The sequence below is a fragment of the Salmo salar genome, unplaced genomic scaffold (genome assembly GCF_905237065.1).
Source record: "Salmo salar unplaced genomic scaffold, Ssal_v3.1, whole genome shotgun sequence".
In the NCBI taxonomy this organism is placed as follows: Eukaryota; Metazoa; Chordata; class Actinopteri; order Salmoniformes; family Salmonidae; genus Salmo; species Salmo salar.
This window is the reverse complement of record NW_025550565.1, coordinates 228465-300553: the sequence shown is the minus strand read 5'-3', so window position 1 is coordinate 300553 and position 72089 is coordinate 228465. Positions and strand designations below refer to the sequence as shown.

General features: G+C 42.1%; 4 protein-coding genes across 5 annotated transcripts in view; 2 read left to right on the top strand and 2 right to left on the bottom strand.

The window, feature by feature from the left end:
• Window positions 1-6594, top strand: part of LOC106598228 (stonustoxin subunit beta-like) — a 9148-nt gene extending 2554 nt beyond the window's left edge. The window contains exons 2-4 of one of the 2 annotated variants that reach the window (XM_045713879.1): window positions 1203-1279; window positions 1453-1557; window positions 5325-6594. In XM_045713879.1, coding sequence (XP_045569835.1) covers window positions 1464-1557; window positions 5325-5788 — 558 coding nt within the window. In that variant the 5' untranslated portion in view covers window positions 1203-1279; window positions 1453-1463 and the 3' untranslated portion in view covers window positions 5789-6594. The remainder of the gene's footprint in view (window positions 1-1202; window positions 1280-1452; window positions 1558-5324) is intronic. The other variant, XM_045713880.1, reaches the window with a different exon arrangement.
• Window positions 6595-7135: 541 nt separating this feature from the next.
• LOC123739535 (uncharacterized) lies at window positions 7136-8905 on the top strand. Its single transcript, XM_045713875.1, has one exon. The coding sequence runs from the start codon at window positions 7136-7138 to the stop codon at window positions 8903-8905; it is 1770 nt and encodes a 589-aa protein (XP_045569831.1).
• An 18795-nt stretch (window positions 8906-27700) lies between these two features.
• Window positions 27701-29008, bottom strand: LOC123739534 (uncharacterized). Its single transcript, XM_045713874.1, has one exon. It carries the CDS (start codon window positions 28994-28996, stop codon window positions 27701-27703), a length of 1296 nt encoding a protein of 431 aa, XP_045569830.1. The 5' UTR covers window positions 28997-29008.
• Window positions 29009-29240: 232 nt separating this feature from the next.
• On the bottom strand, window positions 29241-50139 carry LOC123739533 (stonustoxin subunit alpha-like). The gene is made up of 5 exons (XM_045713873.1): window positions 50040-50139; window positions 32531-32627; window positions 32254-32358; window positions 29813-31011; window positions 29241-29573 (listed from the first exon to the last, which is right to left on the bottom strand). The coding sequence occupies exons 3-5, from the start codon at window positions 32345-32347 to the stop codon at window positions 29241-29243; spliced, it is 1626 nt and encodes a 541-aa protein (XP_045569829.1). The 5' UTR covers window positions 32348-32358; window positions 32531-32627; window positions 50040-50139.
• Window positions 50140-72089: the final 21950 nt, after the last annotated feature.

Here is a 72089-nt window from a genome sequence, read left to right as displayed (position 1 = left end):
GCTGAGAACGAAGAGCTGAGCGAATGTTTTTCTGACTGAAGCACATATCTTCTGACAGTGACACAGCGCCACCCTGTGGACTGAAGCTGAACTTCACTACAACATATTTAACCCTTTATAAAATGAGCAATGCTGAGGTAGTAGAACTAATGAAATGAATCATAGGTCTTATAACCTATATCATTCTACATGTAAACATGCTTGGCTCGTGTTATTTCCATATAGTCTATGTGACTATTTGTGAAGAACTGCCCATTATTAAATTTGTGAAATAATGTAATTGTGCTTTTATTTTTACTCTTTATTCATTTAGCTACTTTTTCTATTGTTGCATTTTTGAGAGGTGAACCTGCAAGAAGGGGAGGGCAGCCAGAAAGAGGGGGGAAAGATGGTCAGCCTTGTGGTTATATTGTACAGTGAACAAAACATGAAATACATAGGCCTTTAAATTGTGTCCTCAAATGTTACGTAATGGTAGAATTGACGAGGTCTGATAACTCATTCCATTCCACAAGTCCATTTTTCTTTGGCTCAAGTCTCTTTATATTCATATAGCCTAGGGGGCTATGTAGCTTCTTATCTGTCGTGTTTGGAGTTGTGTTGCGTTGTTATGTGAACATTTAAAATGTTTCTTTACAGTTGAGTTGACCTGGTTGTGTCTGTATACTAGGATAGGGCTGTAACGGTACAGGTATACCTACCAAACCTTGGTTTGGTCCGCACTGTGAACCTGAATGAATACAAAAAACATTTCAACAAAAAATGAAAACACTAGGCCTATACGCCATGCCTACGCTGGGTTGTATGCCATTGTCCTGTGAGTAAAGCTGAAAAAACATTGTAGGTTATTCTGTTAACATGTAAACCATATATAGCTTCCAAATACATTTTCAAAACTATCCTGTGAATATCATCTAGAGCGCTGACTGACAGTCCTTCTAGAATTTGAGGGTTACCAGCCTCATCAAAAAGCTAAGCTGTATGCCAAAACAAGAGGTGTGGCTGCTGTTTTGCTGAAAAACAAATCCAGAGTGTAGAGAAACTTCTGTATTTTCTACTCACATTTGTAATATATGTCCTCTATTTTTTTCAGTTTGGTACATTACTTAAGTCAACTTAAGGTGGATTGTTTTAATTAAGACTGTATTATGTCCACCAGAAAACCATCAACATGTTCAGTGTCTTTGTTTTTTTCCCCAAAGAAATAAGAGCACCAATCGTTAGGGCTCCAGAGTCCTCTTCCTGTTCAGAAAGAACAACAAGACTGGAGAACAAAGATGTGAATGACTCAAATGTTTGCATAACATACTGTATCAGTGATAATTTACACACGCTGCATTGTCTGGGCAATGAGCAAAAGAACTATGATTTTTATGTTGACAGCCATATTATCTGTTGCAATTTTCTAATACCGGGGCTGCTGAAGTAACCCCAGTTCTGATATGTTTTCAGAACACTGAGTCATGTCTGACTCGGAGACCATCGAGCTAGCCGCTCTGGGCCGACCCTTCCAGCTGGGGATGCTGTATGACTGTCGTAGAGATGTCCTCATTCCAGGTACAGGAAACTATTCCTCTTTGGTTTGGAGGTAATCAGTGTGCATCATCTTGAATTCATTGACAGTGTTTCCACCACTGAGTTGGATAGAGGGCACACTGTTCTAGCACAGAGAACACCATTGAGGGCTTTCACCATTTTAAAGTAGTTTCTACGGATTTAGGAAGAATGAGCAGGAGGGGTCAGCCAATGAATTGCACTCCTGAACAGACATTCCATAACTGCAGATGTCAGTAAATCACCAACCTTGGCTTTATACCTGTTCAGACTATACTGTACACACTTCACACAGTAGGTGGTGATATGCACCTTTTCAGTTTATTTACAAACTGCTAATACACTCATAGAAGTTGAAGACATTGGGGACATACTTGTGAACATAAGCAACCATTTAAATTTAAACAGTTTCTCCAGGTCAAAATGAGTCTCAGCTAATTAAAATTGTTGATTTACTTGCACGTGACAGAATGCTAAATTGTAGCTGGTCCCATCAGATAACATGGCATAAGTTAGCGCTATGCTAACCTCACCAGTTGGCAGCGATTATATTCTGTCTGATCCCTCCAGAGGACCCAGATTGAATTATGTAATCCTTCCTTAACCCAAAGGAAGTATCTCCCAGTTGAATACTTCAAAATGGTGAAAGTCCTGAATGGAGCTGCCCATGCTAAAACAGGCTTTTGGGCAATAAAGTCCTCTATGATGCTGTCACAGAATCGGCCATTGCAGAGAGAGATTAGCTTTCTGGTGCATCTCTATGGTTACCACAGAGTAAGAAAAGCTAGAGGACGCACTTGGGACAAAAGAGTGATGTCATGCAGGTTGTTTTTGAAGTGTTCATATTGTAGTAATGCTGTCAATGACAAAGATTACCCTTTTTTTTCCTTCTGAGAGTGTAATGTGGCACTATTTGTCCCTGTAGGGCAGTGCTTCTCAATTATTTTCTGTTACGCCCCCCCCTAGGAAGAAGTAAACATTTCGCGCCCCCAACTCTCCGCCGCGACTCTAAATAGTATCATTTGTCTATAAAATTGTTATAAGTACACCTCTGCATAACATTGTATCCTTATTAACATTAAAGAAAAAAAATATATATATAGATCAACTTACAACAAAGAATAACTTTATTAACATTGTTTTTTTTAGTTTGTAACAGAAAAGACTTCAAGTGCATCAATTTGCCTGAAATTTAAAAAAAAATTCAGCCCTTATTTAAACTGTAAACATTTTTGACCATTTGATACTGAAAAATAAAATTAAATATAATCAATAAATAATAATAAATTCAAATTGATCAGCAACATTAACTCAGGAGCACAATATATGAAACATTTTGACCTATAAAACAAAAATGAATAAAACAATTTGTGCTGATTTTTTTTTTAAATCAAAATGAGGAAGTCAGGATTAATGGCTACAATGAGCACGTTTTGCAGAGCTTAGCTTTTCCAAGCGGGGTTTGAAGCATGATACTGCAACTCTCAGCTCCTGCTCAATGTTTAGCTGGGACCTGTACTTGGTCTTCAGTGCAGCAACAGCAGAGAAGCCAGTCTCACAAAGATAAGATGTTGCAAAAGGAAGAAGAATGCCCATGGCCCTCTGCCCTAAGAGTGGATACTACCTCTCTACACTCAGCCAGAATTCACTCAGTGTCTGTGATGTGAACCTCAGTCTGAATGTGGAGTCAGACGTCATATCAATGAACTGGTCCTCCTCTGCAGAGCTGAAACCAGTTGGAGCTGGTGCATTGAAAGGATCTCTCACCCAGTCATATTGGGAACTGTTTTCAGGGAAGTACTTTTTAAAGAATCCCATCAGTGATGAAATATGCTCCTTAATATATGGAATCACTGAGGTGGCATCATAGTCAGTAGTGTCAACAAATTCATGCAGGTTCTGGAATGAATCAGTATTTCCTTCATCAAGTCGCCTGCCCCACATTGCAAGCTTTCGAGTGAAAGAGCTGATCTTGTCTGTGACCTGAGGGAGGTGTTTATCTTTCCCTTGAAGCTGTAGATTTAGTTAATTTAGCTTTCCAAATATGTCACTCAGGTAGGCCAGTTTTGCCAGGAAGTTCTCATCACTAAAGGTTTCTGTGATGTCATACTTGTGCTCCTGCTCCAAAAACATTCTTATCTGCTCTCTGAGCTCAAAATCTCGGGACAAGACTTTTCCTCGTGACAGCCACCTTGCTTCACTGTGAAACAGCACAGCTTGATGTTCAGCTCCCATCTCCTCACAGATGGCAGAGAAGACTCTTGTTTTTAGTGGTCTGGTCTTTATACAATTGACTACACCTACAATGTCAGTCATAACCTCACTTAATTCAGAGGAAAGGTGCCTTGATGCCAGTGCTTCTCTGTGTATAACAGTGTGTCCACTCAGCATTAGGTGAGGCCTTCTTGATGAGTGCCCGAAGTCCTTTTCTCATCCCTGCCATGGTCTGTGCACCATCACTGCAAACACCAATGCAGTTCTCCCACTTTAGCCCATTCTCAGTCAGAAAGCAGTCCAGCATTTTGAATAGCTCTTCAGCTGTTCAGCTGTGGCTCTGTCTCTGACATATTTACAAAAAAGTAGATCCTCACACAGGGAGTTTGTCATGTCAAAACGTACATAAGTGATAAACAAACAGTCTTTGTTGCTGTCAGTTGCTTCATCGAACTGTAAGGCAAAACGTTTGTCTTTGAGTTTATCTACCAGCTGTTCTTTAAGATTGTTAGCAATGTCATTTATACGTCTGGCGACAGTGTCATTGGACTGGTCGTTTGCAGCACTTGCGTCATCCAGCATGACAGAGACCATGTCTAATGCTGCAGGCAGTATCAGCTCCTCTGCTATGGAGTGGGGTTTTTTGCACTGAGCAATTTGGTACGCCACCTTATATGATGCTAACAGTGCTCGCTGGTTTACTGAAGAAGCATTCACAAAGCGGGACGATTGTTGACAATATTCGGCACGTTTTCGCTGAAAAAACTCAAGCGGCTTATCAGCGTGATTGGGGTGTAATGTCTATAAGTGACGCCTTAATTTATTTGGCTTCATGCTGTCCGCTGCCAACATTTTTAGACACAGTAAACATACCGGTCTTTCCTCGTCTCCCACCGTAGTCACAGTGAAGCCAAGCGCTACATACGCTTCGTCATATTTCCTCGTCTTAGCTTTCGGGAGACTTACGTTTGTCTCATTATCTCCGTCTCTCTCCATCTTTCTTTTCATCCCTGTTAAATATTTTTCCATGGTGTCTCTTAAGGGTTTGTTATCTGCACTTCATATCTCCTGCTCTGTGCTGTGTGCTCTTGTTCGGTTAAAAAAAAATACTCCCCGCGGCAAGAAAAAGCATGTTCCCCCGGGGTCACGCGCCCCCCTGGCATCGCTCCGAGCCCCCCAGGGGGCGCGCCCCACTATTTGAGAAGGACTGCTGTAGGGGAACATTCTAGATAGAGTTCTATCTCGAATCTTTCTGGTTCCAAATAGCACCCTTTATTTGGTACCCAGATTCTATTTGACCTGAAAGAAGCTTCAGATAGAACCCATTTCCAGACTGGTTCAAATGGTGCTACAGAGCATTTTTTACTTCTGAGTGTAGGAGGTGTAGGTTTTCTAACTATGGGTTGACACCTAGAATATTTACTTTGAATTAAATATTTACCTTCAATTAGTTATTTGAATTTAACCATGTTTACATATAGAAATATTTACACATGTACACGTTGGAGTATAATTTTCACAATAAACGTTCTTTGGTCATTCTCTTTAAACTGCAGGTATCACTCTCTGGGATTCTGAGATGCTGCAGAAACACATCAATGTCCGTCCACAACCAAACACTGACTTCAAAATCATTGCTTCAGACTCAAGTGAAGCCAAGTCAGAGGCTTTGAATGTGTCTGCATCTCTTGACGCCAGTTTCCTTGGTGGCTTAGTCAGTGTGAAGGGTTCTGCTGAATTCCTACATGACAAAAAGACCTCAAAGCGTCAGTCTAGGGTTTCTCTGCAGTACCGTACCACCACTCGCTTCGAGCAGTTGACCATGGACCACCTGGGGGTAGGAAATGTGAAATACTCTAATGTCTTACAAGAGGGCTCTGCAACCCATGTGGTGACTGCCCTGCTGTTTGGAGCGCAGGCCTTTTTCGTTTTTGACCAAGAGGTTTCCTCAGGAGAGAACCACCAGGACATCCAGGGAAACCTGCAGGCAACAATAAAAAGATCCCTCAAATGTCAATAGAAGGGCAGGCAAATTTGAAGATGAGTGAGGAAGAGCAGAGAGAGACCAATAAATTCAACTGCACTTTCCATGGTGATTTGGCACTAGAAAACAACCCTGTCACATTTGAAGATGCCATCAAGGTGTATGCTGGCCTGCCATTTCTGCTAGGGGAGAACGGAGAACATGCTGTGCCCATGACCGCCTGGCTCTATCCTCTCAAGAACCTGGACTCTGCAGCTGCCCAGCTAGTCAGGCAGATCAGTGTTTGCCTGGTGCGTCGCGCACAGCGACTCTTGGACGGACTCGACAATACTGATGTACAATGCCAGGACATGATGAAGGAAGACATGGCTATCAAGTTCCCTGAACTCAAAGCCAAAATCAACAAGTTCAGGGACTTGTGCTCAGAGTACAAGCTGGTGTTCCAGAAAGGTCTCTGCAAGGTTCTTCCCAACATAAGAGGAGGAGGAATGGAGGAGGAAGAGCTGATAAAAATGCTCAACAGCAAAGAACGTTCTCCATTCCAGAATAACCTCATGATCACGTACCTGGACGACAGAGAGAGAGAGATGAATGTTGTTCGCTCTTACCTTGACATAATGAAAGAGGTACAAGTTGTGTACTCAAGCAGTGAATTGGATGGAATAGTGCTTGATAAAGCTAATGATTTTGTAGTGTGTTTTGCATTTTCCTATTTGAAGGAGAAAGAAGAGTATGTGTTAGACGTGGAGAACTACTTGCTGGAAGAATCAAAAAGTGATTTTTCACTGATACCTTACAATCCCAACGCAGCCGGGAAGACTACAGCAGAAAAGTGGTTTCGCTCGGGGAGGTAACGACCCTAACTAGGCAAACCATAAATCTGTTCCTAGACTTCAAAGATTCAAACAAAGGCAGAGAAAATCTTGCATTCTGCATTGCATCAATTCCAAACAAACACCTCACTGCTTCCTCCATCCATGTCTATGAAAGAGGGACACTTTTGAGTCAACAGTTTGAGCTGCCATCAAAGCCAGGTGTTCCCACCATCAAGAGTCTGGAGCATGACTGTGTCCACTTGCAAGTCAACCCTCCCAACCTTGGTGTTACCTGTGTGGAGTCGTACCAGGTTTTGTACCAGGCTGAGCAGGCTGACTCTGAGTGGACAGAGGTGAAATCGGATGCTACAACTAACCAGGTCACCATCAGTCGTTTGGACCCTTACAAAAAGTACCGCTTTAGCTGCAAGGCAGTGTGCAGACCTGGTGTGAGCCTCTCCAGTGACTGGACAGAATATTTCAGGACCCGCCCATGTAGCCCCCTGGACCACCCACAAAGAAGAGGATAGAATCGGGAAGTATCAGAGTGAACTGGGACATTCCTACCATGGCGGGAGATGATGTTGAAGTCATTGGTTATGTGGTTGAATACAGAAAGAATGTAAAGGCTATAGACAATCAGATGTGGCACACCATGAAAACCACCACTAGAGAGAGTACACTGGAAGGACTTGAGGCTGACACTGCATACAGCATCAGAGTCTTTGCTAACTGTGGCGAAGCAGGGAATAGTCTACCCAGTTCTGAGACTGTGCTGACTACCCTTAGGGTCTCTGATCCCCAACCGAAGATGAGCAAATCAACCAGAGCAAAAAGTGAGGAGTTCCTCACAAAATCCCAGAAGGTGGAAAAGGGCAACCCCTCAATCCACTGGCTGAATCTGGAACAGAAGTTGGGTGTAAGTGACAGTTTTGACCAGTACAGATTTGGGAAGAAAGTTGAGCAAGGTAATAACAAGGTGATATTGCTTCTGGGGGCCACAGGTGCAGGAAAAACAACTCTGGTCAATGTCATGATAAACTACATTCTCGGGGTAAAGTGGGAAGAACGTTACCGCTTTAAGCTCATCCATGAGGTGACCAACAGGTCACAGGCTGAGAGCCAGACTGTGGTTGTGACATCATACGAGCTCTACAACCAGCCAGGCTTTCAGATTCCTTATTCTCTGACCATCATTGACACACCAGGGTTCGGAGACACCAGAGGAATGGCTCAAGATAAATTGCTCACCCAGATGTTGAAGGATTTCTTGTGTAATCCTTTAGGGATTGATCACATTGATGCACTCTGCTTTGTAGTGCAGGCAACACTTGTTCGTCTCAGTCCTTCCCAGAGATACATCTTTGATTCCATCCTGTCCATCTTTGGAAAGGATGTTGCTGAAAACATCCTGATGCTTGTGACATTTGTAGATGGGAAGCAAATACCGGTGCTAGAGGCCATCAAAGCTGCAAATCTGCCTTGTAAGAAAAACAAGAAGGGGCTACCAACCCATTTCAAATTCAACAGTTCATTTGTGTTCTCAAAGGAGACGGAGAGCAGCTCTGAAGAGGATGATTCCAATGATGATCATAAGGCCCAGTGTCCAGATCAATGGAGTTCAACTTTCAAGGAGATGAAGAAATTTTTCCAAGCACTGGAAAGCATTGAGAGTAAAGATCTGACCCTGACAAAGAAAGTTCTGGAAGAACGTGAGCTTCTGGAGAAGACATTGACACACCTGACCCCTCAGATCACAGCAGGTCTGTCAAAGCTAAGTGAGATCAAAAGCTTCAAACAGTGTCTGGAGAACGAGGACGAGAACATGAAACAGAACAAAGATTTTGAATCTGAGGTAAATGTGCTGCAGGTGAAGAGAAGCAAATTATCCCAAGACTTTGCAACAAACTGCAAGATATGCAATTTCACATGTCACACCTGCTGTTTCCTCCCAAATGAGGATGAAATCAAAAGTTGTGCCGTGATGGATGATGATGGCAACTGTACCGAATGTCCAGGAAAATGCTCTTCCACTGACCACGACAGGGAAAAAGTCTTGTTGACATATGAAACAAAGACTGAGAAAAGGACTATTCAAGAACTGAAGGACAACTTCATGAAGGCATGGGACAAGTCTAATGAAACCAAGGAGATGCTGGATAAACGTGAGGATGAGTTTCATATGATTGAGGACGCGCTGATGAATTTGATCAAGCAGTCTTCTGACTGTCTCAAGAGACTTAATGATGTTGCCCTGAAACCAAGCTCTCAGTCCACTGTGGAGTACATTGAGATACTCATTCGCACAGAGGAGGACGAACGCAAAGCCAGGCTTTGAGGATCGGATCGTAGAGTTGAAGAAAATGAAGGGAGAGCCTGAGATTCTGGATAAGATTGCAAAAGGAGAAGATTTACTCCCAAATGAGCGAAAATTCATGAAGGATAAAAAGGATAGTCGGCAGGAGGTTCCAACATAAGTCAGGGATGTTGTCCTGCTAACATTATCCGGAAACAAAATTGGGTCTCTATTTGAACATCAAGCTTCCCAATATTGTAGGAACGTTTGCGTTTGTTGGGAAGATCCAACTGAGATGTGGGGTTAATTGGATTTGTAAATAAAACTCAGCCTTGTGTAAAGCCGTATGTTAATTTGTCCACCTCAAAGTAACTGAACAAAAATGAGGGCCTAATTTAGATCTAGATTAAATCAGAACTGCATAGAAAATCATTGGTTTTGTTTAGGCAATGTCAGAGGTGCAGGGCTGGCCCTCCCATTAGGCAAGATTAGGCAGCACTTGATTTTGGGGTGGCATTTTGACAATTGGCTGCTGCCCTCCAGCGCCCCTGATCGGCTACTACATCACCAGCGGCACCCCAGCCACCAGCTCATTAGCGTTGCTGCAGTTCCCGCCCCCACCCCATTCCCGCTTCTCCTGAAGTGCATTCCCACTATCCTTGGTAGCTATGTTGACGTGTGTGTTTTATGTGGGATTATCCAATTGTGAAACAATAATAAAAAGGAATCTGCCAATGAAATTATTGTATTGTTTTGTATTTTGTGAGTGACAAAGATGATTAGCGATTAAGGCAGTAGCCTAACCTAGCCTGTTAACCTTAGCTAGCTACTACTAGTGGATTTAATTTTAGCTAAAAGTAATCTATAGAGATTTGAAACAATTTGCTACCATGTCTAAGAGACGACAACTACCAGGAAGCCTGTGTGGAGAATGACAAAAATAAATAAATAAATATCTTATATAAGTGTTATTGTAATTGTAACAATTATGTAGTCGTGCCATGTATGATAACAGGTGGCATATTATTAATAAGAAACTCGGTTTCCTACTACAGGTAGTTGGCTGCATAGTGATAGCAACATTGTAACTCTCCGATGCAGGGGTTAAAGTGAAATTCCCTTCTGCCTGGTAAGGGACTTCCTATATGTGCCCGCGTGCACCAAACATTTTTATGGGCATAATCATAGGATTACATGTACAATTGGAGCCTATACGTTTGCGTTTACTGAGTAGAGTAGAGCCAACTGAGATGTGGGGTTCATTGGATTTGTATTAAAACTCTTAGCCTTGTCTAAAGCCTTATGTTAATTTGTCCACCCCAAGGTAATTTAACAAAAATTAGGGCCTACATTAAATCAGAACTGCATAGAAAATCATTGTTTTTGTTCAGGCAATGTCAGAGGTGTAACTGCATCAAATCTCTGAGTGGCTGTTCTTGTGGTCATTGTCACAAAGCCACACCCATCCTACCCATGTTAGAAGTTCAGAAGGAGAAAGTGTAGGCTATATAGAAATAATGACACGTTGAAAATGATTAAATGAAAGAATAAGGATTGATCTCATCCTAATGGAGGTGTACTGTGTATTACAACACACATTCCTATGTTCAACCTTGTCAAACGGCTCAATGAGATTTCTAATAATGAGACTCAGTGTATCAAATGGCAATGTCCGCGATAGCGATAGGTGTAACGCTGGGAAACGCTTGTTGATTTGACAGCTACAACACAGTAACACCTCTGACATCGCCTACGGGTCTTCCTATAAGCTAGAGTACCATTGAGGATTTCCTGCGGTGGACAAAACACAGATACAGCTGTTGGTATGTAATTGATATAAGGAACATTCAATACAATTCACGAGTTAATTTAACAAACTCAGTTTAACCCTTTCTCATGGTTGGTGTCTTGACAAATTTGGCCAAAATCATGTGACATAAAACATTACATTTCTTACCTTGCATTTATGGCTGTGTTTTTTGTTATATCATATATTAAGCATTTATCAGTTAAATGAGACATTGAACTTGAACCCGGTAAGAATCCTGGATCTTGCTCGGACAGTTCTTTGTTTGGCAGTTTTGGAAATGCACTGTAACTAGGCTTATGTAACATTTAGTGTTTCCTTATGTCACGGTGTGAGTATAGTTTTTATGGGCACACAAATCCAAAATGTATGTGATTACAAAATCGAATGCTTCTAACTGATATATTCTTAACTTGATATTTAAAACCATAATCGATATTCACTTCCTATTTCGCAACAAAGCATCCTTCACTCATGCTGCCAAACATACCCTCGTAAAACTGACAGTCCTACCGATCCTCGACTTCGGCGATGTCATTTCCAAAATAGCCTCCAATACCCTACTCAACAAACTGGATGCAGCCTATCACAGTGCCATCCGTTTTGTCACCAAAGCCCCATATACTACCCACCACTACGACCTGTACGCTCTCGTTGGCTGGCCTTCGCTTCATACTCGTCACCAAACCCACTGGCTCCAGGTCATCTACAAGACCCTGCTAGGTAAAGTCCCCCCTTATCTACGCTCACTGGTCACCATAGCAGCACCCACCTGTAGCACGCGCTCCAGCAGGTATATCTCTCTGGTCACCCCCAAAGCCAATTCCTCCTTTGGTCGTCTCTCCTTCCAGTTCTCTGCTGCCAATGACTGGAACGAACTACAAAAATCTCTGAAACTGGAAACACTTATCTCCCTCACTAGCTTTAAGCACCAGCTGTCAGAGCAGCTCACAGATCACTGCACCTGTACATAGCCCATCTATAATTTAGCCCAAACAACTACCTCTTCCCCTACTGTATTTATTTATTTTATTTTGCTCCTTTGCACCCCATTATTTCTACTTTGCACTTTCTTCTACTACAATTCTACCATTCCAGTGTTTTACTTGCTATATTGTATTTACTTTGCCACCATGGCCTTTTTTGCCTTTACTTCCCTTATCTCACCTCATTTGCTCACATTGTATATAGACTTATTTTTCTACTGTATTATTGACTATGTTTGTTTTACTCCATGTGTAACTCTGTGTTGTTGTATGTTGTCGAACTGCTTTGCTTTATCTTGGCCAGGTCGCAATTGTAAATGAGAACTTGTTCTCAACTTGCCTACCTGGTTAAATAGAGGTGAATTAAAATAAAAAGAAATAAAAATTAATGTGGTTCTTCAATAATTCTGCATAATACTTGTTGGGTGCGCATTTGTCCAGCTGTCTTAATTACATTGTGATATTTTCACACATCAAATGTATTTTCTGAATGACAGTCAAGTGACAAACAGCTGTTGTGATACAGCACTTCGATGCAACAGCCAAAGTGCAGGGAAAATATTGTTAGGAATGTCCATAATGTTTTGTTGTCTCCTTCATTAACCCGATGAAGACCGTTGTGCCGTGGTCCATATTAGATCTAACATCCCTAGCAGATAATTGATGTTGATCATCTGTCTGCTTGATTTACAGCAGGGTCACGTTAGACTGAACAGAGAACGAGTCAAGGTAATGAGTTAAAGTTTAATTGGACACAGAGTCGACTGGGCGCAATTGTGTAGCTATCGCGTATGGAAGCATGGCCTTAACTACATATGAGAACACAGAGGTCTGTGTATTTTCTGGCCAATTCATATATTTTATTGCATGACAAGATAAAAAAAATAGAAAAGGGTTGAAAACTCGTTTATTTTATTTTAATCTGAAATCAAACAATTCTAGAACTGTTTTTGTCAAAAGGAAATATTAAATAATGATTTGATTATTGTGTTTTTATAATTGAAGGTTCTAGTTCAAGCCGTGAAAATAGTGCCGGACCCCGGGGCTTTGTTTTTTAAAATAATGCACACTGACTTACATAACGATGGAGATGAAGCCATAGGCTACCCACGGTGATGGCCATTGTGCTTGCTGTGGCAATAGTCCGTCTCAAGATGAGCGACTTTGAAAAACAGTGCTACTGCTAGAAATTGAGAGTTGAGATTTTTTTAAATATTGTTTCTACATACAGATTAGTAATCTATTTTCAGAAGTAGGAATTTGCTTTCCAAATTATACATTTTTCCCAGGATTGTATTTGGAAATCTGCAAAAGGCAAACCGACAGTTGCAACCAGCCATAGCAGTATACTGAACAAAAATATAAACGCAACATGCAACAATTTCAGACTTTACTGAGTTACAGTTCATATAAGGAAACCAGTCAACTGAAATAAATAAATTAGGCTCTAATCTATGGATTTCACATGACTGGGAATACAGATATGCACCTTTGCAGCGCGACACATCGCCTTCCCATAGAGTGGATCAGGCTGTTGACTGTGGCCTGTGGCCTGTGGTACCACTCCTTTTCAAAGGCTGTGCGAAGTTGCTGGATATCAGATATGAAGGTAAGACACAGATGCAGACTACATCGAATAAACAATGGCTTAATAATCCAACAGGGGCAGGCAATAGACCGGTCAAGGCAGGCAGGTGTCAGTAAACCAGAGGTGGGGCAGAAGTACTGGACGGCAGGCAGGCTCAGGGTAGGCAGAGGTCAATAGTCCAGAGTTGGTGCAAAGGTACAGGTCGGCAGGCAGGCTCAGGTTCAGGCAGAGTGTTCAGGAAGGCGGGGTCAGAGTCAGGATGGGCAAGGGTCAAAACCAGGAGAGCGAGAAAAAGAGAGACTGGGAAAGCAGGAGCCAAGACAAAAAATGCTGGTTGACTTGACAAACAAGATGAACTGGCAACAGAGAACACAGGTAGAAATACACAGGGGATAATGGGGAAGATGGGCGACACCTGGAGAGGGATGGAGACAATCACAAAGACAGGTGAAACAGATCAGGGTGTGAGACGGGAACTGGAACACGTCGATCCAGAGCATCCCAAACATACTCAATGGCTGTATTGTCTGGTGATTATGCATTCAAATACTAGCCTGCCAGCATACTAGCCTGCCAGGCATACTAGCCTGCCAGCATACTAGCCTGCCAGTGACCATTAAAGGTGAGCATTTTCCCATTGAAGTTGGTTAGAACGCTGAACTGCAGTCAGGTTAAGACCCTGGTGAGGATGACGAGCACGCTGATGAGCTTCCCTGAGGTGGTTTCTGAAAGTGAAAGTGCAGAAATTCTTTGGTTGTGCACAGCCTCAGTTTCATCAGCTGCATGCAAATTGCACACTCCCTCAACTTGAGACATCTGTTGCTTGTGTTGTGACAAAATTGCACATTTTAGATTGGCCTTTTTATTGTCCCCAGCACAAGGTGCACCTGTGTAATCGTCATACTGTTTAATCAGCTTCTTGATATGCCACACCTGTCAGGTGGATGGATTATCTTGGCAAAGGAGGAATGCTCACTAACAGGGATGTAAAGAAATTAGCTTTTTCTGCATATGGAGAATTGATGGGATATTTTATTTCAGCTCATAAAACATGGGACCAAGACTGTATATTTTTATTCAGTGTACAATCCATAGATGGCCGTTCCCATTCAAGCCAGGACTGGCATCCACACATGAGTTTAACAGTCAAATTGCCAGGGTAAGAGATTCCAAATCCCTTCTGTGGATTATATACCTATGGCCACAATGCAACAATCTGTATATTTGACATGCATTCTGACCAAATTGCAGCCTTCCCAACTGTAGGCAACCGGTAACTGCCAAAATAAAGGAAACACTTGAGTAAATGAGGGCTACAAATAATGTCATGGTGTACGGTGCATTTTCCTGCCATGGTTTAGGTCCACAAGTAGAATCTATGCCAAGGAACATTGAAGCTGTTCTGGCAGTTTGTGGTGGCCAAACACCCTTAGGACACTACAGTGCATTCGGACAGTATTCAGACCCCTTCACTTTTTCCACATTTTGTTACATTACAGCCTTATTCTAAAATTAACCTAACAAAATGTGGAAAAAGTCAAGGGGTCTGAATCAATGGGACATCCATCTCTGCTGCACTCCACCAATCAGGCCTTTATGGTAGAGTAATCTCAGATAAAATCAAGATTGAACTCTTTGGCCTGAATTCCAAGCGTCACGTCTGGAGGAAACCTGGCACAATCCCTACGGTGAAGCATGGTGGTGGCAGCATCATGCTGTGGGGATGTTTTTTAGCAGCAGGGACTGGGAGACTAGTCAGGATCGAGGGAAAGATGAAAGGAGCTAAGTAAAGTGAGCGCTGTAACCTTCAAGTAGGTTTTGATTTTGCTAGGACACTGTGGACAGAGATGGTGGATGGGCGTAGGCTTCTGTCTCTGAATCCAACGGTTGCAAGTTAAAATCCAGTGATTGAAAGTTGTTTTTGAGATTTTTGTTTTAAGCCTTATCCAAACCTTATTCCTTACCTTAAACCGTTTGTAGTTAATGCCCAAACTAAACCCTAACATACAATTCAGAGTTAATGCCTAAACTTAAACTTCACCTTAACTTTTTGACGTTTGCAACAACTTCGAAATTTGACGTTTGAGAAACATGGATGAAAGTCTAATTCTGACGTGAGACTGTGAGAGAAAGTTCTATATTTAGCAGTGAATCCGCCGATCGGAACATGGCTGAAACACGTCCAATGGCTCTATCAAACAAGGACAACCATGTCTACACCCACAAACATATATAGTGTGATCAGTATAACATAGAGCCTTATACTGTGATCACTATAACATAGAGCCTTATAGTGTGATCAGTATATCATAGAGCCTTATAGTGTGATCAGTATAACAGAGCCTTATAGTGTGATCAGTATAACGTAGAGCCTTATAGTGTGATCAGTACAACATAGAGCTGTAACGAAATGCCACAAATCAGGACTACATGTACTTTTAGATTTCACTAGCCTGTGGTGATTTTAGTTGGAGACGTGGCCACGCAGTCATGGGTGAACAGGGAGTACAGGAGGGGGCTGAGCATGCTGAGTGGCGATTTTAGCATGTAAATGTTGGTGGGGAAACTCAAACACATTTTTTTAATGCATGCCAGCAAAACCACAACACAACACTAAATAATACATTAGTTGTGTTATATTGGTGACAAATGGTTCCCACAAACTGTTAGGGCCTACATAAAGCTGTCCCAACAGCAGAGCTTTCTTTTCAGCACCATGGAGGGAATCCTTACAACTGCTACACCTGGTTATCAGTGGAGCCTTGTCTGGCAGCGAAACAGTTCATTCAGCCTCATTTACTGCCTTTTAAAAAACATAGCTGATATGGCTGACTTGCTTAAACAAATGTGGTTTCTACTGACAATTGAGATGTACAAACTATGGCATAAGGGAACGATGAGCAGATAAGAGGCAATCCATAATTTTGATGAAGACATTGATGAGCGTGCAAGGACGGTTGTAGTCAATAAAACTATTTGTTCAGCACTTTTGAAATATTTATTTATTTTATTTTTTATTTCACCTTTATTTAACCAGGTAGGCAAGTTGAGAACAAGTTCTCATTTACAATTGCGACCTGGCCACAACAAAGCAAAGCAGTTCGACAACATACAACAACACAGAGTTACACATGGAGTAAAACAAACATACAGTCAATAATACAGTAGAAAAATAAGTCTATGTACAATGTGAGCAAATGAGGTGAGATAAGGGAGGTAAAGGCAAAAAGGCCATGGTGGCAAAGTAAATACAATATAGCAAGTAAAACACTGGAATGGTAGATTTGTAGTGGAAGAAAGTGCAAAGTAGATAAATAAATAAATAAATAAATAAATAAATACAGTAGGGGAAGAGGTAGTTGTTTGGGCTAAATTACAGATGAGCAATGTACAGGTGCAGTGATCTGTGAGCTGCTCTGACAGCTGGTGCTTAAAGCTAGTGAGGGAGATAAGTGTTTCCAGTTTCAGAGATTTTTGTAGTTCGTTCCAGTCATTGGCAGCAGAGAACTGGAAGGAGAGACGACCAAAGGAGGAATTGGCTTTGGGGGTGACTAGAGAGATATACCTGCTGGAGTGCGTGCTACAGGTGGGTGCTGCTATGGTGACCAGTGAGCGGAGATAAGGGGGGACTTTACCTAGCAGAGTCTTGTAGATGACCTGGAGCCAGCGGGTTTGGCGACGAGTATGAAGCGAGGGCCAGCCAACGAGAGCTTACAGGTCGCAGTGGTGGGTAGTATATGGGGCTTTGGTGACAAAACGGATGGCACTGTGATAGACTGCATCCAGTCTATTGAGTAGGGTATTGGAGGCTATTTTGTAAATGACATCGCCGAAGTCGAGGATCGGTAGGATGGTCAGTTTTACAAGGGTATGTTTGGCAGCATGAGTGAAGGCTGCTTTTTTGTGAAATTGGAAGCCAATTCTAGATTTAACTTTGGATTGGAGATGTGAGTCTGGAAGGAGAGTTTACAGTCTAACCAGACACCTAGGTATTTGTAGTTGTCCACATATTCTAAGTCAGAACCGTCCAGAGTAGTGATGCTGGACGGGCGGGCAGGTGCGGGCAGAGATCGCTTGAAGAGCATGCATTTAGTTTTACTTGTATTTAAGAGCAGTTGGAGGCCACGGAAGGAGAGTTGTATGGCATTGAAGCTCGTCTGGAGGGTAGTTAACACAGTGTCCAAAGAAGGGCCAGAAGTATACAGAATGGTGTACAGTGACAGAATCCAGAACACGGGCTGTTTTTACAGTATTTTCCCTGTAAACCAAGTTATTTATTAGGCTAAATAAAGGGGGCATATAAGCAGACAATGAAAGCTCTAACAATATTTGATGATGCCATTTCTCTAAAACGGACTATAGGCTACATGTACATGAGCTCGTTTTTTTGTGCACCAACAAGTCATGGGCTACTAACAGCTTGCTACACAATATACACTTAGAACTACATTCCAAGTGCTGCAGTATGCATATCGCCCTGGCATATTACGTCATTTATGCAGCAGCATAAAAAACATTTTTGGACTCACCTTGTTGTACTGTACCCACTAGAACAACATTACATTACATTACATTTAAGTCATTTAGCAGACGCTCTTATCCAGAGCGACTTACAAATTGGTGCATTCACCTTATGATATCCAGTGGAACAACCACTTTACAATAGTGCATCTAAATCTTTTAAGGGGGGGGTGAAGGTGACAAGAAGGTGGCGCGGTGGTCCTTCTTGTGGGCAAATTTTGTCATCAAACTTTGTCAAAGTCTGGCATTATCTGGATTAAAACCTCTTGGGGCTAGGTGGGACGCTAGCGTGCCACCTGTGGTGCACTCCATCAACAGCAGGTGCATTTCAAGAGCGGCAAATTTGAATCCAAATAAATGTCAAAATTCAAATTTTTCAAAAATACAACTATGTTACACCATTTGAAAGATAAACATCTCCTTAATCTAACCACGTTTTACGATTTCAAAAAGGTTTTACGGCGAAAGCATAAATTTAGAGTATGTTAGGACAGTACATTTACAAGAGTTGTGTGTAATGTTTTGTCAAGTCAAAGACAGGGTCACCAAAACCATAAAACCAGCTAAAATGATACACTAACCTTTTACAATCTCCATCAGATGACACTCCTAGGACATTATGTTAGACAATGCATGCATTTTTAGTTCTATCAAGTTCATATTTATATACAAAAACAGCGTTTTACTATGGCATTGATGTTGAGGAAATCGTTTCCCTCCAATAACCGGCAGTCAAGTCAGCGTCACAAATTAAATAATTAAAATTAGAAAACATTGGTAAAATATTATATTGTCATTTAAAGAATTATAGATTTACATCTTTTGAACGCAATCAACTTGCCAGATTTAAAAATAACCTTACTGGGAAATCACACTTTGCAATAATCTGAGCACTGTGCCCAGAAAAATACGCGTTGCGATACAGACTAGACGTCATGTTGGGGAGATCTAAAATCGAAAATACTATGTAAATAATCCATTACCTTTGATTCTCTTCATCAGATGTCACTTCCAGGTATCACAGGTCCATAACGAATGTAGTTTTGTTCAAAAAAGCTCATCATTTATGTCCAAAAATCTCCGTCTCGTTAGCACATGATGTAAGCCAGCCGGACTTCTCGTCATGAACGAGGGGAAAAAATATATTTCCGTTCGTTCAAACATGTCAAACGTTGTATAGCATAAATCATTAGGGCCTTTTTTAACCAGAACATGAATAATATTCAAGGTGGACGAATGCATAGCCTTTTATAACGTATTGGAACGAGGGTACCCAACATGAAGTAGCGCGCCAGGTGTCTAATGGGACATCACCGTTCCATGGCTCTTGTTCGGTCAGATCTCCCTCCAGAAGACTCAAAACACTTTGTAAAGGCTGGTGACATCTAGTGGAAGCAATAGGAAGTGCCAAAATATTCCTAAACCCCTGTGTTTTTCAATGGGAGAGGTTTAAAGTCAATACAACACATCAGGTATCCACTTCCTGTCAGAAAATGTCTCAGGGTTTTGCCTGCCAAATTAGTTCTGTTATACTCACAGACACCATTCAAACAGTTTTGGAAACTTTAGAGTGTTTTCTATCCATATATAATAAGTATATGCATATTCTAGTTACTGGGTAGGATTAGTAACCAGATTAAATCGGGTACATTTTTTTTTATCCAGACGTGCAAATGCTGCCCCCTAGACCCAACAGGTTAATGGTGCTTTCAAGACAACTGGGAACTGGGAAAAAAACTATGCTGAATCATGACGTCAGTGATCTTCAGGTCGGAGCTCTAGAAAGAGGCCCCAGTTTACAAATTGGAATTCCGGGTTGGATGACCGTTCAAAACGTATTTTCCCAGTCGGAGAGGACAGTCCTACTGTAGAGGGGGTTAGGAGATGGTAGAGGACAGTCCTACTGTAGAGGGGGTCAGGAGATGGTAGAGGACAGTCCTACTGTAGAGGGGGTTAGGAGATGGTAAAGGACAGTCCTACTGTAGAGGGGGTCAGGAGATGGTAGAGGACAGTCCTACTGTAGAGGGAGTCAGGAGATGGTAGAGGAGAGTCCTACTGTAGAGGGGGTCAGGTGATGGTAAATGACAGACCTACTGTAGAGGGGGTCAGGGGATGGTAGAGGACAGTCCTACTGTAGAGGGAGTCAGGAGATGGTAGAGGACAGTCCTACTGTAGAGGGGGTTAGGAGATGGTAGAGGACAGTCCTACTGTAGAGGGGGTTAGGAGATGGTAGAGGACAGTCCTACTGTAGAGGGGGTTAGGAGATTGTAGAGGACAGTCCTACTGTAGAGGGGGTCAGGGGATGGTAGAGTACAGTCCTACTGTAGAGGTGGTCCGGGGATGGTAGAGGACAGTCCTACTGTACAGGGGGTCAGGGGATGGTAGAGGACAGTCCTACCGTAGAGGGGGTCAGGGGATGGTAGAGGACAGTCCTACTGTAGAGGGGGTCAGGGGATGGTAGAGGACAGTCCTACTGTAGAGGGGGTTAGGAGATGGTAGAGGACAGTCCTACTGTAGAGGGGGTTAGGAGATGGTAGAGGACAGTCCTACTGTACAGGGGGTCAGGAGATGGTAGAGGACAGTCCTACTGTAGAGGGGTCAGGGGATGGTAGAGGACAGTCCTACTGTACAGGGGGTCAGGGGATGGTAGAGGACAGTCCTACTGTAGAGGGGGTCCGGGGATGGTAGAGGACAGTCCTACTGTAGAGGGGGTTAGGAGATGGTAGAGGACAGTCCTACTGTAGAGGGGGGTTAGGAGATGGTAGAGGACAGTCCTACTGTACAGGGGGTCAGGGGATGGTAGAGGACAGTCCTATTGTAGAGGGGGGGTAGGAGATGGTAGAGGACAGTCCTACTGTAGAGGGGGTTAGGAGATGGTAGAGGACAGTCCTACTGTACAGGGGGTCAGGAGATGGTAGAGGACAGTCCTACTGTAGAGGGGGTCAGGGGATGGTAGAGGACAGTCCTACTGTACAGGGGGTCAGGGGATGGTAGAGGACAGTCCTACTGTAGAGGGGGTCCGGGGATGGTAGAGGACAGTCCTACTGTAGAGGGGGTTAGGAGATGGTAGAGGACAGTCCTACTGTAGAGGGGGTTAGGAGATGGTAGAGGACAGTCCTACTGTACAGGGGGTCAGGGGATGGTAGAGGACAGTCCTATTGTAGAGGGGGGTAGGAGATGGTAGAGGACAGTCCTACTGTAGAGGGGGTCAGGAGATGGTAGAGGACAGTCCTACTGTAGAGGGGGTCAGGGGATGGTAAAGGACAGTCCTACTGTAGAGGGGGTCGGGAGATGGTAAAGGACAGTCCTACTGTAGAGGGGGTCGGGAGATGGTAAAGGACAGTCCTACTGTAGAGGGGGTCAGGGGATGGTAGAGGACAGTCCTACTGTAGAGGGGGTCCGGGGATGGTAGAGGACAGTCCTACTGTAGAGGGGGTGAGGGGATGGTAAAGGACAGTCCTACTGTAGAGGGGGTCAGGAGATGGTAGAGGACAGTCCTACTGTAGAGGAGGTCATTGGATGGTAGAGGACAGTCCTACTGTAGAGGGGGTCAGGGGATGGTAGAGGAGAGTCCTACTGTAGAGGGGGTCAGGTGATGGTAAATGACAGACCTACTGTAGAGGGGGTCAGGGGATGGTAGAGGACAGTCCTACAGTAGAGGGGGTCAGGAGATGGTAGTGGACAGTCCTACTGTAGAGGGGTCAGGGGATGGTAGAGGACAGTCCTACTGTAGAGGGGGTCAGCGGATGGTAGAGGACAGTCCTATTGTAGAGGGGGTCAGGAGATGGTAGAGGACAGTCCTACTGTAGAGGGGGTCAGGGGATGGTAAAGGACAGTCCTACTGTAGAGGGGGTCGGGAGATGGTAAAGGACAGTCCTACTGTAGAGGGGTCGGGGAGATGGTAAAGGGACAGTCCTACTGTAGAGGGGGTCAGGGGATGGTAGAGGACAGTCCTACTGTAGAGGGGGTCCGGGGATGGTAGAGGACAGTCCTACTGTAGAGGGGGTGAGGGGATGGTAAAGGACAGTCCTACTGTAGAGGGGGTCAGGAGATGGTAGAGGACAGTCCTACTGTAGAGGAGGTCATTGGATGGTAGAGGACAGTCCTACTGTAGAGGGGGTCAGGGGATGGTAGAGGAGAGTCCTACTGTAGAGGGGGTCAGGTGATGGTAAATGACAGACCTACTGTAGAGGGGGTCAGGGGATGGTAGAGGACAGTCCTACAGTAGAGGGGGTCAGGAGATGGTAGTGGACAGTCCTACTGTAGAGGGGGTCAGGGGATGGTAGAGGACAGTCCTACTGTAGAGGGGGTCAGCGGATGGTAGAGGACAGTCCTATTGTAGAGGGGGTCAGGAGATGGTAGAGGACAGTCCTACTGTAGAGGGGGTTAGGAGATGGTAAAGGACAGTCCTACTAAACTGTATTGAGGGGCTTTGTTATTGTGAAACATTGTCTATTTGTCCTGTAGAATTTAGAATATTGTGAAATGTTTTTATCATTTTAAAAGTCACTTTATATCACTAATTCCTATTCATTCATCTATTTGGTCTATTCATAAAATTAATATATTTCAACATTGGTGCCCTATTCTATTAGCTATTGATCTTAAATCCTATTTGTACATTGTAATGTTATATCTTATTGTTATATGACACATTGAGAATGTGTGGCAGAGCTGTTTCCATCTGAACCAGGGGAGCCACAGCAAATATATCACCTGTAGGACGTCCAGCCCTGACGTCCCCTTTCCTTTACCCTGAGATCCAGAGCAGTCAATAAAGCCAACACCTCAGATTCTCAAAACGGCTCCTTTTTTAAGGTGTCAGAACACAACACAACACACTTTCTGACATACGCGCAGCACGCTGGCTACATAGGCCTATAGCAATTTGCAACATAAATACATTGTCACAAAATAGCTTTACATTATTTATCCCATACAAAGATGACCCTCTGCGGAGGACATAAATCAAGTTGTCTTTGAGGATAATCGACAACCTTCACACTCAGCTAAGGAACAGGTTCAAGGTCCACGAAAAGCTGATGTACCTTGCCGTTCTTGACCCAACAGTTCCCCAGATATAGGGAAACCTTCCCCAATACTGTGTTCACAAGTCTCGAGGAAAGTCCAGGAACACCACTGGACAGGCCCGACTGTCAGCCTTGGCTTTGATCACAATGGAGAAAGTACTTCTCTCGGATATAAAATCAAAGGACAAACCATGTGACCCAGCCAATTTCATAAAGAATGACAGACTTTGCTTTCAAATGATCATTATCTGAAGTGTGGCACAGCTTTTCATACACTTACATTTTAGTCATTTAGCAGACACTCTTATCCAGAGCGACTATTAAGGTGTTTTTACAAGTTCCAATGAAACAAGAAAAGGATTCACATGAAATGATTGTGATTGCAAATCTTTGCCTCATGCACAATATCAATACAGCAGTAGCTTACCTTATAGCTTACCTTACAATCAGCAGTTGCTACATCCATTTTTGTACCTAATGATATGTAACCATTGATTCTAGAAGAATGTAACTTATAAATGCCTCATTCGTACCCGAACAGAACCCAAAATATAAGCTTGTTTAACTCCAATATTTGTAAACAAAGGAAACGTAAACAAACACAATACAGCCTCAAAGGCCACAACCAACAGCTTGATCCACTGGGGAAGAAGATGTGCCGTGTTGCATAAGGCAGCGCAAGACTGGTTTTCTGATCCACACCCATTTTTTGTTTTGAATGCGCATATCTGTATTCCCAGTCATGTGAAATCCATAGATTAGAGCCTCATTTATTTATTTCAGTTGACTGATTTCCTTATATGAACTGTAACTCAGTAAAGTCTGAAATTGTTGCATGTTGCGTTTTATATTTTTGTTCAGTATATTTCTATGACTGGATGCAACTGTCGGTTTGCCTTTTGCAGATTTCAAAATACAATCCTGGGAAAATGTAGTTTGGAAAGCAAATGCCTACTGCTGAAAAGAGAAGACTAATCTATATGTTAAAACAATACAAAAAAATAAAAAATAAATCTACTCCCAATTTCTAGCTAACAGCAGCACTGTTATTCAAAGCCGCTCATCTTGAGATGGACTATTGCCACAGCAAGCACAATGGCCATCACCGTGGTAGCCTATGGCTTCATCTCCATCATTATGTGAGTCAGTGTGCATTATTTTAAAAACAAAGCCCCGGGGTCTATGATTTCTAAATCCGCCCTATTTTCACGGCTTGAACTAGAACCTACAATTATAAAAACACAATAATCAAATCATTATTTAATATTTTCTTTCGACAAAAAAACTGTATATGAATTGTTTGATTTCAGATTAAAATCAAATAAACGAGGAACGACCCTTTTATTTTATTTGTCATGCAATAAAAAACATTAATTGGCCCAAAAATACACAGACCTCTATGTTCTCATATGTAGTTAAGGCCATGCTTCCATACGCGATAGCTACACAATTGCGCCCAGTCGACTCTGTGTTCAATAAAACTTTAACTCATTACCTTGACTCGTTCTCTGTTCAGTCTAACGTGACCCTGCTGTAAATCAAGCAGACAGATGATCAACATCAATTATCTGCTAGGGATGTTAGATCTAATATGGACCACGGCACAATGGTCTTCATCAGGTTAACGAAGGAGACAAAACATTCTGGACATTCCTAACAATATTTTCCCTGCCCTTTGGCTGTTGTTGCATCGAGTGCTGTATCACAACAGCTGTTTGTCACTTGACTGTCATTCAGAAAATACATTTGATATGTGAAAATATCACAACGTAATTAAAACAGCTGGACAAATGCACAACCAACCAACAAGTATTATACAAAATTACTGAAGAACCACGTTAATGACGTTAATGACTATCCATTTTGGTTTAAAATATCAAGTTAAAAATATATCAGTTAGAAGCATTCAATTTTGTAATCACATACATTTTGGATTTGTGTGCCCATGAAAACTATATTCACACCGTGACATAAGGAAACACTAAATGTTACATAAGCCTAGTTACAGTGCATTTCCAAAATCACCAAACAAAGAACTGTCCGAGCAAGATCCAGGATTCTTACCGGGTTCAAGTTCAATGTCTCATTTAACTGATAAATGCTTAATATATATGATATAACAACAAACACTGCCATGAATGCAATGTAAGAAATGAAGTGTTTTATGTCTCACGATTTTGGACAAATTTGTCAAGACACAAACAGAGTTTGTTAAATTAACTTGTGAATTTTATTGAATGTTCCTTATATCAATTACATATCAACAGCTGTATCTGTAAGTTGTCCACCGCAGGAAATCCTCACTGGTACTCTAGCTTATAGAAAGACCCGTAGGCGATGTCAGAGGTGTTACTGTGTTTCCCAGCGTTATACCTATCATGGACATTCGATACACTGAGTCACATTAGTAGAAATCTCATGCATCCGTTTCACAAGTTTGAACATAGGAATGTGTGTTGTAATACACAGTACAGTCGTGGCCAAAAGTTGAGAATGACACAAATATTAATTTTCACAAAGTCTGCTGCCTCAGTTTGTATGATGGCAATTTGCAAATACTCCATAATATTATGAAGAGTGATCAGATGAATTGCGAAGTCCCTCTTTGCCATGCAAATGAACTGAATCCTAAGGAGGCTTCAGGGCGCCCAAGAAAGTCCAGCATGCGCCAGGACCGTCTCCTAAAGTTGATTCAGCTGCGGGATTGGGGCACCACCAGTACAGAGCTTGCTCAAGAATGGCAGCAGGCAGGTGTGAGTGCATCTGCACGCACAGTGAGGCAAAAACTTTTGGAGGATGGCCTGGTGTCAAGAAGGGCAGCAAAGAAGCCACTTCTCTCCAGCAAAAACATCAGGGACAGACTGATATCCTGCAAAAGGTACAGGGATTGGACTGCTGAGGCCTGGGGTAAAGTCATTTCCGATTGTTTGGGGCATCCGGAAAAAGCTTGTCCGGAGAAGACAAGGTGAGCGCTACCATCAGTCCTGTGTCATGCCAACAGTAAAACATCCTGAGACCATTCATGTGTGGGGTTGCTTCTCAGCCAAGGGAGTGGGCACACTCACAATTTTGCCTAAGAACATAGCCATGAATAAAGAATGGTACCAACACATCCTCCGAGAGCAACTTTTTCCAACCATCCAGGAACAGTTTGGTGACGAACAATGCCTTTTCCAGCATGATGGAGCACCTTGCCAAAAGGCAAAAGTGATAACTAAGTGGCTCGGGGAACAAAACATTAATATTTTGGGTCCATGGCCAGGAAACTCCCCAGACCTTAATCCCATTGAGAACTGGTGGTCAATTCTCAAGAGGCGGGTGGACAATCAAAACCCCAAAATTCTGACAAACTCCAAGCATTGATTATGCAAGAATGGGCTGCCATCAGTCAGGATGTGGCCCAGAAGTTAATTGACAGCATGCCAGGGCAGATTGCAGAGGTCTTGAAAAAGAAGGGTAAACACTGCATATATTGACTCTGCATCAACTTCATGAAACTGTCAATAAAAGCCTTTGACACTTATGAAATGCTTGTAATTATACGTCAGTATTCCATAGTAACATCTGACAAAAATATCTAAAGACACTGAAGCAGCAAACTTTGTGAAAATGTATATTTGTGTCATTCTAAAAACTTTCCACGACTGTACACCTCCATTAGGCTGATATCAATCATTATTCTTGAATTGAATGATTTTCAATGTGAGTGTCATTATTTCTATATAGCCAACACTTTCTCCTTCTGAACTTCTAACACCGGTAGGATGGGTGTGGCTTGTGACAATGACCACAAGAGCAGCCACTCAGAGATTTGATGCAGTTACACCTCTGACATTGCCTGAACAAAGACAATGATTTTCTATGCAGTTCTGATTTAATCTAAGCCCTAATTTTTGTTAAATTACCTTGGGGTGGACAAATTAACATAAGGCTTTACACGAGGCTAAGAGTTTTAATCCAAATCAGCCCCACATCTCAGTTGGATCTACCCAGCAAACGCTCCTACAACATTGGGAAGCTTAATGTTCTAATGGAGACTGTCATAAACTTCGTCGTCTGAAGAGGAGAAATCGGACCAATATGCAGCGGGTATATGAATCATATTCTTGTTTATTTGAAGAAAAATTAACGCTGAACAAAATAACGACGAAAAACAGTCCTGTAAGGTAGTCTGACTATACACGGAAACAACCACCCACAAAACACAAGCTGAAAACCCCTACTTAAATATGGCCTCCAATTAGAGGCAACGAAGAACATCTGCCTCCAACTGAAGGCGAAAACCAAAAACCCGAACATAGAAATTGAAATTCTAGAAATACAAACATAGAAATACATGACATAGAAATATACCCAAAATCCCAACATACACTAAACAATCACACCCTGCCACACCCACAAACCAAACTACAATAACAAATAACCCCTTTACTGGTCAGGATGTGACAGAGACCCAAATTTGGTTTCCAGATAATGTTAGCAGGACAACATTCCATGACTGATTTGTTGGAACCCCCTGCCGTCTATGCTACTTTTCCTTCAGGAATTCTCGCTCATTTGGGAGTACATCTTCTCCTTTTGCAATCTTATCCAGAATCAAAGACTTTTTCTTCATTTTCTTCAACTCTACGATCCGATCCTCGAAGCCTGGCTTCCGTTCGTCCTCCTCTGTGCGAATGATTATCTCAATGTATTCCATAGTGGAGAGAGGCTTGGCTTCAGGGCAACATCATTAAGGCTCTTGAGACAGTCAGAAGACTTCTTGATCAAATTCATCAGTCGTCCCTGATCCTATGAAACTCATCCTCAAGCTTATCCAGTATCTCCTTGGTTTCCATAGACTTGCCCCACGCCTTCATGAAGTTGTCCTTCATTCCTTGAATAGTCTTTTTCTCTGTCTTTGTGTCATATGTCAACAAGACTTTTTCCCCTGTCGTGGTCAGTGGAAGAGCATTTTCCTGGACATACGGTACAGTTGCCATCATCATCCATCACGGCACAACTATTGATGTCATCCTCATGTGGGAGGAAGCAGCAGGTGTGACATGTGAAATTGCATATCTTGCAGTTTGTCGCAAAGTCCTGGGATAATTTGCTTCTCTTCACCTGCAGCACATTTACCTCGGTTTCAAAATTTTTGTTCTGTTTCATGTTCTCATCCTCGTTCTCCAGACACTGTTTGAAGCTTTTGATCTCACTTAGCTTTGACAGACCTGCTGTGATCTGAGGGGTCAGGCGTGTCATGGTCTTCTCCAGAAGCTCACGTTCTTCCAGAACTTTCTTTGTCAGGGTCAGATCTTTACTCTCAATGGTTTCCAATGCTTGAAAAAATGTCTTCATCTCCTTGAAAGTTGAACTCCATTGCTCTGGACACTGGGCCTTATGATCATCATCAGTATCATCCTCTTCAGAGCTGCTCTCTGTCTCCTTTGAGAACAGAAATGAACTGTTGAATTTGAAATGGGTTGGTAGCCCCTTCTTGTTTTTCTTACAAGGCAGATTTGCATCTTTGATGGCTTCTAGCACCGGTATGTGCTTCCCATCAACAAATGTCACAAGCATCAGGATGTTTTCAGCAACATCCTTTCCAAAGATGGACAGGATGGAATCAAAGACGTATCTCTGGGACGGACTGAGACGAACAAGTGGTGCCTGTACTACAAAGCAGACTGCATCAATGTGATCAATCCCTAAAGGATTACACAAGAAATCCTTCAACATCTGGGTGAGCAATTTATCTTGAGCCATTCCTCTGGTGTCTCCGAACCCTGGTGTGTCAATGATGGTCAGAGAATAAGGAATCTGAAAGCCTGGCTGGTTGTAGAGCTCGTATGATGTCACAACCACAGTCTGGCTCTCAGCCTGTGACCTGTTGGTCACCTCATGGATGAGCTTAAAGCGGTAACAGTCTTCCCACTTTACCCCGAGAATGTAGTTTATCATGGCATTGACCAGAGTTGTTTTTCCTGCACCTGTGGCCCCCAGAAGCAATATCACCTTGTTATTACCTTGCTCAACTTTCTTCCCAAATCTGTACTGGTCAAAACTGTCACTTACACTCAACTTCTGTTCCAGATTCAGCCAGTGGATTGACGGGTTGCCCTTTTCCACCTTCTGGGATTTTGTGAGGAACTCCTCACTTTTTGCTCTGGTTGATTTGCTAGTCTTCGGTTGGGGATCAGAGACCCTAAGGGTAGTCATCACAGTCTCAGGACTGGGTAGACTATTCCTGCTTCGCCACAGTTAGCAGAGACTCTGATGCTGTATGCAGTGTCAGCCTCAAGTCCTTCCAGTGTACTCGCTCTAGTGGTGGTGTTGATGGTGTGCCACATCTGATTGTTTATAGCATTTAAACTCTTTCTGTATTCAACCACATAACCAATGACTTCAACATCATCTCCCACCATGGTAGGAATGTCCCAGTTCACGCTGAAACTTCCCGATTCTATCCTCTTCTCTGTGGGTGGTCCAGGGGACTACATGGGAGGGTCCTGAAGTATTCTGTCCAGTCACTGGAGAGACTCACACCAGGTCTACACACCGCCTTGCAGCTAAAGCGATACTTTTTGTAAGGGTCCAAACGACTGATGGTGACCTGGTTAGTTGTAGCATCCGATTTGACCTCGGTCCACTCAGAGTCAGCCTGCTCAGCCTGGTACAAAACCTGGTACGACTCCACAGAGGTAACAACAAGGTTGGGAGGGTTGACTTGCAAGTGGACACAGTCATGCTCCAGACTCTTGATGGTGGGAACACCTGGCTTTGATGGCAGCTCAAACTGTGGACTCAAAAGTGTCCCTCTTTCATAGACATGGATGGAGGACGCAGTGAGGTGTTTGTTTGGAATTGATGCAATGCAGAATGCAAGATTTACTCTGTCTTTGTTTGACTTTTTTGAAGTCTAGGAACAGATGTATGGTTTGCCTGGTTAGGGTGGTTACCTCCCCCAGCGAAACCACTTTTCTGCTGTAGGCTTCCCAGCTGCGTTGGGGTTGTAAGGGATCAGTGAAAAATCACTTTTGATTCTTCCAGCAAGTAGTTCTCCAAGACTACCTCATAGTCTTCTTTCTCCTTCAAATAGGAAAATGCAAAACACACTACATAATCATTAGATTTATCAAGCACTATTCCATCCAATTCACTGCTTGAGTACACAACTTGTACCTCTTTCATTATGTCAAGGTAAGAGCGGACAACATTCATCTCTCTCTCTCTGTCGTCCAGGTACGTGATCATGAGGTCATTCTGGAATGGAGAACGTTCTTTGCTGTTGATAATTTTTATCAGCTCTTCCTCCTCCATTCCTCCTCCTCTTATGTTGGGAAGAACCTTGCAGAGACCTTTCTGGAACACCAACTTGTACTCTGAGCACAAGTCCCTGAACTTGTTGAGCTTGGCATTGAGTTCAGGGAACTTGATAGCCATGTCTTCCTTCATCATGTCCTGGCATTGTACATCAGTATTGTCCAGTCCGTCCATGATTCGCTGTGCGCGACGCACCAGGCTAACACTGATCTGCCTGACTAGCTGGGCAGCTGCAGAGTCCAGGTTCTTGAGAGGATAGAGCCAGACGGTCATGGGCACAGCATGTTTTCCATTCTCCCCTAGCAGACATGGCAGGCCAGCATACACCTTGATGGCATCTTCAAATGTGACAGGGTTGTTTTCTAGAGCCAAATCACCATGGAAAGTGCAGTTGAATTTATTGGCCTCTCTCTGCTCTTCCTCACTCATCTTCAAATTTGCCTGCCCTTCTATTGATATGAGGGATCTTTTTATTGTGGCCTGCAGGTTGCCATGGATGTCCTGGTGGTTTTCTCCTGAGGAAATATCTTGGTCAAAAACGAAAAAGGCCTGCGCTCCGTAGAGCAGGGCAGTCACCACATGGGTTGCAGAGCCCTCTTGTAAGACATTAGAGTATTTCACATTTCCTGCCCCCAGGTGGTCCATGGTCAGCTGCTCGAAGCGAGAGGTGGTACGGTACTGCAGAGAAACCCTAGACTGACGCTTTGAGGTCTTTTTGTCATGTAGGAATTCAGCAGAACCCTTCACACTGACTAAGCCACCAAGGAAACTGGCCTCAAGAGATGCAGACACATTCAAAGCTTCTGACTTGGCTTCACTTGAGTCTGAAGCAATGATTTTGAAGTCAGTGTTCGGTTGTGGATGAACATTGATGTGTTTCTGCAGCATCTCAGAATCCCAGAGAGTGATACCTGCAGTTTAAAGAGAATGACCAAAGAATGTTTATTGTGAAAAAATACTCCAACGTGTACATGTGTAAATATTTCTATATGTAAACATGGCTTATTTCAAATAACTAATTGAAGGTAAATATTTATTTCAACGTAAATATTCTAGGTGACATGACAAGCATAGTTAGAAAACCTACACCTCCTACACTCAGAAGTAAAGAGGACTCTGTAGCACCATTTGAACCAGTCTGGATATGGGTTCTATCTGGAGCTTCTTTCAGGTCAAATAGAACCTTTGTTCCAAATAAAGGGTTCTATTTGGAACCAGAAAGAGTATATCTCGAACGGTCCCCTACAGGGACAAATGGTGCCACATACACACTCATAAAAAAAGTACCATCTTTGCCATTGACAGCATTACTACTATATGAACACTTAAAAACAACCTGCAAACAATCAGTCTTTTGTCCCAAGTGCGTCCTCTAACTTTTCTTACTCTGTGGTAACCATAGAGATGCACCAGAAAGCTAATCTCTCTCTGCAATGGCCGATTCTGTGACAGCATCATAGAGGACTTTATTGCCCAAAAAAACCTGTTTTAGCATGGGCAGCGCCATTTAGGACTTTCACCATTTGAAGTAGTCAACTGGGAGATACTTCCTTTGGGTTAAGGAAGGATTACATAATTCAATCTGGGTCCTCTGGAGGGATCAGACAGAATATAATCGCTGCCAAGTGGTGATGTTAGCATAGCGCTAACTTATGCCATGTTATCTGATGGTACAAGCTACAATTTAGCATTCTGTCACGTGCAAGTAAATCAAGAATTTTTATTAGCTGAGACTCATTTTGAGTTGGAGAAACTGTTTAAATTTAAATGGTTGCTTATGTTCACAAGTATGTCCCCAATGTCTTCAACTTCTATGAGTGTATTAGCAGTTTGTAAATAAACTGAAAAGGTGCATATCACCACCTACTGTGTGAAGTGTGTCTAGTCTGAACAGGTATAAAGCCAAGGTTGGTGATTTACTGACATCTGCAGTTATGGAATGTCTGCTGAGGAGTGCAATTCATTGGCTGACCCCTCCTGCTGATTCTTCCTTAATCCATAGTAACTACTTTAAAATGGTGAAAGCCCTCAATGGTGTTCCCCGTGCTAGAACAGTGTGCCCTCTATCCAACTCAATGTTGGAAACACTCTCAATGAATTTAAGATAATGCACACTGATTACCTCCAAACCAAAGAGGAATAGTTTCCTGTACCTGGAATGAGGACATCTCTACGACAGTCATACAGCATCCCCAGCTGGAAGGGTCGGCCCAGAGCAGCTAGCTCGATGGTCTCCGAGTCAGACATGACTCAGTGTTCTGAAAACATATCAGTACTGGGGTTACTTCAGCAGCCCCAGTATTAGAAAATTGCAACAGATAATATGGCCGTCAACATAAAATCATAGTTTTTTTGCTCATTGCCCATGCAATGCAGCGTGTGTAAAATATCACTGATACAGTATGTGATGCAAACATTTGTGTCACTCACATCTTCGTCCGGCAGTCTTGATGTTCTTACTGAAGAGGAAGAGGGCTCTGGAGCCTTAACGATTGGTGCTCTTATTTCTTTGGAAAAAAAACTTAAACTGCAGAAACAAAATATAAAGACACTGTACATGTTGATGGTTTTCTGGTGGAAATAATGTAGTCTTAATTACAACAATCCACCTTAAGAGTTGACTAAGTAATGTACCAAACTGAAAATATAGGAGATACAGTTGAAGTCGGAAGTTTACTACATACACTTAGGTTGGAGTCATTAAAACTCGTTTTTCAACCACTCCACAAATTTCTTGTTAACAAACTATAGTTTTGGCAAGTCAGTTAGGACATCTACTTTGTGCATGACACAAGTCATTTTTCCAACAATTGTTTACAGACAGATTATTTCACTTATAATTCACTGTATCACAATTCCAGTGGGTCAGAAGTTTACATACACTAAGTTGACTGTGCCTTTAAACAGCTTGAAATGTCCAGAAAATGATGTCATGGCTTTAGAAGCTTCTGATAGGCTAATTGACATCATTTGAGTTAATTGGAGGTGTACATGTGGATGTATTTTAACTTTTAGGGATAGGGGGCTGTATTCGGAAGTTTGGATGACTGAGGTGCCCAAAGTAAACTGCCTGTTACTCAGGCCCAGAAGCTAGGATATGCATATAATTGGTAGATTTGGATAGAAAACACTCTAAAGTTACCAAAATTGTTAAAATGATGTCTGAGTAGAACAGAACTGATATGGCAGGCTAAAACCTGAGGAAAATCCATCCAGGAAGTGGGATATTTTGATGTGTGTAGTTTTCAATTGAATGCCTATGCAGTATCTAATGGGTTAGGACTCAGATTGCAGTTCCTATGGATTCCACTAGATGTCAACCGTCTTTAGACATGGTTTCAGGCTTGTATTCTGAAAAATGAGGAAGAATGAGACCATTTTCTGAGTGGACTGTAGAATGAACCAGAGCTGGTTTGCGCGCTGACCGATTGCGCGACCGTTCGTTGTTTTTCCTTCCTATTGAATACGCTATTGTCCGGTTTAAATATTATCTATTGTTTAGACTATATAACCTGAGGATTAATTATAACGTGTTAATTTGACGTGTTGACAAACTTTACCGGTACTATTAAGATGTATTCGTCTGCCTGTTGTGACTGCCTTTGAGCCAGTGGATTACTGAACAAAACGCGCCAACAGAACTGAGTTTTTTGGATATAAAGAGGGACTTTATCGAACAAAACGAACAATTATTGTGTAACAGGGACTCTTGTGAGTGCAACCAGATGAAGATCAAAGGTAAGTGATTAATTTTTTTGTGACTCTCCTACTTGAAAATGTTTGTATGCTTTTGTAAGCGGGGCACTGTCCTCAGATAATCACATGGTATGCTTTCGCAGTAAAGCCTTTTTGAAATCTGAGACAGCGGCTGGATTAACAAGAAGTTCATCTTTAAGCCGATGTATAACACTTGTATCTTTTATCAATGTTTATTATTACTATTTCTGTCATTTGAATTTGGCGCTCTGCAATTTCACCAGATGTTGTCGAGGGTGCGCTAGCGTCCCACTGATCCATAAGAATTAAGGCCTACCTTCAAACTCAGTGCCTCTTTGCTTGACATCATGGGAAAATCAAAAGAAATCAGCAAAGACCTCAGAAAAAAATTGTAGACCTCCACAAGTCTGGTTCATCCTTGGGAGCAATTTCCAAACGCCTGAAGGTACCACGTCCATCTGTACAAACAATAGTACGCAAGTATAAACACCATGGGACCACACAGCCGTCATACCGCTCAGGAAGGAGGCACGTTCTGTCTCCTAGAGACGAACGTACTTTGGTGCGAAAAGTGCAAATCAATCCCAGAACAGCAAAGGACCTTGTAAAGATGCTGGAGGAAACAGGTACAAAAGTATCCATATCCACAGTAAAACAAGTCCTATATTGACATAACCTGAAAGGCCGCTCAGCAAGGAAGAAGCCACTGCTCCAAAACCGCCATGAAAATGCCAGACTACGGTTTGCAACAGCACATTGTACTTTTTGGAGAAATGTCCTCTGGTCTGATGAAACAAAAATAGAACTGTTTGGCCATAATGACCATCATTATGTTTGGAGGAAAAAGGGGGAGGCTTGCAAGCCGAAGAACACCATCCCAACCCAAGCACGGAGGTGGCAGCATCATGTTGTGGGGGTGCTTTGCTGCAAGAGGGACTGGTGCACTTCACAAAATAGATGGCATCATGAGGCAGGAAAAGTATGTGGATATATTGAAGCAACATCTCAAGACATCAGTCAGGAAGTTAAAGCTTGGTTGCAAATGGGTCTTCCAAATGGACACTGACCCCAAGCATACTTCCAAAGTTGTGGCAAAATGGCTTAAGGACAACAAAGTCAAGGTATTGGAGTGGCCATCACAAACCCCTGACCTCAATCCTATAGAAAATTTGTGGGCAGAACTGAAAGTGTGTGCGAGCAAGGAGGCCTACAAATCTGACCAGCTCTGTCAGGAGGAATGGGCCAAAATTCACCCAACTTATTGTGGAAAGCTTGTGGAAGGCTACCTGAAACGTTATGACCCAAGTTAAACAATTTAAAGGCAATACACTCATTTAGTATTTGGTAGCATGTAAACTTCTGACCCACTGGGAATGTGATGAAATAAATCAAAGCTGAAATAAATCATTCTCTACTATTATTCTGACATTTCACATTCTTAACTTCTTTGGGCTAGGGGCAGTATTTTCACATCCGGATAAAAAACGTACCCGATTTAATCTGGTTACGACTCCTGCCCAGTAACTAGAATATGCATATAATTATTGGCTTTGGATAGAAAACACCCTAAAGTTTCTAAAACTGTTTGAATGGTGTCTGTGAGTATAACAGAACTCCTATGGCAGGCAAAAACCTGAGAAGGTTTCATGCAGGAAGTGGCCTGTCTGACAAGGTGTTGTTGTTCTTGCTTCTGTGTATTGAAGAGTCAGGATCTTAGCTGTAACGTGACATTTCCTAGGGCTCCAATAGGCTCTCAGAGCCCGGGAAAAACCTGAACGATGACGAGGCAGCCTCAGGCTGAAACACATTATCGGCTTTTCCAAGTGGCCCATCAGAGGACAATGGAATTAGGCGCGTGCCCGATTCGACCCCGTGCAGTATTTTCCTTCGGCTGTTTAGCTAATTGCAGATTCCCGGTCGGAATATTATCGCTTTTTTACGAGAATAGTGGCATAAAATTGATTTTAAACAGCGGTTGACATGCTTCGAAGTACGGTAATGGAATATTTAGAAATCTTTTGTCACGAAATGCGCCATGCGCACGACCGTTATTTACCATTTCGGATAGTGTCTGGGACGCACGAACAAAACGCCGCTATTCGGATATAACGATGGATTATTTTGGACCAAACCAACATTTGTTATTGAAGTAGCAGTCCTGGGAGTGCATTCTGATGAAGAACAGGAAAGGTAAGACCATTTTTGTTATAGTAAATGGGATTTTGGTGAAGGCTAAACTTGCCGGGTGTCTAAATAGCTAGCCCTGTGATGCCGGGCTATCTACTCAGAATATTGCAAAATGTGCTTCATCCGAAAAGCTATTTTAAAATCGGACATATCGAGTGCATAGAGGAGTAATGTATCTATAATTCTTAACCTCTTGGGGCTACCCTAGGATAGGGGGCGCCACAGCGCATTTTGAAAAAAATTCGTTCCCATTTTCAACGGCCTACTAATCAAACTCAGAAGCTAGGACATGCATATACTTATTATATATGGATAGAAAACACCCTAAAGTTTCTAAAACTGTTTGAATGGTGTCTGTGAGTATAACAGAACTCATATGGCAGTCAAAACCCCGAGACCGATTGAAACAGGAAGTGTAATTCTGAATTGTGGACTCGACTTCATCACTTTGCCTATTAATCACACCGTGAGCAATGGTTCACTGAGCACTTCCTATTGCTTCCACTAGATGTCCCCAGTCTTTTCACAGTGGTTTGAGCCTTATACAGTCGAAACTCAGTGAATGAGACGCGTTGGAAATTGGTCACAGGGGATGGGCCATCACCATTATGACGTCGGCGGTGTCTGTGAATGGTGTCTGTGAGTATAACAGAACTCATATGGCAGTCAAAACCCCGAGACCGATTGAAACAGGAAGTGTAATTCTGAATTGTGGACTCGACTTCATCACTTTGCCTATTAATCACACCGTGAGCAATGGTTCACTGAGCACTTCCTATTGCTTCCACTAGATGTCCCCAGTCTTTTCACAGTGGTTTGAGCCTTATACAGTCGAAACTCAGTGAATGAGACGCATTGGAAATTGGTCACAGGGGATGGGCCATCACCATTATGACGTCGGCGGCCCTGTCTACCCCCACCTTTGGAAATGTTTCAAAACACTCTGCAATCGTCCCCGTCGAATCTTATTGGCTCTCTTGGTGTTACAGGCCCTGAAGATTAATGTTTTACAACGTTTGACATGTTTGAACGAACCTAGAGGAGGGGAAAAGTACATTTTCCTAAACTTCTGTCCCGCGCACGTCGGAAGATTTGGAGATAGCCCTAGGACACGCTACCAACAGCAGGCTAATGGAACATGAATTATGGACTTTTTCGACCGAAAATACATCTGTTGTGGACCTGGGATTCCTGGAAGTGCTTTCTGATGAAGACAACTAAAGGTAGGCGATTATTGACAATATTATACAAGATGAGATGTGACATGCGATTGTTCCAAGATGGCGCGGCGCTAGTATTCCAGGCTCATTTTCTGAGTATCGCATCTCCTTTTATCGCAAAGTGTGATTACCCAGTAAAGTTAATTTAAAATCTGGTATGACAGGTGTTCTGAAGAGATATTCATCTATAAATGTTAGATTGACAATATAAATTTAAAAAATTGTTTTCGAATAGTAATAAATGGAATTATGCGCTGTTTCCCGGGACGCATTTGAGGGGAAAATAGTTAGTCAACTCAGACGCCGATGTAAAATGCTGTTTTTATATATAAATATGACCTTTATTGAACAAAAGAATGCATGCTGTGTGTAACATGATGTCCTAGGTGTGTCATCTGATGAAGTTTGTAAAAGGTTAGTGCTGCATTTAGCTGTCTTCTGGGTTTATGTGACATTATATGCTAGCTTGAAAAATGGGTGTCTGATTATTTCTGGCTTGGTACTCTGCTGACATTATCTAATGTTTTGCTTTCGCTGTAAAGCCTTTTTGAAATCGGACAGTGTGGTTAGATTAACGAGAGTCTTGTCTTTAAATAGCTGTAAAATAGTCATATGTTTGAGAAATTGAAGTCATAGCATTTCAAAGGTTTTGAAAATCGCGCCACAGGATTCAACTGGCTGTTACGCAGGTGGGACGAATTCGTCCCGCCGGTCCCATAGAGGTTAACTTCTATGGGCTACGCCCACCTGCGGGACACAGCCAGTGAAATATCAGGGCGGCAAATAAAAAAAAAAAAAAAATGTCATAATTCAACTTTCTCAAACATACAACTATTTTACACCATTTTAAAGATACACTTCTCCTTGATGTAACCACATTGTCCGATTTCAAAAAGGCTTTACAGCGAAAGCAAAACATTAGATTATGTTAGGAGAGTACATAGACAAAAATAATCACACAGCCATTTTCCAAGCAAGGACGTGTTTCAATAAAACCCAAATCACAGCTAAATGAAGCACTAACCTTTGACGATCTTCATCAGATGACACTCCTAGGACATTGTTACACAATACATGTATGTTTTGTTCGATAAAGTTCATATTTATATCCAAAAACAGCATTTTACATTGGCGCGTGATGTTCAGAAAATGTATTCCCACCAAAACGTCCGGTGAATGTGCACATCAATTTACAAAAATACTCATCATAAACGTTGACAAAATATATAACAATTATTTAAAGAATTATAGATAGACTACCCCTGGATGCAACCACTGTGTCAGATTTTAAAATAGCTTTACGGAGAAAGCACATTTTTCAATATTCTGAGTACATAGCTCAGCCATCACAGAGAGCTATTCAGACACCCGCCATGTTCGGGGCAACCTAAACTCAGAATTAGTATTAGAAATATTCTCTTATCTTTGCTGATCTTCGTCAGAATGCACTCCCAGGACTGCTACTTCCACAAGAAATTTAGTTTTTGATCGAAATAATCCATATTTAATGTACAAATACCTCCGTTTTCAAAAATGTTCCATTCCCGTACTTAGAAGCATGTCAAACGCTGTTTAAAATCAATCTTCATGGTATTTTTAACGTAAAATTGCGATAATATTCCAACCGGACAATAGCATATTCATTCAAGAAGAAAAAGAAGGAATGGCGTGCTCGCGTGACCGCGCATATCCAATCCCTTTGTTGCCAGGCAGACCACTCAGTAACTGAGCTCCTATACTCTGCCCAGTGACAGGAGAAGGCTCAAACCACTTTCTGAAGGCTTTAGAGAGCCAAAGGAAGTCTTAGGAAGTGCAACGTCACCCCACAGACACTGTAGCTTCGATAGAGAATCAAAAGAAGAACTACAATTCTCAGACTTTCCACTTCCTGCTTGGATTTTTCTCAGGTTTTTGCATGCCATATGAGTTCTGTTATACTCACAGACACCATTCAAACAGTTTTAGAAACTTCAGAGTGTTTTCTATCCACATCTACTAACAGGTTAAAATAAAGTGGTGATGCTAACTGACGTAAGACAGGGATTCTTTTACTAGGATTAAATGTCAGGAATTGTGAAAAACTGAGTTTAAATGTATTTGGCTAAGGTGTATGTAAACTTCCGACTTCAACTGTATATTACAAATGTGAGTAGAAAATACAGAAGTTTCTCTACACTCTGGATTCGTTCTTCAGAAAAACAGCAGCCACACCTCTTGTTTTGGCATACAGCATAGTGTTTTGAAGAGGCTGGTAACCCTCAAATTCTAGAAGGACTGACAGTCAGCGCTCTACATGATATTCACAGGATAGTTTTGAAAACGTATTTGGAAGCTATATATGGTTTATGTTCTTGTTGTTTGTAAACAATGGAGAAATAAAACCAAACATTATCGTCTAAATAGAAGATGGCATAATTTATGCAACTACAAGCCACGCTAACATCATGGGGCATTTCCAGGATATGAAGACATTGTGACATTGGGTGCTTAGCCCAAAGCTAATAAGAGGGGTCCGTCGGCCTTCTCCCCTGCCAATTTTCTTTGAATTTCAACAGCTAAATGCATGAATTTATTTCAGTGTACTTGCACCTTCCCACCTGCCACAGCAGACACTGCCAGTACTCAATTAGCTATTGTGGGTCTAGTCTGGAATTTTTTTTAACTTTATTTAGCAAATGTCTTACTTTTTAAACTGCGTTGTTGGTTAAAGGCTCATAAGGAAGCATTTCACGGTAAGGTTGTATTCAGCGCATATGACTAATAACATTTGACACGATAACATTTTTTATCAACAGTATATTGCCAAAAACCCCTGAACAACTTCAAACAGACTGACTTGCCCAATGAGCCAAACTGATTAAAGAATCCCACAGTATCCAAACACACAGTGTAATAATTAGAATACATACAGCAGCTTTAGGTAATAGGCAGAGGGCTCAGCACACATACTATCTCCATCACTTTCTCTGTGTCGTCTGTTGCTGTCTCTCTTGTCTACCCTCCTCTCTAATCCTGTCCTGGTTGTAAAAAGTGTAAAAGTAAACGATTGTTTTCACAAGCTTTTTTACCTGCAAATCCTTTGTAAACCACGTTTTAACTTTTTCACTAATTAGAATAGAGCAGTTTGAGTGATAGACTACTCCGTGGTCAACCCACCACGGAGTAGTCACTGTTCTCTCTCCAGCTACTCTGTCACTTTTTCTGTGTCCTGTCTGTTGCCATCTGTCCTGTCTGTTGCCGTCTCAGGTTCTTGTTTGTTACGGTCTCTGTCTATCCTCTTCTGTTATGGCCTGTTATGTTCTTCTGGTGTCTCTCCATCATATCCTATTGATGTGTTGCAGTCTCTGTGTTTTGTGCCTCCCACCATCATCTACTCTTCTGTTGCCATCTATCTCTGTGTCTTGTCTGGTGGGACTCTTTAGTTCTGCCATCCAGAATGGCCAAGGGGATACTGAGGTAGCTTAACTTGTTTTGGGCCTGTGTCTAGGTCACCTAAATCCTCCTCTTCCCTACCATTTGCCCCTGGCTGCTGCTGTACTAAGTGCTACACTGGCCTGCTGTTCTCATCCATCCTCCTCGGCTCTGAAAGGTAGCAAGGAAGAGGTGCAACATGTCATCAGATAGATTTAAACGGTGACTGCCCTTCCTGATTTGGCCTCGTTTCAGATTTGGTTCATTAAGAACTGCTAGCGGCCATGACTGAATTCATCCATGAGTTAGTTTCAGGGTGTGGTTCCATGTTTGTGTCGTGTGTGTGTCATGTGTGTGCGTGTGTGTGTGTGTGTGTGTGTGTGTGTGTGTTCGCAGGTGGGAAAAGTTAGCCAAATTAGTTCGCCAATTAGCTTCACAGCTGGCTGGTGTGCAACCTGACTTTGAATAGCCCATCTCCGGGGTTAGTTAGGGATCATCAGTAAATAACACAATGTAAATGAGACAGTATTTATGTTGCACACCTTTTAGTTCTCATTGATGCTTTCAATATATGTATTTGCATTTATATAATTTACAGTTGGTTTGAGGTTAAGTTATTGACATTTGGAGCTATTGGAATTTTAACATATTTTTCCATGTACTGTATATTCTGTAGTTTACAGCTGCACTCCGAATTGATGATTACTTGTGTGCTGCCAGCTGTGGATAGCTAGCTACATTAGTTAGTTAGCTAGCCAGCTAATCAAATCAAATGTTATTAGTCTTTGCACCCAATACAACAGGTGTTGTAGACCTTACAGTGAAATGCTTACTTACAAGCCGCTAACCAACAAGCCGCTAACCAACAATGCAGTTTAAAAAAAAATACGGATAAGAATAAGAGATAAAAGTAACAAGTAATTAATGAGCAACAGTAAAATAATAATAGTGAGACAATATACAGGGGGTACCGGTACAGAGTCAATGTGCGGGGCACCGGTTAGGTGAGGTAGTATGTACATGTAGGTAGAGTTATTAAAGTGACTACGCATAGATAATAACAGAGAGTAGCAGCAGTGTAAAGGGGGGGGGGCAATGCAAATAGTCTGGGTAACCATTTGATTAGATGTTCAGGAGTCTTATGGCTTGGGGGTAGAAGCTGTTTAGAAGCCTTTTGGACCTAGACTTGGCGCTCCGGTATCGCTTGCCGTGCGGTAGCAGAGAGTCCATGACTAGGGTAGCTGGAGTCCTTGACAATGTTTAGGGCGTTCCTCTGACACCACCTGGTATAGAGGTCCTGGATGGCATGAAGCTTGGCCCTAGGGATGTACTGGGCCGTTCGCACTACCCTCTGTAGTGCCTTGTGGTCGGAGGCCGAGCAGTTGCCATACCAGGCAGTGATGCAACCAGTCAGGATGCTCTCGATGGTGCAGCTGTAGAACCTTTTGAGGATCTGAGGACCCATGCCAAATCTTTTCAGTCTCCTGAGGGGGAATAGGTTTTGTCGTGCCCGCTTCCCGGCTGTCTTGGTGTGCTTGGACCATGTTAGTTTGTTGGTGATGTGGACACCAAGGAACTTGAATCTCTCAACCTCCTCCACTACAGCCCCGTCGATGAGAATGGTGGCGTGCTCGGTCCTCTTTTTCCTGTAGTCCACAATCATCTCTTTTGTCTTGATCACGTTGAGGGAGAGGTTTTTGTCCTGGCACCACACGGTCAGGTCTCTGACCTCCTCCCTATAGGCTCTCTCGTCGTTGTCGGTGATCAGGCTGTTGTGTCATCTGCAAATGTAATGATGGTGTTGGAGTCGTGCTTGGCTGTGCAGTCATGAGTGAACAAGGGAGTACAGGAGGGGACTGAGAACGCACCCCTGAGGGGCCCCTGTGTTGAGGATCAGCATGGCGGATGTGTTGTTACCTACCCTTACCACCCGGGGGACGACCCATCAGGAAGTCCAGGATCCAGTTGCAGAGGGAGGTGTTTAGTCCCGGGTCCTTAGTTTAGTGATGAGCTTTGAGGGTACTATGGTGTTGAACGCTGAGCTGTAGTCAATGAATAGCATTCTCACATAGGTGTTCCTTTTGTCCAGGTGGGAAAGGGAAGTGTGGTGTGCAATAGAGATTGCATCATCTGTGGATCTGTTGGGGTGGTATGCAAATTGGAGTGGGTCTAGGGTTTCTGGGATTATGTTGTTGATGTGAGCCATGACCAGCCTTCCAAAGCACTTCATGGCTACAGACTTGAGTGCTACGGGTCAGTAGTCATTTAGGCAGGTTACCTTAGTGTTCTTGGGCCCTATGGTGGTCTGCTTAACCTGTTGTGGATAGGGGGCAGTATTTTCACGGCCGGGTGAAAAAGACGTGCCCGTTTTAATCTGGTCACTATTCTTGCCCAGAAACTAGAATATGCATATAATTAGTAGATTTGGATAGAAAACTCTAAAGTTTCTAAAACTGTTTGAATGGTGTCTGTGAGTATAACAGAACTCATATGGCAGGCAAAAAACGGAGAAGATGTTAACCAGGAAGTGGCCTGTCATCCAATTTGTTGCCCTTGTTTTACCTCTATCGAATTTACACCATCTAAGCTGTCACGTTACACTTTCCAAGGCTTCTATTGGCTATCTAAAGGCGCCAGAAAGTTGATTGAAGCGTCTGCTGTCTCTGGGCAGGTCTCAGGAGCTCATTTTGTGAGTGGTCTGTCTTATGTCATAGGATCTGGAGGCGCGTGCATGAGTTTGCCATTTTTTCCTGCTCGTTTTTGAATGATTACAACTAGGTCCGGTTGTTATATTATCGCTAATTTATGAGAAAAATAGCATAAAAATTTACTTTAAACAGTGTTTGACATGCTTCGAAGTACAGTAAAGGTACATTTTGAAATGTTTTGGTCTCGAAATGCGCCCACACGTCACCGTTTGGATAGTGCCCTGGACGCATGAAGAAAACGCAGGTATTTCGACATAACTATGGACTATTTTGAACAAAAAAAAAACATTTGTTGTTGAAGTAGCAGTCCTGGGAGTGCATTCTGACGAAGAACAGCAAAGGTAATCCAATTTTTGTAATAGTAATTCTGAGTTTACTGAGCCTCGGCGTTGGCGAGTGTGACTAGCTAGCCTCTGATGGCGAGCTATGTACTCAGAATATTGCAAAATGTGCTTTTGCCGAAAAGCTATTTTAAAATCTGATACCGCGATCGCATAAAGGAGTTCTGTATCTATAATTCTTAAAATAATTATTATGCTTTTTGTGAACGTTTATCATGTGTAATTTAGTAAATTCACCGGATGTTTTCGCTGGCTATGCTAGTTCTGAACATCACATGCTAATGTAAAAATATGTTTTTGGATATAAATATGAACTTGATTGAACAAAACATGCATGTATTGTATAACATAATGTCCTAGGAGTGTCATCTGATGAAGATCAAAGGTTAGTGCTGCATTTATCTGTGGTTTTTGTGACATATATGCTTGCTTGAAAATGGCTGTGTGAATACTTTTTGGCTGGGTACTCTCCAAACATAATCTAATGTTTTGCTTTCGCTGTAAAGCCTTTTTGAAATCGGACAATGTGGTTAAATAAAGGAGAGTCTTATCTTTAAAATGGTGTGAAATAGTTGATTGTTTGAGAAAATTGAATTGTGTATTTTAGATGGTTTTGTATTTCGCGCCAAGCGACACTATTGGCTTTTGGCTAGGGGTTCCGCTTAGCGGAACATTTGTCCTCAACAGGTTAAAACATGTTGGTATTACAAACTCGGACAGGGAGAGGTTGAAAATGTCAGTGAAGACACTTGCCAGGTCAGCACATGCTCGCAGTACACGTCCTGGTAATCCGTCTGGCCCTGCGGCCTTGTAAATGTTGACCTGTTTTAAGGTCTTACTCAGATCGGCTGCGGAGAACGTGATCACACAGTCTTCTGGAACAGCTGGTGCTCTCATGCATGTTTCAGTGTTATTTGCCTCGAAGCCAGCATAGAAGTAGTTTAGCTCATCTGGTAGGCTCGTGTCAATGGGCAGCTTTCGGCTGTGCTTCTTTGTAGTCTGTAATGGTTCGTAAGCCCTGCCACATCCGACGAGCGTCAGAGCCGGTGTAGTACGATTCGATCTTAGTCCTGTATTGATGCTTTGCCTGTTTGATGGATCGTCGGTGGGCATAGCGGGATTTCTTTTGAGCTTCCGGGTTGGAGTCCTGCTCCTTGAAAGCCTGTAATCCATGGCATCTGGATGGGGTATGTACCTACGGCCACTGTGGGGGGGACGTCATCGAGGCACTTATTGATGAAGCCAATGACTGATGTGGTGTACTCCTCAATGCCGACGAATCCCGGAACATATTCCAGTCTGTGCTAGCAAAACACTCCTGTAGCTTAGGATCTGCTTCATCTGACCACTTTTTTATTGATAAAGTCACTGGTGCTTCCTGCTTTAATTTTTGCTTGTAAGCAGGAGGATAGAATTATTCTACCAGCTAATGTGAGATATTTAGATTACATAACATTTGAGGACACAATTGAAAGGCCTATGTATTTAATGTTTTGTTCACTGTACAATATAACCACAAGGCTGACCATCTTTCCCCCCCTCTTTCTGGCTGCCCTCCCCTTCTTGCAGGTTCACCTCTCTGCAATGCAACAATAGAACAAGTAAGTAGCTAAATGAATAAAGAGTAAAAAATAAAAGCACAATGAAATAATTTCACCTATTTAATAATGGGCAGTTCTCTACAAATAGTTACATAGACTATATGGAAATAACAGACATGAGCCAAGCATGTTTACATGTAGAATGATATAGGTTATAAGACCTATGATTCATTTAATCAGTTCTACCACCTCAGCATTGCTCATTTTATAAAGGGTTAAATATGTTGTAGTGAAGTTCAGCTTCAGTCCACAGGGGGGCGCTGTGTCACTGTCAGAAGATATGTGCTTCAGTCAGAAAAACATTTGCTCATCTCTTCGGTCTCAGCTAGCTACAGAAGCTAGCTAGCTACAGAAACGAAACCCATCAAATACACTTTCTGGAAATAACTACTTTTCCTAATATCATGACTTCTATCAACATCCTTAGCTTGCCCATTCACTAAATATACTGTTAAATAACTCAGACTGACATCCAATACCTTTAGGATACTGAACACTAACTTATTAGCATTAGCCTACCCTTATGCTGATGGAGACTAGTTAGCTACCGCCAAACCTGCAGCTAACTCTGCTGCTGCACTGCCTTTCTGGCTGTTCTACCCTCTCCACCTCATTCACTACTGACTCAACCTGCTTGCTTTTTTTTGCCTCTTTCCGAAGAAATTCTGGAGTATCCATATTTGTTGTGTTCTGCTGAGGTGTTTTACTGAGTGATGACATTGACATCTAACCGGTGCTGTAGAGGTGGGGGTTAAGGGACAGGAGTGGTCCACTGTGTTATATCTCTACCAAACACAGCAGACACTGAGTCACACCAGGGGCTTCTTGCAGTGCCTGCTTCTGCCTAGCAAAGTATATTGGATAGTTTATTTTAGTCATTAAAATGTGAATAGCACAACTGATGTGTGGTTATGGAAACTCAGACTGAAATGTAAAAAATTAAATACCATCAAAATGGTCGGGGCTGGACCATTAACATCCAGGGCTGGAGCCCCGGAAGCCCAGGCCTAATGATGCCACTGGCTAACATACTGGGTATGGATACATGTTTATAGAAAACATGCCTTGCATTGAATGCCAGCCTATAAGAGAGTTTAATATAAATACTGAATGTAATAAATCCTGAATAAACTGTCTGGATTTTTCTGTCTCAGGTGTGAAGTGTCAGAGAAGAGATCGGACAACAAGGCATCAATAGAATCTATTTATTGCAACGTTACAGAGGATTCTCAGATATTGACAGGATTTGGTTTTGAAAAGCATTTGGCGACAGCAGCCAGGTAAACAAAACCAAAAGACTGCTAACAGGGTTATTAAACCACCGTCATTTGTGTGAACTATCCCTTTAAACACAGAATCAGGAAAATAACAGGCAGTGCAATTGTGGATATTAAAAGTTTACAATGATTGTGTGCTTTGTTCAATAATTCATTTTGGGCATAATTTAAACAGTTTATGCCTTTGTCTCTTAATTTTTGGATAGATTTTATGCAGTTTTCTGATCTCCTTTTGCATTTTCCAGCTGAATCCTTGTCCTTTCATCTTTCTCTCGCTGTCTACTGTGTTCTATAAATTTTAGTCTTTGCTTCTCAAGCTCCTGTCTTCGTTCTTCTTCCATCTTTTTTTCTGTTTCCATTCTCACGTTCTTAGCAAGGAGCTGCCTGTTATCCTCTTCAGTCTTTATCTTTTCCTCCTCCATGTTCAGTTTTTCCTTCTCCATTTTCTGTTTGTCCTCCTCCGCTTTCTGTTTGTCTTTCTCCGCTTTCTGTTTTTCCCTCTCCGCTTTCAGTTTGTCCTTCTCCATATTATTTTTTTCCGTTTTGGCTTGATCGCGGTCTCTCTCTGCCTCATCCGCTCGGTTTTTTGATGCATCTCCACCCATTCTCTTGTTGATCTTGTTGGTCTCTGACTTTCTTAGAGATTAGATATGAAAATAACCAAAAAAAGACAATGAATGCTTTTGCTCTCAAAACAGTAATTTTTTACTGTATATTTGTACTGTTTCCTGAAGAAAGTGTGTGCCTGCTTCGACTACATTTTGTTTTGATAAATGTGGGTTCTTAGGCTCAGTAGAAGCTATTAAGTTATTTGTGATCCACCAGCATGACTTAGCAAGATGGTCAAACAAGGCTAACTTTGTCATGTTTCTTTAATACCTGGAGACAATATCCTCTGTTTCTAATCTAGAAACACTGTAAATAAACATTTGTAAATAATTTGTTCTTAATTGACTTGCCTAGTTAAATAAAAGTTTCAAATAAAAAATATTGATTGTGAAAATCTATTTTCTCATCTGGCCGTTCAAGTGAAATGGTGCTGGGAGTGTAAAGTAGTAGTCATGCTGTCTTCCTCTGAATCTCTTTCCACGTTGGTGAAGGTGTAGATATGACATGATTGCGTTCAAGTGCTTCTAAGTCGCAATAATTCTTCAGTACACTCAAACTAGCTAGGTTTCAGTAAATTATTGCATAAAGATTATTATCACTGCATCATGGACAGCGTACACAGACAGGAATAATATCAAATTCTCTCCTTGAGTGTTTTTTGCGTTAGAGGACACCCCGATACCTGGCTTGATAAAGCTCCAAAACTAGTTATAAGCTTGAACAGAAGCCAGTTAATTAATACATCAACAAAAACAGGAGAAACTGTGGCTACTTTGAAGAATCTGAAATATAAAAAATATTTTGATTTGTAAAAAATAAAATATATGGTTACCACAGTACATTATGTGTTTTTCATAGTTTGATGTCTTCACTATTATTCTACAATGTAGAAAATAGTACAAATAAAGAAAAACCCTGGAATGAGTAGGTTTGTCCAAACTTTTGACTGGTAGTGTATATAAGTGTTATTGTAATAAGATGTATATTGGCAAGACATCCCGCGCCTTGAAAGTACGTCTTGGAGAACATAAATCCACTATCAGAAGTCAAGACATCGCCTCGCCAGTTGAGACACTTTATAGAACATAAACATTATATTAATGAATTGCGTCGGGAACAAGAAAGTTCATCAACGTATATGTGGTGACTATGACAAATGACTACAAAGAGAAGCCATGTGGATATATACATTCAATTCTGTATCTCCACACGGTGTAAACGAATAACTAGACTTCACCTCTTTCATATAAGCCACATTTAGACTGTTAAACAAGAACACTGTCCATATCAGACCTTGCATATCGTTTATGAGTTCGACCCACATATTTATGAACGACTTTGCCTGATGTCCTTTGTGAATTGATACAATGTATTTAGGTGAGCGGACACCTGGGGCGATTGATTTGAGTTGCCCTTCGTGCCCGCTCCCATATCCTATAATTCTGTTTTTCCTTTGTGACTAATTTGTACACAAGTAGACCAGAAAATACACATCACTGATGTGTCAAACCTGATTAGAACCAACTGCTGCTCATCTGTTCTTTACACACGCTATTTTGAATTAAAATAAAGTTGTACCTACACTGATGGCTGTAAAGCTGAAACGTCTGTGTACGCTATCCCTGATGCAGTGAAAATAATAAAAAATATTGAATAATGAAGTAAGCTTTATGCGACAACTTTGAGTGTGAACCCATTTGTTTGTCTGGATTTGCGTTTTTTCTTTTCACCAGCCAAGCTTGGTTGCCTTTTGTTCAGTAAATTATCCGCGTTATTAAAAGCTAGTCTCGGATTGGTAAATACATTTCTGGACATTTAAATTGACACAGAATAACTATCAATTTTTGAAGAATATAACATAAATACGTCATGAGTTTAGTACAATTATATTACCCCCATTAGAACCCACAGAATAACCATCCTGATTAAACGCAGATTTTACTCCATTGTTTGTAAATGTAAAGAAGCAATGTTTAGATTAAAAACATGGTTGAAACTATAATGTCAGTCCAGGCATCAGAGCATTGTCAATTTGACAGAGTTTATATTTCCCTGGCCCCATCCCTCAGTTGTATTTATTTATTTTATTTTATTTCACCTTTATTTAACCAGGTAGGCAAGTTGAGAACAAGTTCTCATTTACAATTGCGACCTGGCCAAGATAAAGCAAAGCAGGGCGACAACATACAAAAACACAGAGTTACACTTGGAGTAAAACAACATACAATCAATGATGCAGTAGAAAAAAATAAGACTATATACAATGTGAGCAAATGAGGTGAGATAAGGGAGGTAAAGGCAAAAAATGCCATGGTGGCAAAGTAAATAAAGTATAGCAAGAAAAACACTGGAATGGTAGATTTGTAGTTTGAAGAAAGTTCAAAGTTAAAATATAAATAATATGGTGCAAAGGAGCAAAATAAATAAAATAAATAAATACAGTAGGGGAAGAGGTAGTAGTTTGGGCTAAATTATAGATGGGCTATGTACAGGTGCAGTGATCTGTGAGCTGCTTTGACAGGTGGTGCTTAAAACTAGTATGCAACAATAAGTGGAGAAAGGCACAATTTGTTGATTATTTCTCAAAGATCAATTCAAGCTAGAATCTACATCTGGTGAAACAACGCAGCGATATTGTTTTAGTGAAGAAACAGAGAGTAGCATCCGGCAGTGTTTTTTTGTTACAATGATGTCCGATGGAGAGAAAAAAAACGTATTTGTTTAAAGTAATTTCTTCGTTGTTGTAATATCCCAAACGGACGTGCCAGTTTCACCAAATACAGATTGTAACTTTAATAATTTCCCAGTAAAGGTTTTGCTAAGCTACCATTTAGGCTTATCGAAATGAAATAAAGGTTAGTAGCCTACCTTAAGTCAACGAAGCTTTCCGATGGATGTCAACCAAACAGAAATCACAAGTAGATGTTCAAAATAGAAGCCAAGTAGAGCCCATAGGTCGGGGTGTATCTCTACCAAGATGTAGACCCGGGTGCGACACCCTGTTTTATAGACGAAACACAGAGTTTCTAAACCCAGAGGTGCAACATCGCGAGACTTCCAGGAACGCTTCTGAAGCAGACTGAACAGAACAGGCCGGGATTTGGTGCTTGAGAAGTCAATGACAGAAGTGAAAATATTTTCCTTAGTTGTTCATTTTCCCGAAATCAAAAGGCACAACCAATATTTGAGTTATTTTCTTAAGTAGTTGAACATGTTATTACACCAACCTCGTGAAAGCGATAAACTGACACGTTTTAATTTTCGTCAAAAACAAGTTTATATCGAAAGACTGCGTATGATTTGACGGACTGCACATGCGCAGTTTGGCAAGAGACGACCGTTAGCCCGTTTCTACGCCTGAGCTTTACCAGCCAACGTCAACATGACACCGCCTACAAGTGTTATCCGGGATTTCTGTTGGAGAGAAGCTCTTTTAGCTTATCTTCATACTGTATTCTCTTTGACCAAATCTCTTTTTATTGTAAAACATGTGAGCACCCCACACTCTTCTTGTAAATCACATCATGAGTAAAGGTCAGCCTCTGTGGCTGTTATAAGGTAACATTGGAGACAGAGTTCACCTGAAGTACTCCCCTCATGTGCAGTTTAACAGTCAGCCTATGGTCTCATGAGTCTTCTCAGGTACCCCCTGTGGAAAGGCCAAGTACCCCCAGAGGTCCTAGTACCCCTGGGTAGGAACCACTGCTCTAGTGGACACAGACTGCTACAGTAGACTACTGGTGGTCATGGAGTTGATCTGATCTGTATGCTACTTTGAGTACAGTACAACTCCAGTACAATACCCGTTCACTGGTGGGTGAAGGTGAATATAAACTTTATTACATTGTCCTTACTGCATATTAAGTTTTGATTGACATTCATGTAGGTACAGAATAGCAATGTAATCATTGGCAACCTTGAATAATGGACCTAGGCCTTCAGTTGGGGAAATAAATTCCAATAGGGCCTCCTCATCAAATAGAAAACCATGAGAAATAACAGAAACAGAGCATCACTTCAATGGGAATGGAAACACTTCAGGAAGTAAATATAAACACAGAGATGTATTCAGTCCACTAATCTTAAACATGTGCATTTAACATAAAAACATCTCTATATTTAGTATTTTGATCGTCAACAAGGTTTATTTGAGCTATGGTCAGCGCCGATTTTAATTTCCATAATAACTACTGACTCCAGTGGGTCACTGGCAGGAATCAGCTAATTGTCTGTGGTATTGAGTTGTCGCGCGGAGAGTGAATCGAAGAGAGTGAGGTTAGGTGACGACAATGAAGATGACAACAATTAGTAATTCAAACATGAACTGTATAGCTCCAAGCTGTACGAATCGTCTCCAAAAAAATCCCTCGGTAAGCTGCCATCAGCTACCCAAGGACCCACACATTTTGGAGAAGTCGCCCCATGTCCTGAAGAGAAAGGACGTACTTGCTAGAGCCACTGCTACCTAACGATGTTCCGTACATCACAGTATTCCGTACACTTGACCTTATTTTAGCCTTTCTCTTCAGGACATGGGGCCACTTCTACAAAATGTGTGGGTCCTTGGGTAGCTGATGGCAGCTTACAGAGGGATTTTTTTGGAGCCAATTCGTACAGCTTGGAGCTATACAGTTCGTTCGAATTACTAATTGTTGTCATCTTCGTTGTCCGCATGATCCATGATCCACCTGTCACGGCTTTTGTCACGTTCTGACCAGAAAATGGGTTATTTGTTATTGTAGTTTGGTCAGGACGTGGCAGGGGGTGTTTGTTTTATGTGGTTCGGGGTTTGTTGGGCTATGTGTTTATGTAGAGGGGTGTTTGTTTAGAGTGTTCCGTGTTTTATGGTTAATGTTCTATGTTTGTATTTTTCTATGTTCTAGTCTTTCTAGTTCTATGTTTATTTAATTGATTTGGCCTTCAATTGGAGGCAGCTGTTCCTCGTTGCCTCTGATTGAAGGTCCTATGTATAGGGGTGTTTTGTTTATGGGAATTGTGGGTAGTTAATTCCTGTTTTGTGTCTGTTCACCAGACAGGACTGTTGTATGTCGTGCGTTGTTTTTGTATACGTGTTTTGTTTGTTTTCCCTTCCTTTATATATTAAAAAGAAGATGAGTATACACGTTCCCGCTGCACCTTGGTCCAATCTTTACGACGACCGTTACAGAACTACCCACCACCAACGGACCAAGCAGCGGGGTAAGGAGCTGGAGAGGAACTATGTGGACTACAGGGAATCGTGGACATGGGAGGAAATTCTGGACGGGGCTGGACCATGGCACCAGGCTGGTGAATACCGTCGCCCACCGGAGGAGATAGAGGCAGCCAAGGCGGAGCGGCACCGTTATGAGGCTTTATACGCGCTGATTGGGAAGCACGAGAGGCACCCCCAATAAAAAATTTTTGGGGGGCACACGGGTAGTTTGGCTGGGCCAAGGGTGAGCCCTAAGCCAACTCCCCGTGCTTATTATGGGGAGCGTATGGAGTGGAGAGCGCCGGAGTATGCGAAAGTGCGCACGATCTCGCCCATGCGCACGCACAGTCCGGTGCGAGCGATCCCAGCCCCTCGCAAGTGTCGTGCTAGAGTGGGCATCCAGCCTGGAAGGAGGATGCCTGCGCAGTGCATCTGGCTACCAGTGCGCCTCCTAGGCCCAGGCTACCCTACACCTGCTCCACGCACGGCAACCATCAGGCCTCTGCACAGCCCAGTTCGCCCTGTGCCAGCACTCCGCTCGTGCAGACCTCCAGTGCTTACCCATGGCCCGGTGTATCCAGTTCCCGCTCCTCGCACTAGCCCTGAGGTGCGTTTCTCCAGTCTGGCATATCCAAAGCCAGCACCATGCACCAGGCCTCCAGTGCGTCAGCCCAGTCCAGGATGTCCTGTTCCCGCTCCTCGCACTAGCCCTGAGGTGCGTTTCTCCAGTCTGGCATATCCAAAGCCAGCACCATGCACCAGGCCTCCAGTGCGTCAGCCCAGTCCAGGATGTCCTGTTCCCGCTCCTCGCACTAACCTTGGGGTGCGTGTCTCCAGTCTGGTACCTCCACTACCAGCACCACGCACCAGGCTTTCAGTGCGCAGTCCCCGTCCAGAGCTTCCGGCAACAGTGCCTCGTCCAGAGCTTCCGGCAACAGTGCCTCGTCCAGAGTGTCCGGCAACAGTGCCCCGTCCTGAGCTTCCGGCGACAGTGCCCCGTAGAGAGACGACCCACAGTCCGGAGGCGAGAGAGATGGCCCACAGTCCGGAGCCAGCAGCGATGGCCCACAGTCCGAGCCGAGAGAGACGGCCCACAGTCCGGAGCCAAGGGAAACGGCCCACAGTCCAGAGCCGAGAGAGTCGCCCTACAGTCTGGAATCGGCGCAGCGAGAGTCGCCCTACAGTCCGGAATCGGCGCAGCGAGAGTCGCCCTACAGTCCGGAATCGGCGCAGCCAGAGTCGCCCTACAGTCCGGAATCGGCGCAGCGAGAGTCGCCCTACAGTCCGGAATAGGCGCAGCCAGAGTCGCCCTTCAGCCCGAGGTCTTCAGCGATGTGCCATAGCACAGAGACTTCGGGAGGGGTAACATTTAATAAGTATTTAGCGGGGGTGGACAGGTTAGGTTGGGGAGTAAGGCCGGAGCCTGATCCACCTCCATAGTAGGTGGGTTGGGGAGGGGGGGGTGTAGCACAAGAACCGTCGGTGACAGTGGCCACCCTCCCTTCCCTCCCTTTAGTTTGGGATTTATTTATTTTGGGGGGTTAGTTTTGTGTTTTTTGTTTAAGGTGCATCCGGGGTCTGCACCTTTGGGTGGGGGGTACTGTCACGTTCTGACCAGAAAATTGGTTATTTGTTATTGTAGTTTGGTCAGGACGTGGCAGGGGGTGTTTGTTTTATGTGGTTCGGGGTTTGTTGGGCTATGTGTTTATGTAGAGGGGTGTTTGTTTAGAGTGTTCCGTGTTTTTGGTTAATGTTCTATGTTTGTATTTTTCTATGTTCTAGTCTTTCTAGTTCTATGTTTAGTTAATTGATTTGGCCTTCAATTGGAGGCAGCTGTTCCTCGTTGCCTCTGATTGAAGGTCCTATCAATAGGGGTGTTTTGGTTATGGGAATTGTGGGTAGTTAATTCCTGTTTTGTGTCTGTTCACCAGACAGGACTGTTGTATGTCGTGCGTTGTTTTTGTATACGTGTTTTGTTTGTTTTCCATTCTTATATATATTAAAAAGAAGATGAGTATACACGTTCCCACTGCACCTTGGTCCAATCTTTACGACGACCGTTACAGCTTTTGCGAGTCATGATGGCTCGCGGTGATGACACAAAAAATGAATTATTGATTGAATCAACTACTGTACTGATGAACTCACTCACGAGTAACTAACTTTACATTCACCGCCGATAATGTATTGATAAATAAATAAATACCAATAAATGTATGAGTTGCACGAAGTAGGAAACTTTATTTTCAGAGTGGAATGATGTGATTCTATTCAATGAGAGATGAAGGAACATAATGTTGCTTTATATAATGTTAATGAATAAAGCATGAGAATGATGAGGGTTAATATCATAAATTCCAATAGCACGAGATAAACTATGTAACATTAAATACCAATATTAACATATAAATATAACAACTACCAACAGTTGTATCACCAACTGACCTCTGACCTCTCCCTCCATCATATATACTGAGTACTAACAGTTATGAACACCTGCTCTTTCCATGACATATGCAATAACGTTATGTTGGATTACACGGAAATAATGTCCACATTTATGAGTCCATTTCCTTTGAACTGCCTTAATTAATCATGTTGCATGAAACCCCCCCAAAAAATTTTTACGGATTTCCTTTTATTTAGACAGGAAATGTCTGGAAAGGAAAGGCCCAACAATAGCCCAAGAAACAACACCGCTACACCCCCATCTTCATACAGTACGGTCTTTGACCATATCTCTCTTTCTTGTAAAACATATGACCACCCCATCCCCACACTCTTCTTGTAAATCACATGACTAAACGGCAGCCTCTGTGGCTGTTATACAGTTACATTGGAGACAGAGTTTATTCTCTAGTCCTGAAGTACTCCCTCATGTGCAGTTTAACAGTCAGCCTATGGTCTCATGAGTCTTCTCAGGTACCCCCTGTGGAAAGGCTAAGTACCCCCAGAGGTCCTAGTACCCCTGGGTAGGAACCACTGATCTAGTGGAGACAGACTGCTAGAGTAGACTACTGGTGGTCATGGAGTTGATCTGATCTGTATGCTACTTTGAGCACAGTACAACTCCAGTACAATGCCCGTTCACTGGTGGGTGAAGGTGAATATAAACTTTATTACATTGTCCTTACGGTAAGTAACTACTGACTCCAGTGCATCTGTCATGTCTACTCCCGCTCCTCCCCTCCCGCGTTCGACGTCCTCTGTAGAGGCACATGACAGCCAGCTTGGAATTTCCCAAAAAGCACCGAAAAGAGTCAGATCATGAGAAACAAGATTCTCTGGTCTGATGAAACCAAGATTGAACTCTTTGGCCTGAATGCCAAGCGTCACATCTGCAGAAAACCTGGTACCATCCCTATGGTGAAGCATGGTGGTGGCAGCATCAGGCTGTAGGGATGTTTTTCAGCGGCAGGGACTGAAAGGCTAGTCAGGATTGAGGGGAAGATGAACGGAGCAAAGTACATAGAGATCCTCCCCATCAAACTTGATAGAGCTTGAGAGTGATCTGCAGAGAAGAATGGGAGAAACTCCACAAATACAGTTGTGCCAAGCTTGTAGCGTCATACCCAAGAAGACCCAAGGCTATAATCGCTGCAAAAGTTGCTTCAACAAAGTACTGAGTAAAGGGTCTGAATACTTATGTCAATCTTTTATTTCAGGTTTTGTTTATATCAATTTGCAAAAATGTCTAAAAACCTGTTGTTGCTATGTCATTATGGGGTATTGCCAGCCTGCCTTTTTCTCCTACTTTTTTCGCTGCTTCTATTTATTTTTCCCTTAATCCTAAAATCTCATGGGGAACCCACCATGAGCCTTTCTCTCTGCTTCCACCATTCCACATGGGGAACCCACCCTGGGGGCTGCAGTGGTCACTGCTGTGGGGGAGCGATGGGGGCCGCTGCTGTGATCTTCACCACCTGGGTGTGGTCATAGGTCGTCCGGTTTAGGGGGAAAATCCCGGCCTTCTTGAACCGACCCTTGATGTATTTACTGCTCACCACCCTGGGGTAGGGCTGGTGCAGCATGGCGGAGAGGTGTTTCTTGCCTATGACAACATCCCCCAGCACCAGGCCCAGGGGTGCCGCGTTGGTAGAGAAGACTGACTTCAGGGGGCCGATGACACAGACATTTCCTCTCAAAATCAAATTCATTTCGTTATTTTGTTTGTGTTCATGCAACCTCATTTTTTTAAGATAGTTCCACGGAAATTGACATAATTTCTGTGTAATCCAACATAACTTTACTGCATATGTCATGGAAAGAGCAGGTGTTCATAACTGTTAGTACTCAGTGTATATGATGGAGGGAGAGGTCAGAGGTCAGTTGGTGATACAACTGTTGTTAGTTGTTATATTTCTTTTTATGTTAATATTGTTGTTTTATACAGTAATTTACTAATTTATTTATTAATTTATTAATAGTTTATCATCTCGTGCTATTGGAATTTATAATATTAACCTTAATCATTCTCATGCTTTATTCATTAACATTATAGAAAGCAACATTATGTTCCTTCATCTCTCATTGAACAGAATCTCATCCTTCCTCTCTGAAAAGAAAGTTCCTACTTTTTGTAATTCATCAATTTAAACTGTATTTATTTATTTATCAAGACATTATCAGCGGTGAGTGTAAAGTTAATTACTCATGAGTTCATCAATACAGTAGTTATTTCAATCAATAGTACATTTTTTGCATCATCACTGCGAGCCATCATGACTCTCAAAAGCCGTGACAGGTGCAGATACTTGTGAAGCTAACACTAGCGCCACCCTAAAATCCCTCTTCAAATTCAACATAAACCTTCAAATAGGTACAGTGCATTTGGAAAGTATTCAGACCTCTTGACTTTTTCCACATTTTGTTACGTTACAGCCTTAGTTTTTTTCCCTCAATCAACAAACAGTATCCCATGATGACAAGCAAAAACAGATTTTTAGTAAATGTTGCTAATTTATAAATACATATACATATATATATATATATATATATATATATATATATATATATATATATATATATATATATTACATTTACATAAGTATTTAGACCCTTTGCTCAGTACTTTGTTGAAGCAGCAATTACAGCCTCGCGTCTTCTTGGGTATGACACTACTAGCTTGAATTTAGGGAATTTTCTGCAGACCCTGTCAAGCTCTGTCATGTTGGATGGGGAGCGTTGCTGCACAGCAACTTCCAGGTCTCTCCAAGGATTTCCAGGTCTCTCCAGGTCTCTCAAGTCCGGACTCTGGCTGGGCCACTCAAGGTAAACACAGCAAAAAAAATAAACGTCCCTTTTTCAGTACCCTGTCTTTCAAAGATAATTCGTAAAAATCCAAATAACTTCACAGATCTTCATTGTAAAGGGTTTAAACACTGTTTCCCATGCTTGTTCAATGACCCATAAACAATTAATGAACATGCACCTGTGGAACGGTCGTTAAGACACTAACAACTTACAGACGGCAGGCAATTAAGGTCACAGTTATGAAAACTTAGGACAGTAAAGAGGCCTTTCTACTGACTCTGAAAAACACCAAAAGAAAGATGCCCAGGGTCCATGCTCATCTGTGTGAACATGCCTTAGGCATGATGCAAGGAGGAATGAGGACTGCAGATGTGGACTGGGCAATAAATTGCAATGTACACACTGTGAGACGCCAAAGACAGCGCTAGAGGGAGACAGGATGGAAAGCTGATCGTCCTCGCAGTGGCAGACCATGTGTAATAACACGATACATCCGAAAATCACACCTGCCGGATAGGTACAGGATGGCAACAAAAACTGCCCGAGTTACACCAGGAACGCACAATCCTTCCATCAGTGCTCAGACTGTCCGCAATAGGCTGAGAGAGGCTGGACTGAGGTCTTGTAGGCCTGTTGTAAGGCAGGTCCTCACCAGACATCACCGGCAACAACGTCGCCTATGGGCACAAACCCACAGTCGCTGGACCAGACAGGACTGGCAAAAAGTGCTCTTCACTGACGAAGTCGTGGTTTTGTCTCACCAGGGGTGATGGTCGGATTCGCGTTTATCGTCGAATGGAATGAGCGTTACACCGAGGCCTGTACTCTGGAGCGGGATCGATTTGGAGGTGGAGTGTCCGTCATGGTCTGGGGCGGTGTGTCACAGCATCATCGGACTGGGCTTGTTGTCATTGCAGGCAATCTCAACGCTGTGTGTTACAGGGAAGACATCCTCCTCCCTCATGTGGTACCCTTCCTGCAGGCTCATCCTGACATGACCCTCCAGCATGACAATGCAACCAGCCATACTGCTCATTCTGTGCGTGATTTCCTGCAAGACAGAAATGTCAGTGTTCTGCCATGGCCAGCAAAGAGGCCAGATCTCAATCCCATTGAGCACGTCTGGGACCTGTTGGATCGGAGGGTGTGGGCTTGGGCCAATCCCCCAAAAATGTTCGGGAACTTGCAGGTGCCTTGGTGGAAGAGTGGGGTAACATCTCACAGCAAGAACTGGCAAATCTGGTGCAGTCCATGAGGAGGAGATGCACAGCAGTACTTAATGCAGCTGGTGGCCACACCAGATACTGACTGTTACTTTTGATCTTTTAACCCCCCCTTTGTTCAGGGACACATTATTCTATTTCTGTTAGTCACATGTCTGTGGAACTTGTTCAGTTTATGTCTCAGGTGTTGAATCTTGTTATGTTCATACAAATATTTACACATGTTAAGTTTGCTGAAAATCAACACAGTTGACAGTGAGAGAACGTTTATTTTTTTGCTGAGATTAGTTATATTGACTACGTCCATCTTAGCTCACTCATTAGTGTCTTAATTTAAATTATGGCTTGCCTCTTATCTGCTCATCGTTCCCTTATGCCATAGTTTGTACATTTCAATTGTCAGTAGAAACCACATTTGTTTAAGCAAGTCAGCCATATCAGCTATGTTTTTTTAAAGGCAGTAAATGAGGCTGAATGAACTGTTCCGCTGCCAGACAAGGCTCCTCTGATAACCAGGTGTAGCAGTGGTAAGGATTCCCTCCATGGTGCTGAATAGAAAGCTCTGCTGTTGGGACAGCTTTATGTAGGCCCTAACAGTTTGTGGGAACCATTTGTCACCACTATAGCACAATTAATGTGTTGTTTAGTGTTGTGTTGTGGTTTTGCTGGCATGCATTAAAAAAATGTGTTTGAGTTTCCCCACCAACATTTACATGCTAAAATCGCCACTCAGCATGCTCAGCCCCCTCCTGTACTCCCTGTTCACCCATGACTGCGTGGCCACGTCTCCAACTAAAATCACCACAGGCTAGTGAAATCTAAAAGTACATGTAGTCCTGATTTGTGGCATTTCGTTACAGCTCTATGTTGTACTGATCACACTATAAGGCTCTACGTTATACTGATCACACTATAAGGCTCTGTTATACTGATCACACTATAAGGCTCTATGTTATAGTGATCACAGTATAAGGCTCTATGTTATACTGATCACACTATATATGTTTGTGGGTGTAGACATGGTTGTCCTTGTTTGATAGAGCCATTGGACGTGTTTCAGCCATGTTCCGATCGGCGGATTCACTGCTAAATATAGAACTTTCTCTCACAGTCTCACGTCAGAATTAGACTTTCATCCATGTTTCTCAAACGTCAAATTTCGAAGTTGTTGCAAACGTCAAAAAGTTAAGGTGAAGTTTAAGTTTAGGCATTAACTCTGAATTGTATGTTAGGGTTTAGTTTGGGCATTAACTACAAAAGGTTTAAGGTAAGGAATAAGGTTTGGATAAGGCTTAAAACAAAAATCTCAAAAACAACTTTCAATCACTGGATTTTAACTTGCAACCGTTGGATTCAGAGACAGAAGCCTACGCCCATCCACCATCTCTGTCCACAGTGTCCTAGCAAAATCAAAACCTACTTGAAGGTTACAGCGCTCACTTTACTTTGCTCCTTTCATCTTTCCCTCGATCCTGACTAGTCTCCCAGTCCCTGCTGCTAAAAACATCCCCACAGCATGATGCTGCCACCACCATGCTTCACCGTAGGGATTGTGCCAGGTTTCCTCCAGACGTGACGCTTGGAATTCAGGCCAAAGAGTTCAATCTTGATTTTATCTGAGATTACTCTACCATAAAGGCCTGATTGGTGGAGTGCTGCAGAGATGGATGTCCCATTGATTCAGACCCCTTGACTTTTTCCACATTTTGTTAGGTTAATTTTAGAATAAGGCTGTAATGTAACAAAATGTGGAAAAAGTGAAGGGGTCTGAATACTGTCCGAATGCACTGTAGTGTCCTAAGGGTGTTTGGCCACCACAAACTGCCAGAACAGCTTCAATGTTCCTTGGCATAGATTCTACTTGTGGACCTAAACCATGGCAGGAAAATGCACCGCACACCATGACATTATTTGTAGCCCTCATTTACTCAAGTGTTTCCTTTATTTTGGCAGTTACCAGTTGCCTACAGTTGGGAAGGCCGCAATTTGGTCAGAATGCATGTCAAATATACAGATTACAGATTGTTGCATTGTGGCCATAGACATATAATCCATAGAATGGTTTTGGAATCTCTAACCCTGGAAATTAGACTGTTAAACTCATGGGTACACTAGCAACGGATGCCAGTCCTGACTTGAATGGGAACAGCCATCTATGGATTGTACACTGAATTAAAATATACAGTCTTGGTCCCATGTTTTATGAGCTGAAATAAAATATCACATCAATTCTCCATATGCACAAAAAGCTAATTTCCTTACATCCCTGTTAGTGAGCATTTCTCCTTTGCCAAGATAATCCATCCACCTGACAGGTGTGTCATATCAAGAAGCTGTTTAAACAGCATGACGATTACAGAGGTGCACCTTGTGCTGGGGACAATAAAAAGGCTAATCTAAAATGTGCAATTTTGTCACAACACAAACCACAAATGTCTCCAGTTGAAGGAGCGTGCAATTGGCATGCAGCTGATGAAACTGAGGCTGTGCACAAACAAAGAATTTCTGCACTTTCACTTTCAGAAACCGTCTCAGGGAAGCTCATCAGCGTGCTCGTCATCCTCACCAGGGTCTTAAACTGACTGCTGTTCGGCGTTGTAACGACTTCAGTGGGAAAATGTTCACCTTCAATGGCCACTGGCACGCTAGAGAAGTATGCTCTTCACAGATTAATCCCAGTTTCAAATGTACCGGGCAGATGGCAAACAGCGAGAATGGCGTAGTGTGGGCGAGTGGTTTGCTGATGTCGACATTGTGAACGGAGCGCCCCATGGTGCTGGTGGGTTTATGGTATGGGCAGGCATAAACTACGGACAACGAACACAATCACATTTTATTGATGGCAATTTGAATGCACAGAGATACCGTGACGAAATCCTGAGGCCCATTGTCGTGTCATTCATCCGACGCCATCACCTCATGTTTAAGCATGTTAATGCACAGCCACAAGGATCTGTACACAATTCCTGGAAGCCGAAAATGTTCCAGTTCTTCCATAGCCTGCATACTCACCAGACATGTCAGACATTGAGCATGTTTGGTATGCTCTGGATCGACGTGTTCCAGTTCCCGTGTCACATCCTGATCTGTTTCACATGTCTTTGTGATTGTCTCCATCCCCCTCCAGGTGTCACCCATCTTCCCCATTTTTTTAATTGTACCTTTATTTTACTAGGCAAGTCAGTTAAAGAACAAATTCCTATTTTCAATGACGGCCTAGGAACAGTGGGTTAACTGGGCATATGACAGCTTTTCCCTACTCAGCTCGGGGATTCGATCTTGCAACCTTTCGGTTACTCGTCCAACGCTCTAACCACTAGGCTACCCGTTAACCCCTGTTTATTTATACCTGTGTTCTCTGTTTGTCTGTTGCCAGTTCATCTTGTTTGTCAAGTCAACCAGCATCTTTTTGTCTCGGCTCCTGATTTTCCCAGTCTCTTTTTCTCACCCTCCTTTCTCGCCCTCTTGACCCTTGCCTGTCCTGACTCTGACCCCACCTGCCTGACCACTCTGCCTGCTCCTGAGCCTGTCTGCATCTGTGTCTTACCTTTATACAGTATCTGATATCGCGCCAAAATCCAGCAACTTCGCACAGCCTTTGAAAAGGAGTGGAACCATGCTCCACATGCCACAGTCAACAGCCTGATCCACTCTATGGGTAGGAGATGTGTCGCGCTGCAAAGGTGCATATCTGTATTCCCAGTCATGTGAAATCCATAGATTATGGCCTAATATATTTATTTCAGTTGACTGATTTCCTTATATGAACTGTAACTCAGTAACGTCTGAAATTGTTGCATGTTGCGTTTTATATTTTTGTTCAGTACATTTCTAGGGCTGGTTGCAACTGTCTGTTTGCCTTTTGCAGATTTCAAAATACAATCCTGGGAAAAAAATTATAGTTTGGAAACCAAATGCCTACTGCTGAAAAGAGATGACTAATCTGTATATAGATAAAATATTTTTTTAAATCTCAACTCCCAATTTCTAGCTAACAGCAGGACTGTTATTCAAAGTCGCTCATCTTGAGATGGGTTATTGCCACAGCAAGCACAATGGCCATCACCGTGGGTAGCCTATGGCTTCATCTCCATCATTATGTGAGTCAGTGTGCATTATTTTAAAAAACAAAGCCCAGGGGTCTATGATTTCTAAATCCGGCCCTATTTTCACGGCTTGAACTAGAACCTAGAACCCTGCTGTATCAAGTTCAATGTCTCATTTAACTGATAAATTCTTAATATATGACATAACTAACACTGCCATGAATGCAAGGTAAGAAATGTAGTGTTTTATGTCACATGATTTTGGCCAAATTTGTCAAGTCACAACCATGAGAAAGGGTTAAACTGAGTTTGTTAAATTAACTTGTGAATTTTATTGAATGTTCCTTATATCAATTACATATCAACAGCTGTATCTGTCAGTTGTCTACCGCAGGAAATCCTCACTGGTACTCTAGCTTATAGAAAGACCTGTAGGCGATGTCAGAGGTGTTACTGTGTTGTAGCTGTCAAATCAACAAGCGTTTCCCAGCGTTATACCTATCGCTATCGCGGACATTGCCATTCGATACACTGAGTCTCATTATTAGAAATCTCATGCATCCGTTTGACAAGGTTGAACATAGTAATGTGTGTTGTAATATACAGTACACATCCATTAGGATGAGATCAATCCTTATTGTTTCATTTAATCATTTTCAATGTGTCATTATTTCTATATAGTCTACACTTTCTCCTTCTGAACTTCTAACACCGGTAGGATGGGTGTGGTTTTGTGACAATGACCACAAGAACAGCCACTCAGAGATTTGATGCAGTTACACCTCTGACATTGCCTGAACAAAAACAATGATTTTCTATAGAGTTCTGATTTAATCTAGGCCCTAATTTTTGTTAAATTACCTTTGGGTGGACAAATTAACATAAGGCTTTAGACAAGGCTAAGAGTTTTAATACAAATCCAGTGAACCCCACATCTCAGTTGGCTCTACTCTACTCAGTAAACGCAAACGAATAGGCTCCAATTGTACATGTAATTCTATGATTATGCCCATATGTCCCTTAACAGGCAGAAGGGAATTTCACTTTAACCCCTGCATCGGAGAGTTACAATGTTGCTATCACTATGCAGCCAACTACCTGTAGTAGGAAACCGAGTTTCTTATTAATAATATGCCACCTGTTATCATACATGGCACGACTACATAATTGTTACAATTACACTTATATAAGATATTTATTTATTATTTATTTATTTTTGTAATTCTCCACACAGGCTTCTGGTAGTTGTCGTCTCTTAGACATGGTAGCAAATTGTTTCAAATCTCTATAGATTACTTTTAGCTAAAATTAAATCCACTAGTAGTAGCTAGCTAAGGTTAACAGGCTAGGTTAGGCTACTGCCTTAATCACTAATCATCTTTGTCACTCACAAAATACAAAACAATACAATAATTTCATTGGCAGATTCCTTTTTATTATTGTTTCACAATTGGATAATCCCACATAAAACACACACGTCAACATAGCTACCAAGGATAGTGGGAATGCACTTCAGGAGAAGTGGGAATGGGGTGGGGCCGGAACTGCAGCAACGCTAATGAGCTGGTGGCTGGTGGCTGTCCCCAATGTCTTCAACTTCTGAGTGTATTAGCAGTTTGTAAATAAACTGAAAAGGTGCATATCACCACCTACTGTGTGGAGTGTGTATAGTCTGAACAGGTATAAAGCCAAGATTGGTGATTTACTGACATCTGCAGTTATGGAATGTCTGGTGAGGAGTGCAATTCATTGGCTGACCCCTCCTGCTGATTATTGCTTAATCCATAGAAACTACTTTAAAATGGTGAAAGCCCTCAATGGTGTTCCCTGTGCTAGAACAGTGTGCCCTCTCTCCAACTCAGTGGTGGAAACACTGTCAATGAATTTAAGATGATGCACACTGATTACCTCCAAACCAAAGAGGAATTGTTTCCTGTACCTGGAATGAGGACATCTCTACGACAGTCATACAGCATCCCCAGCTGGAAGGGTCGGCCCAGAGCAGCTAGCTCGATGGTCTCCGAGTCGGACATGACTCAGTGTTCTGAAAACATATCAGAACTGGGGTTACTTCAGCAGCCACAGTATTAGAAAATTGCAACAAAGTTTGGCCGTCGACATAAAATCATGTTTTTTTTTTTGCTCATTTCCCAGGCGTGTGTAAAATATCACTGATACAGTATGTTATACAAACATTTGAGTCACTCACATCTTTGTTCTCCAGTCTTGTTGTTCTTTCTGAAGAGGAAGAGGACTCTGGAGCCCTAACGATTGGTGCTCTTATTTCTTTGGAAAAAACGAACTGCAGAAACAAAACAAAGACGCACTGTATGTTGATGTCTTTCTGGTGGACATAATACAGTCTTAAACAATCCACCTTAACAGTTGACTTAAGTAATAGAGGAGACATATTACAATTGTGAAAACACCTAAAAAAAGTTTCTCTACACTCTGGATTCATTCTTCATCAAAATGGCAGCCACACCTCTTGTTTTGGCATACAACTTAGCTTTTAGATGAGGCTGGTAAACCCTCTCAAATTCATAGACAGCACTCTAGAAGGAGTGACAGTCCATAATATTCACAGGATAGTTTGAAATGTATTTGTAAACCATGGTTTACGTTCTTGTTTGTAAACAATGGAGAAATAAAACCTTACGTCATAGTCTAAATAGAAGATGACATAATTTATATAACTACAAGCCACGCTAACATCATGAGGTGTTTAGGATTTGAAGACATTGGAGGCTTAGCCCAAAGCTAGCAGGGGGGTCCGTATGCATTCTCCCCTGGCAAAAATAAGGAATTTCAACAGCTGAATTTGGTTCATTTTGATCAAATCACATACACTCTCATTAACATCTGCTAACCATGTGTAACGAAGTGCTTGTGCTTTTAGTTCCAACAATGCAGTAATATCTAACAAGTAATCTATCAAATTCACATCACTACTTTATAAACACACGTAAAGGGATGAATAACAATATGTACATATAAATATTTGGATGAGTGATGGCTGTGTGGCATAGGCAAGATGCAGTAGATGGTGTAGAAACAGTATATATACACATGTGAGATGAGTAATGTAGGATATGTAGACATTAAAGTGGCGTTATTTAAAGTGACAAGTGATACCTTTACCTTTAAGTTAATTTATTAAAGTGGCCAGAGATTTGAGTCTGTATGTTGGCAGCAACCTCTATGTTAGTGATGGCTGTTTAACCTCTTACATCTAGATGTGCCGCTAGCGGAACGCCTAGCCAATATCCAATGATAGGGCGTGACGCGAATTACAAACTCCTCAAAAATCCCAAAACTTCAATTTTTCAAACATATGACTATTTTACACCATTTTAAAGACAAGACTCTCCTTTATCTAACCACATTGTCCGATTTCAAAAAGTCTTTACAACGAAAGCAAAACATTAGATTATGTCAGGAGAGTACCCAGCCAGAAATAATTAGATACCCATTTTTCAAGCTAGCTTAAAACCTCGTCGGGCTCGGGACATCCAGCGAAAAATCCTATCACCATTAGCATAACAACATTTAAGAATTTTTTTTTCAAATATAGGACTGTTATATCGTTTTATAGATACCCCTCTCCTGAATCGAACCACGTTGTCCGATTTCAAAAAGGCTTTACAGCAAAAGCAAAACATTACATTATGTTAGAGGAGTATATCGTAAAAGTAGCCACATAGCCATTTTCCGACCAACCACATGCATCACAAATAACCAAAAAAACAGCTAAATGCAGCACTAACCTTTGACAATCTTCATCAGATGACACTCCTAGGACATCATGTTACACAATACATGAATTCTTTTGTGCGATAAAGTTCATATTTATATATAAAAACAGCATTTTACGTCGGCGCGTGACGTTGACTAACTATTTTCCCTCAAATACATCCGGTGAAACAGCGCTACAATTTACTAAATTACTATTCGAAAACATTTTTTAAATGTAATATTGTCATTCTAAGATTTATAGATGAATATCTCTTGAAAGCACCTGTAATGCCAGATTTAAAAATAACTTTACTGGGTAATCACACTTTGCGATAAAAGGGGATGCGATACTCAGAAAAATAGGCTACCGTTACAGGTCAGCGCCATCTTGGAACAATCGCATATCAAATCTACTCTTGTATACTATTGTCAATAATCCCTTACCTTTGATTATCTTCATCAGAAAGCACTTCCAGGATTCCCAGGTCCACAACAAATGTATTTTGGTTCGAAAAAGTTAATCCTTTACGTCCCAATAGCTTGTTCTTGTTAGCGCGTTCTGAAGGCTGCTCCAAAACTTCCGTCGGCCGCGCGGGACTCCTCTTTCAATAAAATGCTTTTTTAAATTTTATTTAGGTTCGTTCAAACATGTCAAACGTTGTATAACAGATCTTTAGGGCCTTTTTCAACCAGAGCTCCAATAAGATTCAAGGGGGACGATTGCATTGTCTTTCTAAACGTTTCGAAAGGGGAGGGTAGCCAGGGGCGCTGGCGTCATAATGGTGATGGCCCTCTCCATGTGACCACTTTCCACAGCGTCTCATTCTGTCAGTTTTCACAGTAGGAGACTCAAACCACTTTGTAAAGACTGGGGACATCTAGTGGAAGCAATAGGAAGTGCTCAATGAACCATTGCTCACGGTGTGATTTATAGGCAAAGTGATGAAGTTGAGTCCGCAATTCAGAATTCCACATCCTGTTCTAAAACTGTTTGAATGGTGTCTGTGAGTATAACAGAACTCATTTGGCAGGCAAAACCCTGAGACATTTTCTGACAGTAAGTGGATACCTGATGTGTTGTATTGACTTTAAACCTATCCCATTGAAAAACACAGGGGCTGAGGAATATTTTGGCACTTCCTATTGCTTCCACTAGATGTCACCAGCCTTTACAAAGTGTTTTGAGTCTTCTGGAGGGAGATCTGACCGAACAAGAGCCATGGAACGATGATGTCCCATTAGACACCTGGCGCGCGAGTTCATGTTGGGTACCCTCGTTCCAATACGTTATAAAAGAGTATGCATTCGTCCACCTTGAATATTATTCATGTTCTGTTTAAAAAAGGCCCTAATGATTTATGCTATACAACGTTTGACATGTTTGAACGAACGGAAATATATTTTTTCCCCTCGTTCATGACGAGAAGTCCGGCTGGCTTAGATCATGTGCTAACAAGACGGAGATTTTTGGACATAAATGATGAGCTTTTTTGAACAAAACTACATTCGTTATGGACCTGTGATACCTGGAAGTGACATCTGATGAAGAGAATCAAAGGTAATGGATTATTTACATAGTATTTTCGATTTTAGATCTCCCCAACATGACGTCTAGTCTGTATCGCAACGCGTATTTTTCTGGGCGCAGTGCTCAGATTATTGCAAAGTGTGATTTCCCAGTAAGGTTATTTTTAAATCTGGCAAGTTGATTGCGTTCAAGAGATGTAAATCTATAATTCTTTAAATGACAATATAATATTTTACCAATGTTTTCTAATTTTAATTATTTAATTTGTGACGCTGACTTGACTGCCGGTTATTGGAGGGAAACGATTTCCTCAACATCAATGCCATAGTAAAACGCTGTTTTTGGATATAAATATGAACTTGATAGAACTAAAAATGCATGCATTGTCTAACATAATGTCCTAGGAGTGTCATCTGATGGAGATTGTAAAAGGTTAGTGCATCATTTTAGCTGGTTTTATGGTTTTGGTGACCCTGTCTTTGACTTGACAAAACATTACACACAACTCTTGTAAATGTACTGTCCTAACATACTCTAAATTTATGCTTTCGCCGTAAAACCTTTTTGAAATCGTAAAACGTGGTTAGATTAAGGAGATGTTTATCTTTCAAAGGGTGTAAAATAGTTGTATGTTTGAAAAATTTGAATTTTGACATTTATTTGGATTCAAATTTGCCGCTCTTGAAATGCACCTGCTGTTGATGGAGTGCACCACGGGTGGCACGCTAGCGTCCCACCTAGCCCATAGAGGTTAAGAATTATAGATACAGAACTCCTTTATGCAATCGCGGTGTCCGATTTTAAAATAGCTTTTCGGTGAAAGCACATTTTGCAATATTCTGAGTAGATAGCCCGGCCATCACAGGATAGCTATTTTGACACCCACCAAGTTTGGCACTCACCAAACTCAGATTTACTATAAGAAAAATTGGATTACCTTTGCTGTTCTTCGTCAGAATGCACTCCCAGGACTTCTACTTTACACCCAATGTTGTTTTGGTTCCAAATAATCCATAGTTATATCCAAATAGCAGCGTTTTGTTTGTGCGTTCAAGACACTATCCGAAGGGTGAAGCGCCAGCACGTATAGTGACAAAACATTTCTAAATATTCCATTACCGTACTTCGAAGCATGTCAAACGCTGTTTAAAATCTATTTTTATGCGATTTTTCTCGTAAAATAGCGATAATATTCCGACCGGGAGACGTTGTTTTCGTTCAAAGACTGAAAGAAGAAAATGGTCTCTTCACATGCACGCGCGCACCCGTCTCATTGTTCTCACATCGACCACTTTCCAAAACCCCTACTGTTTTTCGCCCAGGGACTGCAGAGTCATCATTCCCCGTTCTGGCGCCTTATGGGAGCCTTAGAAAATGTCACATTACAGCAGAGATCCTCTGTTTTCGATAAAGAGGCTATAGAAGGCCAAGAAATGGTCAGAGAGGGCACTTCCTGTATAGAATCTTCTCAGATTTTGGCCTGCCATATGAGTTCTGTTATACACAGACACCATTCAAACAGTTTTAGAAACTTTAGGGTGTTTTCTATCCAAATCAAACAATTATATTATATGCATATTCTAGTTTCTGGGCAGGAGGAATAACCAGTTTAAACGGGTATGTTTTTTATCCGGCCGTGAAAATATTGCCCCCTATCCTAAACAGGTTAACCTGTTTGGGCTAGGGGGCAGTATTGAGAATTTTGGAAAAAATATGTGCCCATTTTTAACTGCCTCCTACACCAACTCAGAAGCTAGAATATGCATATTATTGTTCAGGTTTGGATAGAAAACACCCTAAAGTTTCTAAAACAGTTTGAATGGTGTCTGTGAGTATAACATAACTCCTATGGCAGGCAAAAAACCTGACAAGGTTTCATGCAGGAAGTGGCCTGTCTGACAAGGAGTCGTGCGTCTTGCATCTGTTTATTGAAAAGTAAGGATCTTAGCTGTAACGTGACAATTCCCAGGGCTCCAATAGGCTCTCAGGACGCGGGAAAATCATGAAGGTTGACGAGGCAGCCTCAGGCTGAAACAGATTATCATCTTATTCAAGTGTCCCATTAGGTGACAATGGAGTGAGGCGCGTGCGCGATTAGCCCCCGTGGAGTATTTTAATTCGGCTGTTTAGTTTATTGCAGATTCCCGGTCGGAATATTATCGCTTTTCTACGAGATAAATGGCATAAAAATTGGTTTTAAACAGCGGTTGACATGCTTCGAAGTACGGTAATGGAATATTTAGACATTTTTTGTCACGCCATGCGCTATGCTCGTGACCGTGGATTACCATTCTGATAGTGTCTAGAACTCACGAACAAAACGTCGCTGTTTGGATATAATGATGGATTATTTGGGACCAAACCTACATTTGTTATTGAAGAAGAAGTCCTGGGACTGCATTCTGACGAAGAACAAGAAAGGTAAGAACATTTTTCTTATAGGAAATGTGATTTTGGTGAAGGCTGAACTGCGTGGGTGTCTAAATAACTAGCCCTGTGATGCCGGGCTATGTACTTAGAATATTGCAAAATGTGCTTCATCCGAAAAGCTATTTTAAAATCGGACATATCGAGTGCATAGAGGAGTAATGTATCTATAATTCTTAAAATAATTGTTATGCTTTTTGTGAACGTTTATCGTGAGTAATTTAGCAAACTGTTAGTAAATTCCCCGGAAGTTTGCGGGGGTATGCTAGTTCTGAACGTCACATGCTAATGTAAAAAGCTGGTTTTTGATATAAATATGAACTTGATTGAACAAAACATGCATGTATTGTATAACATAATGTCCTAGGGTTGTCATCTGATGAAGATCATCAAAGGTGAGTGCTGCATTTAGCTGTCTTCTGGGTTTTGGTGACATTATATGCTGGCTTGAAAAATGGGTGTCTGATTATTTATGGCTTGGTACTCTGCTGACATAATCTAATGTTTTGCTTTCGTTGTAAAGCCTTTTTGAAATCGGACAGTGTGGTTAGATTAACGAGAGTCTTGTCTTTAAATAGCTGTAAAATAGTCATATGTTTGAGAAATTGAAGTAATAGGATTTTTAAGGTTTTGAAAATCGCGCCACAGGCTGCAAGTGGCTGTTACGTAGGTGGGACGAATTCGTCCCGCCTAGCCCAGAGAGGTTTTTAACAGTCTGATGGCCTTGAGATACACGGCTGTGACTATAATCGAAAATAATTATCTTGGAAGATAATGCAGTTGGCATTTGATTGTAAGGAATTCTAGGTCAGGTGAACAAAAGGACTTGAGTTCCTGTATGTTGTTATGATTACACCATGAGTCGTTAATTATCAGGCATACACCCCGCCCTTCTAACCAGAGAGATGTTTGTTTCTGTCGGCGCGATGCATGAAGAAACTGGCTGGCTGTACCGACTCTGACAACATATCCCGAGTGAGCCATGTTTCCGTGAAACAGAGTATGTTACAATCTCTGATGTCTCTCTGGAAGCAACATTGAGCGATTACATGTTTCAGTTAACTTGCACCTTCCCACAGCCAGTACTGCCAGTACTCAATTACAGTAGCTACTGTGGGTCTAGTCTGGAAAACCATATTTTTCCTTTCGTTTATTAAGCAAATGTCTTACTTTTTAAAACTCTGCATTGTTGGTTAAAAGCTTGTAAGTAAGCATTGCACGGTAAGGTTGTATTGCACCTGTTGTGTTCAGCGCATCTGACAAATACAATTTGATATGATTACATTTTTGATCTACAGTGTATTGCCAAAAAACCTTCAAACAGACTGACTTGTTCAATGAGCCAAACTGATTAAAGAATCCCACAGTATCCAAACACCCCACCCCCCCTCCCCACACACACACACAGTGCAGTAATTAGAATACATACAGCAGCTTTAAGTGATAGTCTACTGTGTGTTCACCCCTCTGCCTATCGCCATCACTTTCTCTGCGTTGTCTGTTGCTGTCTCT

Coding starts and splice junctions, on each gene's coding strand:
- LOC123739535 (XM_045713875.1), top strand. CDS start 7,136: ATGGCGGGAGATGATGTTGAAGTCATTGGTTATGTGGTTGAATACAGA.
- LOC123739534 (XM_045713874.1), bottom strand. CDS start 28,996: ATGACTACCCTTAGGGTCTCTGATCCCCAACCGAAGACTAGCAAATCA.
- LOC123739533 (XM_045713873.1), bottom strand. CDS start 32,347: ATGTCTGACTCGGAGACCATCGAGCTAGCTGCTCTGGGCCGACCCTTC. Junction 31,012..32,253: donor TAGAGATGTCCTCATTCCAG/GTACAGGAAACT, acceptor TTTAAACTGCAG/GTATCACTCTCTGGGATTCT. Junction 29,574..29,812: donor ACTTGCTGGAAGAATCAAAA/GTGATTTTTCAC, acceptor TTGAGTCCACAG/TTTGAGCTGCCATCAAAGCC.